The sequence below is a fragment of the Falco peregrinus genome, chromosome 12 (assembly GCF_023634155.1).
Source record: "Falco peregrinus isolate bFalPer1 chromosome 12, bFalPer1.pri, whole genome shotgun sequence".
NCBI lineage: Eukaryota > Metazoa > Chordata > Aves > Falconiformes > Falconidae > Falco > Falco peregrinus.
In genome coordinates this window covers 6,815,818-6,887,327 of record NC_073732.1, presented here as the reverse complement: position 1 = coordinate 6,887,327, position 71,510 = coordinate 6,815,818, and the positions used below count along the sequence as shown (strand labels likewise).

The window sequence follows — 71,510 nt, the reverse complement described above, 5'->3', positions numbered from 1 at the left end:
AGTTGTTGATTGTCTCCCATGACACTGTCAAAATACCTCCACCACAAATATGTATAACCTGTGTTTTTTCACCACACTTTCCTTATTTTTTCCTGAACTAAATTCTTGTAAGTTGTCCAGTTCTTGATATAAACCCACTTGGTCTGTCTTCCCCCTTACCCCAAGGATTTAGTCCGTCAGGGGGAAGTGTTTAAAAATAATTCCAGTTATGGTAGAACAGCCTGTATCCTTTCTATAGAGCAACTGACATCAGACTTCTGAGTTCACAAAATGGTCAACAAAAGATCAGTAAAAACATCTAAGGATTCTGAAGGACAAACATATTTTTTTCCTCTTTCCTTTAAAGGGAAAATGTGACTTTTCAAGCAGGAGTAGATTTTCAGACTGTGGAAGCCTGAATGACATACACCTTTTACTAAAATTAGTATGATTATATATCCTGCTGAGCTACCCACCTTCTTAAAAGCTTCCTCTCTGAGGATACACATAGCTCTTCTGTAATACCAAATTAAAATACAGATTAAATCCTAAAGGGTCCTGTGAATGAGTGGGACTAAAGAGAGAAAGAGGCTTCTCTCCTTTTTTTCTTTCTTTTTTCTTTGTTTTTTTCTTTTTTTTCCCTCCTGACTTAGCAAGAGAGACACACCCCCTGTGCCGGCTCCTGGGATGGGGTAAGGGTTGTATTTTGCTCAGGTTAAAGCCAGGAAAGGTGAGGAGTTGCAACATGAGGCTGCAGGCAGAAAACTTCTTTAGACCGGGGAGTATGTGCTTCCAGGAAAAACCCAGTGACTGGCTGTGGCTACTGGATGGCTTTTCAATGTGGGAGAGCATAAAGCAGAAGCCAAATGAGGCGATAGGAGACAAAAGTTGAAGAGGAGGTGGGGATGTAGGCAGGATTGGCTAAAATAGAGAGGGAGCTAAGCAACTTGATCCTGTCCTAGTACCAAGAGCGTGCTGAGGCATCATTGCCACCCAGCCAGGAGACAGCAGGAGGCTGGGTGTAATTTGGTGCTGTCGTGCTCAGTGTTACCTTGCACAATTTTCTCGTTGAAACTGAAGGGATTTTGAAGCAGGCAGCTGAAGCGCATGGATGAGGAGAGGGCAAACAAGCAGAGCAGAATATTTGCTTTGGCTCTGACCTGGTGGACTCTGAAATTTCAAGGCAGATATTCCGCAAGGGGCTTTGAAGAGCATCGCTCAGCACTTCATGGCCAGGTCATGGTGCTTGGCAGTACCTGAGGCAAGGATGACAATAAATGTTTGCAAACACATGTATTTTAAAACATTGGCTTACTACTGTGGTCCTTACCAAGAGCTGGAAATGCAACAATACTGCAGGTTTCCCTTGACTTAATGTTTTCCCTGCTATTTTTAAAAAATGTTGAGAGTGGCTTTGGAGACTTTGTAGGAATTAATTTGAAAGCATTGTTGGATTGTTTATAATAGTGGTATTTTTAACACATGCGTGTGCAATTGGAAACCCATCAGTTAAATTTTCTCTCTCCTGTCTTACAAAGCCAGAACTTCTTGTGAATTGATATCTGCTAGGAACAATATTTCACACTTGCCAAATTTCTTGGCTTACTTTTGAAAGACCAAATCTTGAAATAATAATTTCCTTTTAAATAGAAATTTAAATTTCTTTTTTTCCTGGCATATAAGATTAGACAGGGAAGATAATACATGCTTTTTCACGCTTTTCCCCTAATCATTGGCTACATTCAAACAGCCATGCAAAATCTTTCTAAACATTAAGAGTATATTATTTCCTTTCGTTGCATGCTAGTAGATTTTTCTAGCTGCAAAGATAATGCTCCTGTTCAGAAGAGAAACTGCCATATCTGTTGCTTGGCATTTTCTTAGTGTTTTCACTTTGTTTATAGAGCATAAGATCTTTGGCAAGGCCGGGTGAAAGCTCGGGCTCCTGCAGAAATGCCTCAGCAGGCACTTTGCCCTGCTGCTGCACTGAGCTCCTGCCTCACCCCGGGCCCCCTTCCACCGCTCACCGTTTCACTGATGCCCCCTTCTGCCCTCCTTGCCTCACATCAGGGAAAAATCTTCGCTCAGGACTACCCAGAAACAGGAGGAGAGCGGAGGGCACTGGTCCTGGGTGGGAGTGCTGGTGGGTACGTTCTGGGGACGGATCCATCCCGATTGCTTTTGTTTGGCGAGTCCTTCATCAGCCACTGGCATTTCCTGCAAGTAGAAACCTGTGACTGCGTGAGAGGGGGGCACTGAAGGAAGGAGGTGTAAACACTTCATCTATTAGATATGTGTGTGTAATATTAGATCTTTGTGTGTAAGTGTGCAACCAAAAAAGCTCTAAAAAGCACATTCAGCTACACTCAGTTTGCAGTTGTGTGTTCACCTGTGCATTTTTAGCTCAAGTATCACATCTGAAACAAGCTCCTCCTTACAAAACAATTAAGAGGTTATCTTTGAAAAATTAGGACCAATCTTTACAGCTGTTCTTGCTCACATAGTCCTTCCCTCTCCAACAAACCCTTTAATGTGACACAAGAGTGTGTCTACCCTTTTGACTCCAGGAGCTTCTGTTTGCTGACCAGTGTCCATGCCATACTTCCCCTGTGGCAGACAGCAAAAGGAAAAGTGTCCCAGCTCCAGGCTGCATTTCTCCATTCTAGCCCTAAAGATCCGGTGTTACAGAGATGAGAAAATGACCCAGATCCACATCATTTGCTGGAGCTGCCCCTGAGGGTTCAGTTCCAGTTGGTTGCATTTATGCAGCCTGCACTTTGCTAGCAAAGAGAGTGAAACCATCGGTTTTCAGCAGTTTTTTTTAATCGGTTTTGGGATGTAACCTTGGCACTGAACAACTTCAGACTTGAAGGTCTGCCTGCTCTTAGCAACCTATTCAGGAGTGGCTCCTCTGCCAGGATCTTGTGTGGATCCTAATTGTGTGTAGCACACCAGGGACTCTTCTGGGAGCGTTGGGAGCGGCTGTTTCTGGGAAACATCTGCCTACAGACAAGTCCTTACCCTGTGAGGCCTGTCCTCCCCAAGGAATTCCAGAGAGCTCCTTCTGTATAGAAAACTGAGAGTTCCTGCAAAGATGAATACTTCTGTAACACAGACCACAAGTCTACAGAGTGCAAGTGCTCAAGTAATAAAAAACCCCCAGAAACACTGTTTGCAGGAGACTTTGTCAATTGAAAATAGGGGTAAAGGCTGCTTTGATTCAGCATGAAGGGGGGGGGGGTGTGGTGTGTGTGAACAAGACCTAAAGCATTTCCTCAATTTTAGGAATTTTTAGGAAAAAGATGTCTGCAGAAATGTTTCTGAATTTTTCAGATGAAGTGCAAAGATTGTTATACTGTTTCCCAACATCAGTTGCAGCAGTACAGCACTACCGTGGAAGGCGGTTTCAGTCACGACACTATCTTTGTTTTTACAATATTAAGTGCAGTTACCACTTAGCATGGAATGATGTCTCTTCTATGTCAAAGTCTTCTGTTTGTGTTGCAATGACAGCTTGACATAAAATGACTTGATAACTAAAAAAATGGTACAATATTTCAATCCTCAGATCATGAACAATCTAGGAATTAAAAAGCATAACACAGAATTAATGTATCTTTCAAAAATTTTGGATCTGTTTACCTGATTACCCTTTCGGATCCGTTACCACTGACAGTTCAAATTAAACTTTAGTTTTAACAAAACACATATATGCTTTCTAAGGAAAAAAAAAACCCTGCAAACAAATTTAAAGCCTCTGTATTTTAAGTTTTCTCCTATCTCCTGATATAGCTGTCCCTCAAATAAAACTCCGGCTTCTCACTGTAAACAGCAAACAACATGAACTGACAGAGATAGCGCCTTCCCACCACCTTCTGCTCAAGAGATGTTGACATATAGGAGTGGCAAAGAGGAAGGTGCAAACAGATGAAAATCCCAGCTGAATGAGTGGGTTTTTAATCTTGCACCTGTTTCCAGGAGGGAGTGTGACAGTGATAGGGTGCAGAAAGGAATGTTACAACCTGGGCAGCAGGATGTGGGTGGAGGTACAAGTCCCAGGGGGGGAGAGGGATGGGGGAGGGAGGAGCAGGAGCTTGCATCGCATTTCAGACCTTGAATTTGGAAGAACTGTGGTATTGAAGACAAATATTTTAAAAAGCCAAATAGTTTCAGAGCAGTGTTTAGGTATGGAGTTTCCCAGGGGAAGAGAAGTGTTTCCAGCACAATGTGAATGCAGTAACTTTGGAAATAATTTGCAAAAGCAATTGCTCTGAGACTATAGTAATGACTGTGCTGCATGGATTTCATGCACAGCAGAATGTGATCTTACCACCTGAGCTGCCTGAGCATGAACTGGGGCTCTAAATACTTAGAAGTAGCATGTTGAAAATAAAAATTGTTCCAAGTAAGGTTTGCTGTTAGGTCGGAACATACTGCAGCCTCTGCAGAAGGGTCTGCCGTGGAGATGCTGATACCCTCTTGGAGATGGGAGTGTGCATGGGAGGAGTTGCTAAAGTCTTTTCAACACCACTTTATTCACGTCCAGTAGTACACCCCTGATGTCCTCATGGTTAGTGAACCGGAGCCCAGGCTTTAGAAGAGCGTGGCTGGAGACCAGGAAGGCACCCTGGATTCCCAGCTGTTTGCTCCTCAATGTTCTTTTTCACTACAGTGGTAGAGCTGTAAAAATTGGCTAAATATTCTGCTTTGCGATGTTTCGGAAATTTGCAAACCTCCCCTTTTCCAATATGTGGAATCTGGATTCAGATGCAATCCAGGCTGGATCCTGTGCCAGGTACTTTTATTGTTATATAGTGATGCACATACATTGTATATAGTGATGGCGACTCTTAAGGCGGTGCAGGTACTGCTTAACACTAGTCCAGTTGCATTCACAGTCCTTTGGAATGATGCAGACATGAATTTCAAATGGTGTTTAAAATTCTATGTCATTGCTATAAATCCTTGGGTTTTTTCCCTTTCGCTTTTTTTTGGGTGGACCCCTAATAAGTTTGACAGGAGCACGAGACGTTTTTGATACATGGCATCAGGTCCATTAGTTCAGAAACCCCACACAGAAGCTTGTTTTTAGAAAGAGAGAAAATAAGATTAAACAGGACAGGGAAGGCTGTTATGAAGGAATGAAAATATTTTCATTACCAGAGTATTTGTATGTCAACAGCTGATAGGGAATGATGTGAGACATTCCCAGAAGGACTCCCAAAGATTTTTTCCTTGTGCAGTAGACCAATTAGCAGAGCTCAGATTAAATGAGCAATGTCACATTGCTTCTTGCATTAAATTTGTGACATTCAGTCCTTTTATCTAGTAAATATTTGCTCTTTTTTATCCTTGTGAGTTTTGTTATACTACTTTCAACAGCTCTATGTTCCCAAATAACAGGGGAAAATGTTAGCTTGTCCAACACAACTTCAAGACATATAGATTTCTCTTGTGTAATGTATATTTTTAAATATTTATTAAGAAGAAGCTCTCTACATGCACAGAACATGCACACATGTGAAAAGGAGGGGGAGATTAAACTCTCCTAACCTAGAACTGTAGTACTTTTAAACTGACTTCATGAGTTAATAAAGGAGCCAATGAGCAAATTCATTTTCAGACTCTGCCACTCAGCTCTTCTGAAGCAGCACTTGAACCAGCCCAAAATCAATTATTTGACTTACAGTTGTTTCCCAGTCTTAATGTGGTTTGGAGAAATTGTAAGCTTTTCCTAGAGAAAACAACTGAATAATTAAAGGTAGCTAAAAAATTAGCACTACAGAAAAAAAAAACCCAAAACATTAATTTGCAGGGGTGCTTGATTTTCTTAGCAGCTTTTGGATTCCACCACAGAAGTGGTTGTGTTTTGGTGACAGGACATTTTCCAGCCTTTACTCACCTCTAATTTTATGAAATAATGTTGGTTTGAAGTGGGTAGAGGAAATATTGCTATAGACTTAAAGGGCATTAACACTTCATTGAAATTAGTTTTAGAATATCTTTTTCATTTCAACGTGCCCAAAGATTTGCATAACTAAATATTAGTTAATGATTCTGATCTTTCTCAAATAACCTTCTACTACTATTTATGTTATAGTTCAGAATCAGATGGCTCCTTTGAAAGTGTTGTGATCTGCATGGCATGTCACTTAGGTGCGTTCATTGAAAAAAGGTAGAAATAGTGGAATTGTGTTCTATTTTATGTTAGTTTTTAAAGGGCTTGACTCCACAAGGCAGTCTTATCTGTATAATTCTTTACTATGTGTTCATCTGCTGATGTTTTAACCTCAGCTTTATCTTCTCCCTCAAAGCTGTTTTTTTGCTAATTGCTATTTTTAAATACGAAGCACGAGACCTCTGTTTCTCAGGTCAGAGGAACGCTTGAGAGATGAACAGTTAATTCCAATAGTGATATTTATTAGTAACATTGCAATAAGCTCCAGAATAGGCTTAGGATCCTACTGTCCAAGTCACTACATCTACATATTGTCATCATTTCCCTGAAAAAGCTTTAAATTATGCCTAAGATGGGAATTTCAAAAGGGCCTAAGTAATTTTGCATTTTCTGTCTTCACATAGGCTCCAGGAGGTCTTTTGGAGATACCAAAAAGTTGCTTTAGGACTAAATGTAATTCCATCTCCTAATGCTTTTTCAGATTTTCTTCCAAGATTCATGGATTTTTCTTCCTTTTTGCTGACACCATTTCTTGAAGCTGAGTTCTGTTTTGCTGGTACCAGCTACAACATGGGGGGGATGATGGGAACATGCCTTCTGTGGAAAGAAGTCATAAAACGTGTATGCTAAAAGGGAAGGTTGAATTGTGTCAGAAAGCACCACTTTACTGTCAGCTCCTCCTGACATACCTTAGTTTTTTACAGCATTTGTTGCTGCTTAGCACCTATTTGATAGTGCAAGTCTCAATACATCTGTGTGTTTCTTTTGCAGTTATTCTGTTTGGGGGGGGGGGGGGGGGGGGGGGTGTGCATATAAATGTGTCCCGGAGAAAGCATTTTTCTTCTAATACCCTTTAAATGTTTTTATCTACTGTTTATGGAGAGCACCTCTCTAGAGCAAAGCTGAAATAATACAACTAGAAGTGTTATTCCTCCCCCCTCCCTTTCCCACTCAAAAGATCCTAGAATATGAGGGTACTTCCCTGCTAATGAAGAAAGCCCCCTGGATATTGCCTCCTGCAGGGGAAACAGAGCAGGCTTATTGCAAGTGTCAGATTAGGGGGCTGCTGCTTTCCATAAAGAGAGATGAGTGTGAAACTGAAGAAGTTAAATCAGTATCTAATGTTGATTATCTAATAGTCAGGTTTGAAACAGGCTATTCCCACCCCGAAGCATTGCTGGGGTCACTTGGAAGAGGAGCAACTGCAGGGATTACACTAAGGGTGGGGATGCACAAACAAGAATGCAGTGAATAACTTGACAAAATTGTGCAGCGCTCAACCCGTTGCAAAGAAGCCTTCACCTATTGCTGGAGTTTTTTGGCATCTAGAAGAGCTTATCTTCAAGTAACATGTAGAGTGTAAGGTGAATTGCAAAAGAGGAATGCAGACAGCTTCTCCTATCAGCACATTGTTTTGGTTAAGACTCTACTGGAGTTTTGTGAAAATGCAATTGGGGGAGGGGAAACAAGACAAAGTCAGCATGTCCTCTGCCTTTTCTTAGTTAATCAAAGCAGCTTATTAGGAAATTAACACCTCTAGGGTTAGAAAAGGATTGTCAGGCTGTTTTAGTTCTCATATAACTTCACAAACTGTATCCAGCTGTCTAAAAAGCAACCAAAGAGAAAAATAAGCTTTTGCAGCTCTGGCTGTAAATACAAAGGTGGAGGGACAGGAGCTGCACTGGCAGCAGCAGTATGGCTGGTTTATTTTGAGAAAGGAGTATTTTTAGGTCTGACTTGTCGTGGGTGGCTGTGGATCTTGCAGCACTCTGGATGTTGGCAAGAGCAAAATCCTCAGCAAATCACCTTTTCTATGAATTTTGCTCCTTTGCTTTAGTGCTATCTGATAACTTCCACATATATTAACTGTTCTTTCATGACACGTATAAGAAGATCACTGTAAGAACTGCCTGCTCGCAGGGCTGGGCAACCTGTACTTCCCTGTCCTGCCTAGATCAGTGTGATTCTTACAGGATCCCTCATGCAGAGATCCTGGAAAATTCAGATGTGTTTTTCAATGGTTGATTAGAATATGCTCGTGCATTTTCTAGCTCATTTTTGCAGACAATTAACAAAACAAAAAAAGCATGAACCTGCTTGATGTTGACTTCAAACTGTTGACTTCAAACACACTGTTTCACTGAAAATCATTATTAGCTTTGTGGGCTTTATCCTTTGCACTGGAGATGCTGCACCTCTCCTCCCAGCATGTCGGTGGTGGTCTCTGCCCAGAATAGCTCAAGTAGTCACCTTGATCTGTCTTTTACCAGTCGTGCCACCATACTATCTAGTTCTCTTCTTCCTTTGCTCCTGCCATTTCTCTCTCTCTTCTATGATAGTTCTTAACCAGGTTTTTGTCCGCAGAGGATTCAGTGGTTGCTGACTGTTTCCTCAACTGTTTTTATACACTTAGTGGCCTTTACATTCTGTGGTTTTGCAGTTTATCCTCTGAGAAGTAGGACCGTATTGCACTTCTCAGGTTACTGAAGCATGCAAAGGAAAGCCTCTAATTTCAAAATAATTTAAAGATGTGTTAAAATATAGGGTACCATTTTGGTGACAAATCTCATCCGTGCTTCATGGACTTCAGAGTCCCATACAGCAAGCCGGAGAGCTTACAGCTTTCTGTGCACTTCTCAGTTTTCATAAAGAAAGGAGTGAGCTGGGGGAGGCATATACAGTTTCTTTCTTTTTTTTTCCTTAAAGATTTGAAATAAATAAATAAGCAAAATAGCAAATGTCAACATTGCTGGGCAGGAGGGGGCTGTAGATATTTGCACTAGTTCTGTGATGTTGAAATTAATGAACACTTGTAAATGCTTGAATAAGGGGTGCTGTGATCCGCAGAAGCATCCCAGCTGAGTTCTGTCCTTTATCTGTGGAGGTCCCCTGTCCTGGTCTTTATTCTCTTCTCTAGGGTGTTCCTACTGAAACAGGCTCCCAATGAAATGAAGGTTTATCTATTGTGGTCCAGTGCCTTTAATGAAACTATTTGAATGAGTAAGGGATAGTGTGTGGGTATGAGTCACCCTGGAACTACATGTTCTCTCCAGGACAGCCTTCGGGAGGAGGGGGCGGGCAACATCTGCAAGGATACTGGGGAGAAGGTTACTGCAGGCAAACTTTGTTATTTGATCACTGCTGAAAAGTCGGAGAGGGAAACTCTCAGCTCGGCAGACTGGCAGTTGCTAAGCTGTATTTGGACAGGTACACAGGTGATTATATCTGAGTAATACCAAGGAGCATTACAGTCGTTAACAAGACAAGATTTGCAAATTCCTTGTCAGCAAATGCCTTTAGGAAGTGTACAGCAGGAAATAAAAAAAGAATTCCCTGTCTTGTAATTCACAGCCATTTCTGTGTTGCCTGAAGACCTTTTTTTACCCTGTGTAGTTGAGAGACGTTTCCTGAGTGCAAACACTGCTTTGGGACTAATGCACTTGTGTCGTTCTGTAATACCAGAAAAATAGACCTCACTGTGGCATGGTGTAGGAACATATTTAATGTACAAGTTATATCTATAGCTGTGAAATTCAGCGAGTTGCAAAGGCTAAAAATGTAAGTAAATAAATATAAATAAAATATGTAAATACTATATATCTCATAAATGTATTATTTCAGTCTTAAATCTGGATTAGACAAAAGCGGGATGATCAGCAACAAAGAAGCTATTTCCCAGTAGCTGATTTTAGTGTCATTCCAGACATACAAATATGTAACTCCCTCCTATCTCATCATGTATTTTTTCCTGAAAACAAATTGTGTGCCAGGTGAAGCTCTCTTTTATTTATTGTAAGCAGTGTAAATGTATACAGATTACCAAAGAACACTTAAAAAGCAAATGTTGAACAGAAGGAACTTTTAGCTGAAGCAAGGTTTGATTACTCACTTGTACTCTTTGATTACTCAGAGTTTGGCTAGGCATGTATTAGAATAACTCCTATAAAAATCTAATGTGGTCAAACATATCCCTGTGGAAATCCATCATGCTGGATTTGACTCCTTAGCTTTCTTTTTTTCTCTTTTTCTCTTTTTTTCTCTTTTTCTGTTTCATTTTCTCTTTTTCTCCTCTTCTCCTTTTCTCCTCTTCTCCTTTTCTCCTTTTCTCCTTTTCTCATCTTAAATGGATTTTTGTTTTATGGATGAGAAGTAACAGAGAAAATTCACTGTATGCCTCCGCATTCAGAGGGAATCAATGAGGTTTTACTTTCCTCTTGCTGGAGCTGTTAACCATAAAGGAAGGTACCTGTAGTGTCTCACTCTTTAAAATAAGTGTCTGTTCAACCCTGGTTTAAACTTATCTGATAGAGAGCTGTAGTTTCTTACAGTTGAACTTCAGTTCTTCACAGTGGATTAATCTTGGAGTGTTCTATCCAGGGCTAGATTCAGCTTCCTTGATTTCAGTGATCAGCAGCAAATAATTTGAGGGAATTAACTAGCAAAAGAAAAGCTCTGGGTCTAACAATCACTTTGCTTAAGCTTTCTCTGGTTTCCCCACTTTTATGTTGCTGGTTTTACCCTTTCCTTCACCTTGAAGGGTCTAGTTAAATGAACCTGTTAAGTGGCTGGACTGTTCTCATGTGACTATATGAAGCCTCTCTTTTTAAGGGGTAAATGAGAGTTCAATGTTGGTAAGAGTATACTGTCCCCTTTTGCTTCCTGGTAATAAACTCTCAAAACCTTCTAACTGGTAGTACTTCTGTTCCAGAAAGCTGCCCTTTTTTCCCAGGAACTGAAATAAATTATTTAGAAGCACCAAATTTTGCAAAATAGCTGCAGGGTTTATCACCAGTTGGTACAACGGCAAAAATGAGACACAACTTAATGCCTGGCATTTCCAAATTGATGACATTGACTTCTGCACTTTTTCACACCCTTCACTGACAGACACAGGTCACCCTGTTCTGACCACTGCTCCGTACATCGCTTCCGAGGGCACCCATGGTACGGCTGCCCGTGTCCGTGGCTCCTACGTGCCCAGTGATGGTGTGTAGCACCGCTCCGGTGGATTCCAGCTGACTCAGGTTCATGTGCATGTGCAAAGTTCAATACATAGCAGCAAACTTACCAGAGGAACACCACACATCATCTGAATTCTGGCAGAGCTGCTTTTTAAATCAGAAGATTCATTTACTGTCATGAAAGTCCTGAGGTAGCCTAGGGAGATAATGAACACAGAGAATGTATCAATTAAGTCGTAATGCATGTAAAAATGCAGACAATCTAAAAAAGATAAATTGAGTCAGCACAACAGTGGCAATTCCTTCTAATTCAACTACTTTGACAGGGAAACACACTAAAATACTGAAGAACTAGCAATGTTATTCTTATCAAATAATTTCAGCATCCCTCTTGAAAATCTCTTTTCTTCCCCATCCTGTGAATAACCTGAGTTAGAACAGCTGGAGAGGGAACAACTCTGTCCTACAGATGCTGCAATTCATATTATATTTTATTAAGCTGAAATGAGAGACATAGCAAACTCTCCTAGGGAGTTCAGAAGTTTCCACCCTTCTAGTAATTGCATACTGTACAGGAAATGGAGGTTAAAAAAAATACAGAAAGTCATTCAGGGTATCTCTAATAGAGTCATTGCCTCGAAATAAGTTCTCATCTCAGAAATCCTCTGAAACGAAAGAATTGGGGAAGTCTTTTGGAAGTTCTTGGTATTTGTCAATAAAGAAGAGTGGAGGAAGGTAGCTAGTTCTGAGATCTAGTGCTGTCTGTTAGCCTCCCAGCCCTGTGTGGGATACTGCATTGCATGCCTGTATTTAAAACTAAACTCTACACCTCCGCCTGCTCAAGTCCCTGCACAGATGTATTGCTTTCTTCTCTTATCACAACTGCTCTCCTCCATATACACCATCTTTTAAAAAATGCAATATTCACTATTCCTGCAAAGTAGAATTGAAAGTATTTCATACTGTTAATCCGACATACAAACAGACAAGAGCATTATCAATGTGCTGCTTTCATCTCAGTGGAGTGATGTAAGATAAAAGCTCAGCACTTGCCTGAAACTAGAGATTTGGGTCACTCTTGAACACACCAAATCTTTGTCGCTCTGGGAGTACAGCTGTGTTAGATGCTTCAGTCCAGCCACCTGTACTCCAACTAGATCTTAAAGGGGGAGCAACCTTTTTCCTTTTCCTTCCTCTCCTTCCACCTCACCGCAACTGTTTTTAAAAGATAAATAAATAAATAAAAACCCACTCAACATTAAGTCTGTACTGTTGGCTCTTGAGAATAAGGTTGTTTTGGCAGTTGCAGACCATGACAGTCAGTATAAAAGGGATGCTTTATACTCAGTTTAAACTTTGTGAGGTAATCCTCCAAAAAACTTAGAGGACTGGGAGTGTTTCATCCATACTAGTGCCAGAATGATCGGTTTCCTCTCTCAAGTGGAGGGAGGACTATCTGGGAAGCTGAATGCTTCATTTTTTGTTTTCTTCAATGTCTGATTCATTAACAGGTGCATGGCTGAGGATCAGAAGGTCCTGTATTATGTTCTTACTTCTTCTAACTGCATGAAATCTACCTCAAATTGACTATCAGCTTCATGTACATTAGAGGTGTTGCATAACCTCTCAAAAGGAAGGAAATAATTGCTTGCAATTTATAGATGAGATACTTTAAGCACAGGTTTCACTTAACCAGTCCAAATTGATAAATCTGAGACTCCCCAAGGTCCAATATACAGGTTATGCCCACAGGATTATACTGAAATTGCTTAACGCTTCTGTAGGAAATTGAACTCTTTATGTAGCAAGGTTACCTGGACTTCTTTATGAGTGTCAGGTGCTTTATGATCTGTCAATGAAAAGGTATTGTGGATGCTAATGTGTTTTGTTTGGTCTATTTTACAGAATGAACACAATGTTCAATATATTCCATTAAAGTACCCATATTTGAGTTTAAATCATTACAAATGCAAAAATCTTGGGGGGGGGGGGTGGGAAATTATAAATTGTTACATTAACCTAATTGTACTTCCTTCAAGGTTCCATTAGAAGAGTAAATTAGTTGCTCTACAAATCACTATACTATGCAAAATATTTTCTGGTGTTCTGTCTTTGTAGTATACCAGGCCAAAACTGGTCCATGACCATGACTCTTACAAAAGCTGAACAATGCATAATACATAAATTAAGCAACAAAGAGGACTGGTGGGATTGCATTATTTTAAAAAGTACAGCTACGTTAACTCTTGCAAGAGTAGTGACTAGCAGGATATTCAGGAAAACTGAATTATGTAATTAATAATGTAGATTTCAGATTAACATCGTGTAATGTCCTTAAATTGACATGAATTTCTGATTTAGCACTCTGTCAGTAATATTAATATGCATCAGTAACTATGAGAATAATAAGTTATCAATACTTATTCTACTTCTTTCTTCCTGAAATTGTGTGTATAGTTAACAGTAGTGTCATTGACTTCATCTGGAAGAGAATTTGATTCTTACATGGTAGCAGTAGTCATCAAATCAGTATTCATTCAGTTAAATTTTAGTCAAAAATGACATTTGGAGGTTGGCTGCATGATAAAACCTGTCAAATCAGGAAATACAACAGATAACCATCTCTAATACGCATAACTAGCTGAGCTAGATAAATGGGTGATACAGAAATAAACAGGCTCAGTGCTAATAAATGCAAATCCATGCACACTGGAAGTGAAAAAGAAAGTGTTGACAGGCACTAGATTGACTTGGTTTACATTGTTGAATCTGAAGGGATTGTGAAAGCTTAAAATGAAGTTATATAAAAGGTGATGTGAAAAATCCGCAGACTTGAAATGTTATGCTTCAAGAAAATAACTGTTGTACACTTCTATCTTCACATTTGAAGCAACATGCATAAGAAATACAAAATCCCACATACAGTGTGCACTATACTTCCATCTTTACTTTTAACAAATTCAATTTTAAATTAAAGGTAATTATTAGAATAAAATGTAGCCTGCGATTTTACTTAGTTTCTCAGAATTCATTCTATTCTTGCCACTAATTCAGGTGTAAAAATTCAACATATATTAAAGGAGCAATAAATTTGTATTATTGCTTTGGTGAAGGGTGTCAGTAAGCATCAACTGGCTCATTTAAGTACATGGAGATTTTATGCTCCTTTGACATTAAGCCAATAACCAAATTCCAGAGGACTTTACCCTGGCTCTTCTGTCCTCTTTGAGTGGTAGAAATGGCTTATAAAATATGAAGTTGAAATCAACTCACAAAATACTGCCAGGACAGAGCATTCAGTCACATATCTGACCAGTTCAGCAAGGGAGGCAGATCTTTGCATCTATATAATGAATCACATCTGAGGGAGAGAAACAGGGTTGTGGGGGAATGGATTAGGATCATTTGTTGCACTGATATCTTTGGTGTACTTAAAAGCATGTAACAAAAGTAAAAACTCAAAACACTGTGGGCTGGGACCTTCTGATTCTCGTGTCAACCAGATGTTTGCTGGCCCTGTCTAAATAGGCTGAATGTATCAGTTTGGCATGTGTGGAGGAAAGGAAGCGGTTGACATCAGTGAAAACGTTGTCTATAGTAGGCTGCTGACTGTCTGTCCCATCTGAGGCTGCTTGCCCTTTCAGAAAAGCTAATGTGAGCCTATGGTTTGTTCTGAGAGACAGATCTGGAAAAGACCCAAGCTGTGTGAGGAGGAGTCCTTTTCTTCCTCCTAAGCCAGCGGAAGATTACAGGCTGTGTAGACCATGACCCTCAGATCATGGCCCTTAGATCTTCCCTTGTCCCTCACATTCATACAGGATGCTCTTGCTGACAGATGATTTACAAGACAGAGGGTGCTGCGAGCAGAGGAAGAGCAGTGACTAAGTTCACTGCCTCGCAGGAAACCCACAGCCCTGCGCAGCACTCCATGGAGGAACCGCGTGCATGTTTCCTCTGTTGGCCCAAGGCGTGCAGAACGGTGACTGGAGCTGGTTGTGATGGTATGTGCCAAGCTTACGTGGACGTCACCAGATTTCAGTGTGTCTTCACCTCTCAGAGCTTCAGTATGTTCCTGAGAGGACTGGTTACACTGCATATGCTTTCTAGAGATGTAGGTGCAGTGTTATATCCAACCCTTTGGGCTGCTTTCACCCTTACAGACAGTCTTTCCATTGTGAGAGCTTCAGCAGCAGAGGAGAAAGGGTTTTTCTGACGCCAAGCAGCACACAGAAGTTGTTCACTGGAGTTAAACTCAGAAGGATTGTGAGCTGTGCTTGAAGGCAAGGCATAGGTTAGCACATGATTCCTGGGGAACAGCAAATGTTCAGATGGGCAAGGAGATCAGAAAGAACAGTGAGGAGGCAGCTTAGGCTGGGTGTGCAAGGACAGTTATGTGCAACCACTTACATGTATGGAAATATTAAGATCAAAGAAGGGAATAAGGAAGGAGAAAACCCAATTTAGAAGTTGCTGGAGTCTTAGCCATCCTGGTCTAAAGCCGGGAGTAGCTGGACAAATAGACTGATCAGGGCTTGAGGAAGACAGACATTAGTACAAGGATCTAAGGCATATTTTGTTCATCTTCTCCACGCTGCTCAGTTTTATTTACTTGATGTTGAGTCTTTGTCAATGGTGTATTTTTCCTTCCTGAAAAGTCTTGGTCTATTTTGTGATTTTGTTTGTGAAAGATGCTCCGTATCTTTCTTTCTGCCCTTGATTGTGCCTGCTCCAGTTTGTCCTTTCTGAGATGGGGCCAAGCAACATGTTGTATTCAGTATATGAGTGAACCACGGGTATATGGTAGTGATATAAGAATGTTTTCCCTTATGTTCCTTACTCTTTTCCTAATAATTCATAATATTCCACCTGCTATTTTATCTGTTGCTGGGTCCTGAGCTGATATTTTTGTAGAACCACCTATTTCAAAATACCTCTGTTGCATAGTAATGGCCAGAGTCCATCACTGCACGTCTAAAATCGAGAGTATTTTTAATCACTCCACATTTATGAAAACCTGAATTTCATATGGCATTTTATAACAGATTATAATATTGTCATGTAATTCTCTATGGTTGGCTTAAGGTTTTTACTATATTGAAAACCACATATCATCATGAAACTTCATCTCACTCTCCACCTTCTTTTCTAAGTCGCTTACAAATACATTAGACACCACAAGCAGATTCTTGTGGAATTCCGTAGTTTCCTGTGGAAAAGGACTCCTACTGTATTTTTTGAGAAGTTATTTATGAATGTGAAGACCTACTTTTTTTTTTAATCCCTCACCAACTTAAAGCTCAGGGAGAAGAACTTGTCATGAGCTCTTTGGGGATGCAGGTAGGGTATATGAGTAAGATCACTTACATCTGTGTTTACTGACTCCTGAAAACAGATTTCAGAGATAAAATGCCTTCTCACAGGGGGAATCTTTATCTGTACATCTCATTGCCCACATGTCTCATGGTTCTATTCTTTCGTATTCCTAAGTATAATTTCTAACAGTATCTATGCCAGGTTTACAGGTTTGCAGTTGGATTCCTTCACTTTCCAGAATCTTTTAAACTGGGTATCAGCTTTGCCAATTTCCAGCCCTTGTGAGAAAAATTAACCGCTGCAGTTTCACCGGGACTTTGGTTAGAGCTCATACCTGTCTTGTACTTTCCTGTTCTACTGTTTTATCAACTCATTCTAAAACTTACACTAGCAGGTAGATACATCACTCATGACGTACCCTGTTAGGGAAGGTTGTGTCACACTAACATCCTTCACACTGTGAACGCTGTTGTAAGAATTCATTTAGTCTTTCTGCAATGTTGTTAACCTCTTCAGTGAGCCTTCCACACTTGCACCATAGTTTGGTCTCCTGTAGGCTTTCTGCTCTTGATGCATTTGAAGGAGGAGTGATTTTAGTCATTATGGCTGTAATATGTTGTTCTTTAAAGTCTATTAGACCTACATCAATATGCTTTTACCTTTGGCTTGCCTGAGGGTTTTTTATTTTCTTCATTTGTACCCAACTTTATCTTTCCATAGAAATATTCTAGCAGACCCTTAGCCATTCCAGTCTCTTGGGTCTTTCTCAAGTCTTTTTTTGATAGATGTGCATTTTCTGTCCATTGACACGTGTATTTAAATATTCCCGTAGTCTTCAAATCATGTACAAGAATTTCTGGTTTACCTTCTAATTTTAATTTTCTTTTAACAAGCTTCATACTCTGTAATTAAAGCACTAGTTTAATGGATGTTCTGCTTCTACAAGCAGCAATGCGCTATCAGTGTTAATGTTCTTGTTAGGAACATTTTGAATCAAGTGTTGTTCATGGCTCGGGAGCCAGTAAAGAATTGTTTCTGTTCTTGTGTGTTTTCTGACCAGCTGGTCCACAAAACTTTTCTGGAGGGATGTTTTATTTCTAGAATATATCTATATCTAGAAATATAGGGTGAGGTTCAACAAGGGTCCTAAGAAGTGAGAATATCATCTTTTTAGACCTTGATTATTTTTTTTTTTAAACCGGGAAAATAAACTCTTGAAATAGATTTTTCAAAAGCCCAACCAAATGATCTCATGTGAAATAAAATTATTACCTTTCATTTCAAGCGGTTTTCCTTGAAGATAAAATTGAAGATGACCTCGAGATGAAAAGACAATTTGAATACAACACTTTCATTTAAAAAAAAATTAAATTAAGTATTTTGTTTAGAATCTTTTTGCTTTTTTGGCATGAACAATTAAACAAAATCCTGACAAATCTGTAAGCATTCCTTTCGTTACTGCTGAGTTTGTAATTTTGCCCTTTTTCTTCCTTTTTTCCTCACCCCAACATAATCCGTATCTAATTGAAATTACTTACTTCATGCCTTTCTTAGGTTCTGGCAGGGATTAAGAAATCCAAATGTCACTATAAGCTCTACTTCATCTAAATGCCAGGTGCCTCCTGAAGGGCTGGCGTGCCCCGGACTGCCATCCTCATACTACGGGGAGAAGGCGGCTGGCGGCTGTTGGCGAGTGCACTTTACAGAAGCTGTGCCAGACCGTGTCTCGCCACCCCAGAGACCACCTGGAGGGCTCTGCAGTGTGCTGGGCTGCCACACAGCACGCCACGCCGACAGGGAGCAGGAGGTGGTTCACCTCATTAATTATCTGGGGAGCTGGTGGTCTAACCATTGATTATAATGTATGCATGCGAGAGAGTAGCCACTGGGTTAATGCTGTTAATGTGTGGTTTCAGTCCATCCCAGTTGTGGTGACTTGCTTCCCAAAGCCAATCCCCTGTCTTTAAATTCATTAAGCTATGTTTGAGCTATGTCCTATGCTTCCTTTATTTTACAATGACACTGCTTTTTCTGAGTGAAACAAAGATGATATAATTAGTGTAGATTGCTTGGTTCTAGATTTTTCTCTTCGCATCTTGTATTTCATAAGGCTCTCTGGTTCCTGATTGAATTCGTGCTCTACTTGTTTGGAGTTGGACAGGTGACGCTTCCTCTTTTGATGCCGTTTGAGGAGGATGGTTGATTAGCTCTTCTTTCACCTACCACCTCCTGAATACAGCATTAGGTAAACGTGGTTGAGTGAGTGTAGTACCCTCTCTGCAAAGTGCCTCTTACGTTGCATGGACGAGGACCAGTTTCTCAGGAATGACAAAACTCAGTGACAGACATCACCATGACACAGTCTGTTGTGATGCACGTGCTCCTTCTCATTACCCAGTGAAGCAATTAACTGATGGATGTGATTGATACATTGAACAAGTACCAACTAACCTACAAATTACAGTCCTGACAAAAGCAGCATTGCAGCATCTTTTGGAACAGCAGAACTTCCTCCTTTTCCCTGATAATAGTTATAGAACCCTAAAGAAAGTCCAGAAAACCATTCAGTAAAACCACTCTAGAAATAAGGGATCCTTCTACCCAACTGGTTTCTAAAATTATTTTTAACACCTCCACAAGCCTCTGGGGGAATTCAAACCCATACATGAAACTAAACTAGGATGAGCAGCAGTGCCTGCCCTGGGCATTGCACGTGTTGAGTGGGTACTCGGTTCAATCTCTTCCCTCACAAACTCATCCGAAATAACAGAGTTTCAAAGGGTTTGAGGGAAGAATCCCTTTTCAGATAATTAATGCAAACCGATTTAACAAAAAAAAAATAAAATCCCCTTTCTTCACAAGTGCCATCCCATCCCCCTCCAGAAAGCATTAGTCTGACATCTGCTACTGCTGCCTGTTATTATTTGTCTTAGAGCCTCTGCCCATTCTTTTGCTTCTACAGCTGCTGCTGGTGTTTCCTCTTGGTGTTTCCTGCCTGCCTGGCCGAAATTCCATCTGACACCCTCTTGCCCCTCTGGCTCTCTGCCCAGCTGGTTAAGAGCTGGCATTCAGTTGACTGCAGAGCTCATTTCTGCAGTAGGAACATAAAATAATATTTGGGTTTAATTTTCTTTTGAGAAGCTCTTCAAGATCCTTTAATGAAGGTAATACATTATTTTTTCATGCTGACCCTTCAGTTTGATCTTTGATCTGCAGAGAATCCTGTACCCGTGTGGGAATTGCCGATGACTGTAAGGACTGCAAAGAAACGTGTGGCAAATTTCCTGCTTCTAAAACTGTGATGAGTTGGTTTGGTTGCGGGAGGTGGTGGAATAGACAGTTTTGTCCTTTCTCTTCAACAGTTTCACAGTCAAGATGACTCCACAGCCTTGCTCTGGCAGCATCCCCATATCTCTGCTTTTTGTAGCCACTTGCCAGTAAAGGTGGGGGGATCCGAAGTAGGAATCCAGGCTGTGCGTTCCTTCTTTTACCTTGGTGCCTCTCTGAAACTCCAGAGAGAAAGTGGTCCATGTTGACTGCCTCCTTCACAGCACTCTGGGAGACACTTACTCCAGTCTTCAGGAAAAGATAGAACTGAGTAGTGAATGGCTGTCTGGGCCTTTCCATCAACAAAGGTAATAGTTAGAACTGGGTGTACGGAAGAGGCAAGTAACTGGAAGTGCAACATCTTCTCCTTTGTCACCTTAAAGTTGTCAAATTTAAGGCATTTGAAAATGTAGTACTGAATTTAACCATAACATTGATGACATGGCCAAGATCATCTAGTTTTTAAGAACTGATAGACGAAAAATTAACCTCTGGAAGATGAAACATTCGAGAGAGTTCAGAGCTTATGGCAACAGCTTATCAGCAATATCCTCTTATTGCTGATCGATTTGAGGTTTTTTTCTAGCTTTATTAGATCACCTAGGAAACATTCCTGTCTTCTGTACTAGCACTGGTCCCTGCCGACATGCTGAAGGTGAGGAACCTGCTGGCCTGATTATTTGGGAAAGGCAACTTTTTTTCTGTCCTGAAGCTACCAGCCATATTCTGTTATTGGACAAAACAGAATTCTGATGTAATATTGTCATTCCAACTGTGAAATAGCCTCTATCCCATGTTGGGTTTTTTAATTTGGAACCAAAATAAATCCTGGAGGAAAAACTTCCTAAGCTACACTGCAAGTAACCTGATGTTGGCTGGTACACAGAAAATAATGGCTTGCTAGAGTTAAGCACTACATCTACAATTTGATGCTCTCCTGCTGTCTGTCATCTATATGCTGAGCATCTCTTTGCACTGGATGGTTGTAAGGTGTTGTCTTAGGAGAATAATGACATGCAGTCTAGTAAACATTTTTATACAGGTGAAAATCTATCCTGAACAGCATACCAGGACTGCTAGTACAGTAGAGAGATTACCAGGGAAAGATTAAGTCTGAACTGAACATGGGTGATATTCTGACTGATGCGCAGAGTCACGGAATTGTGCTCCACAAAATCATGGCCAAGAACATCTCTCCCAACCTAAAACATGAAGACTCGGAAATGGTAGGGAAATGCCAGTCAATTGGAAGGAAGAGATGGTCCCCTCTCCCTTTCTCCTGAAGCTAGCTAGTTAGCTGTGTCGAAGCAGCTGAATGCAAGAAGAGACACAGATCTGAAATGTGCAAATACCAGATTCTATAAAGAAGCTATTTCCGGGTGGAGGGATCAGTCTGTTCGGAGGCACAAGGTTTGTTTCATGCAGCTGGCCTTCAATGATTATTTCTCAATGTTTTGCTCTTATCCTGCCCACACCACAGTTAAGCAGTATTTAAAACATTCCGAGGATTAACAAACTAATGAACATGGAAAAATAAGTCTGAACTTCAGTCGCAAAATTTTGTAGCCTGTAAAGCATGTACTCTTTATGTAATTTTGTGTCAATACAAGGTATTGGAGAAGAGCAAGAGTAATCTTTTGCTTAAAAAGCCAGTCATTAAGAGGACCAAGGCTGCTGAGCACTGTCATGTTGCACAGCACATATTTTTTAAATCTCCACCTGCCATGCTGAGATTTCTGTCACCAGATAAGAAAAATACTGCAGAGAACGTCTCCTAGCTTTTAGGAACATTGAGTAAAAACCTGAAAATGTAAGATATTGGTAAAAGTGCACTGGAGTCCTGCAGAATACTTCTGGTGAACTTCCACCGAAACATTTCTTAGTGACTCTCCTACTCCTGTGTTCTTGGTGCGGCAGTGCCATGGGTTTCAGAGGTAGGTGCTACACAGGAAATTATATTGCCGGACACAAAAAGTAAGAACAAGCACAGGAGGGGTTAATTTTAACTTCTTCGTTCATTTTTAGATGGTATCTTGGGAGTGTGCTTGACAATCTTAACGTGACACCTGTATATATATTTGTTTTTATTGGAACATAGAATTACATTGGATTTTAAGTGATTCCGTTTGGTTTGTAAAATGATATTTTGTTTACATTGGTTCTTCTGGTTTGTTTTCAAAATGTTGTTACAGTGAGTTCTTAAATATTTTAATTAGCAGCACATTAAAAAATACTGTTTTCAGGGAATTAAGTCATTTAGAACTAGTTAATGCCCTTCTGTATCACTTTAACCTGAATCTAGGCTGCTAATCCTGTTGAATAACAAAAACACTGAATTTCCCTCCCTGGTTGTACACTCAGATGTTTGCTAGTAAAGTGCACCTTGAATGTCAGTCAAGGGAACAAAATCTAATTTTCAATAAATCTCTGAAATATAAATTAGCTTTGCTAGAGTGTCAGTCATGTAGGCTAGTGGAATATCTGAAATTCCTCAGGTATCTACTTCTGTTTTATACAACATTTTCTGGTGATTTCCAGTGAAATACTCTCAGAATGTCCCTGCTATAGTATTCAAACTGCAAAATGCTTTTGGTTTTTCCATATTTGCAAACATTTGAGTTTCTTGATATTATTACATAGATTTTAATATCACGTATTTAAAAAAAAATATATCCCCAAAGCCCTTAGGTCTCTTCTGATTGCTTTTATTTAACATGTCAGATTTTTTGAGACCACAACAGTATCTCAACATATAAAAAAGCATTCTTTACGGCAATGTCTGCAGATGTGGCTATTCAGAACTCTAAGGCAATTCATATGCACATGGTATATATAGCTGAGTTGTATACATATATATTTATGATGTTTGGTCACATCAGATGCCACCTTCTCTTGGACAGGCCCTCGTCGTTCTCTCTGGTGTCATGTGCAGGTTTTGACCCTCCATCCAACCCTGTGCCAAGCTGCACACCTGCCCGTACAATTGTGTCGTTTGCTCCATTTCCACACCTCAATGCGATTCTCTCTTTTTTTTTTGGCTTAGTCCTTCTCTGTGCTAATAGACTAATAATTTGTGTCATTTTGTTATATTCTTTAGGCTGATACTGAGCTGTGAAATACTGATTGAAATCCCTTCTTCCCACCTTCTCTACCATTCTTTGCAAAGTGGACCGCTGGTGTCAGCATGGGAGTTGGGCAGCAATATCTGAAAGAAGGACTGATTTTTATGAACACGTGAGAGCACCTTCTGTTGTTTTGTGGCCCTTACTGCTCTCTGGCCTCCTCTCATCCATCTCCCTTTCCAGAGCAGGATAGTCCTACCACCTACCTAAGCATCTGGAGCTCAGACAATTTCTGTTTGGCTACAACAGCTCTCTGGAAGAGCTGCTTTTTTGTTGTTGTTTTTGCTGACTGTGCTGAGACCCAAGGCAACTGGCATTCAACATCAGATGCCTAAAGCTTGTTGGTCCTTCACACTGCCAAGATCTGCAGTTTTAATGATGGCTTGTCACATGTTTCAGTTTCGTGCTGCTGCTTCCTCTACAGTCCCAGTGCAAGTGCAATTTTCCCACCCAGAGCCTCCTAGATAAAGCAGCACAGACTCAAAGCCTCCAACTTCAAATAGCTCCATTATTCCCTGATGCAATTCAAAACTGCCCTTCTTGTTTGTAGGCCTCTCCCCAGGATTTCTTGGGCTAACTCCAACCTTGCTAAATAACCTCCCCTCTTTGCTCTCCTCTGTTCAGCTAGAAGTGGCCTTCTCTCTGACCCTGTTGCTTCTGCCACCTGGAGCAGCCTTCCTGTGTCTTGCTGCCTTTCTGACTCACCACCTACGTTTCAAATGCCATGTGAAAGCCTATAGTTTCAACCTTGCCTTGTAACAATCTGGAGCAGCTTAAGGAAAACAACCTCTGGCTGTTACCCAAAGAGGGTTCAATAATTATTTCTCTAACCCTCCTAAAGTAAAAAGGTTGGCCACCAAAAACAAATAGGAGGAGGACCCCACACACGTTATCCATATTGGCTATTTTTTTATTTGAGAGGTAACAAGAATAAAATCAGACCTTAACAAATTACCTCTGCTGCCTGGCAAATAGCACAATACAAAAAATACAGAGAGTGTCCATGCAAATAAAATAGATTTGTACATTGATTATTTTTTTTTCCCTCTAATGTTCCCATCAGCTCCTGTTCTTAAGAATCATTTAAGAATAGGTGTGTGTTGGGTGTGGGAAGGACAGAGAGAACTCTTCAAGCAGAAATAAAGTTGAATACCTACCAAGCACAGGATGATTGGAAGGACTGACTTAATGAGTTCACAGTTCTGTACTGCTGAAATGTAACACTGTCATTGCTTCAGACCCACCGCCCATGGCAGCAAAGTTCTCCCCACCGCATCACCACAGGACATGGACACACTTTGCTGTTTAGTTCATACGTGAAGTGTTTTCCGTACAGTGCTCTCTGGCAGTGGATGTAACAGGACAAGGTAGCACAGGACAGGCTTTCAGGCTTCAGCACAGTTAAAGGTAGTTTTACCAAAGTGAATGAGGCGGGCAATAGTAGTTTGAGAACCAGTTTCTATTGAAATCCATGCTAATGCCTTTGGGGGCAGAAGGAGGAAGGAGAAAAACATACCCTGCAGATCACAGTCAACCCCAGTGCTTGTGTCCAGCATCCTTTTTACTGACTGCTTACTGGTTTCCTTTCTTAAGGGCCCACTTTCCCAGTAATTTCATGTATTTTTCCCACTGCTGCTTGTGGTTTTGCTTGCAAATGCACATCCTAACCAGCCTCGAGTGCCTTCTTTCTGTGTGCTTGGGGAAGGCAACACCCTGCTTCCAATTAGCAAGGCAAGCTGGCTGCAGAAACCTCTTTCTAACTAGAAACACCTCTGATGCTTTTTATTTGTGTTCGGTGCCTACCTACCCCAGTCAAACTCCAGAGGTTGCTGTGCTTGGAGCTAGATATACAGATCTTGTCTTCATTAGGAAAAAGGGAGTTTAGGTGTCTCACTAAAGTGTTCCAAAAGACTTGAGCTTAATACAAATTAGTTGTTTTTCTAAAGGGGTTTGTTAATTTTAAATAGCTAAAAGAGATTAAAACAGCTGCTTTTTGGTAAGACTGTGGCAATGGTTAAAATCAGGAAATAACTGTTGGGTGGCTCAGCCAGAAACTGCCGGACAGGCTCTGTAGGCGAGTCATGTAAGCTCTTGTTTCTGTTGCTGAGGCCAGTTAAGATTTACTTTCCACGCATGCAGAACTGCTTTGTGTGAGTACACAGAGCTTACCTCACCTGGCAAGTGTTGTGTAAGACAGAGCAAATTAATAAAGTTTGAGCAAGTTCCTTATTTCTCTAAGTCTAATTCTTTGTCGCTGTTTGTCCTGTACGAGTGCACAATGGATAGGAAATTCTTTCACAGATGTTGACATAGCCACAGCTTTGCCCTTAGGCCACTTGGCAGAGCTGAGGCAGGCACGCAGCCCCGCTAGCTGGGCACCCCTTGCTGCCATTGTTCCCCATGTGCTTCCTCCCGGGAGAGCTCCTGGACCCAGCCCGGGTGTGATGCTTCGGCCGCGCACCCCGCCATGCTGCGAGGAGGCCTGCAACACGGCGTTGGGCTAGATGATTTCCTTTCAAAGGTCTCTTCCAGCCCAAACTATTCTATGACTCTGTGTCTTGAGCTCAGACCTACATTGCAAAATTTGATTTCATCGCTGACTGTTGTTGTTTGATAGCATGTATTATTCTATTACCAAAATCCTCACAAGCAGGAATGTCATCTCATTTTTAAATGGAAACTTTATCTTGCTAAAGTTTTATGTGAGAAGGAAAAATTGTGTGGCTGTAAGAGGAGAGAGGAAATGTGTCATCAAGTAGATCTGAGTGGTAAAATGAGGTATGTGTTTTACCCATGGTAATCAACTCCTTTTTTCTGTAACAGGCTAGCCAACTTATCCAGATAGTTCAGTTTATTGCAGTAACTGTCCTGCAAAGTATGGTACTCTTTCTGTTCGCTTTTATTACTCTGAGCGTTGCAACTGTTGATGTGAACTGTTGTTCCTCGACCATTATATCATTTATGTTATTAGCTATAATATATGTTAATCTAGCTTCCTGATTAAGCTTAATGTGGATATAAGTCCTTAACATCTCTTTAATGTTTTCTTCAGATACTTCAATTACTTATTCTCTGAATTAAAGTTAGCTTACATACTGCTATTATATTTAAATATATCATTTGTGTCTCTGTGGATAAGTGCTAGTTTGGTTGCAATTGTTGCATTGCGAGCCTGAGGCTAGAGTGAGGTTATTGCTTAAATAATATATTAAAGGAAGGAGGCTGTTTGGTTTTACTAAGAACCCTGGGGCGATCATTTGTATAAAACCACCGAAGGCTCATACAAATGACACCTGTATAAGCTCCAGGGAGAATGTTCGTCTCAGTCCATGCTGGAAACCCCAGCTTGAGAGTCATTAGTGAAGCAGGAGAAAACTTCCCTCTTAAATATCTAATAAGAGATTCAGCAATTACTGAAGCAGCTAAGAAGTATCACTCATCACTGCCCCAAAATCTCAGCGCAGAGTGGGGGAAGAGTTAAGAGGCTCTTGGAAACTTTTGAAATAATTCTTTTCATGCTTTAAGGGTTATATTTAACCTTCATTAGATGTTCAAGTAAGTGAATATTTTGGTTTATTTAGTGGAGTTCAGGTTGCAGTATAGACCACCACTCATTTCTGCTTTAATCTTTGCACTTGTGGAAAACATTTACTAAGTTTAGGCACTATTTAATCTCTTCCTTTTAAGTCTGTTATCGTAAAACCAGCAATAAAAAAGCAAACTTTAAAAGAAAGTCCTCTTTGCATCTGATATAAACCAAAACTGTGTTAATATTAGCGTTTCAGAATATCTAGGAACTCATCACTTCCTGTTTTCATAGACGTGATCTCTGTGGGTTGGGAAAATTCCCAGTGTATTATTGGATCCCAGTCACGGCTGACATGCACAGCAGCAACCTGTAGTAGGGACTTGCGAGGCCATCCAGCGCTACGTAGCACACAATTCATGGCATTTCTTCAGAGGGGGGAACCTGAAGTGGGAGTGTTTGCAGTGACTCCCTCCCAGGGCTTGTCCTAGGATAAAGGCTGCATCCAGGTTGTCCCAGTCAGGATTTCTGGAAGGTACCTGGCAAGGTTTGGTTCCTGGAGGTTCCGCAGCATTTTATCTTTCTGATCAACTCTACCTACTGGAGTAGGATTTGACAGTGTGAGCTTGCAAACTCAGAGACATGAAAGAAGTACCGAAATTCTTTTAAACTAGCTAGACCCGCTTCCAAATAGCTTGCCTGGTGTTCTCATCCTGCCAGAGACTAAGAGCTGTGGAGCTATAGATCTCACAAGCAAATGACAAAGCCATGATTCTTGCCCTGAAGCAGCTGTAAACCAAGACTCCAGTCCTGTGATCCGGCTGTTGCAAACTGCCACGAGCCATCCAAGAGCTCCGTGCTAGTACTGCACTTGGAGCACACACTCTCATTTTTGAGACTGACTGCAGAACGTCAGAGCCAGATTTCTTAAGGTGGTTGGTGCTGAACTGCCGCAGGCTGGGGAGACTAAATGCCTCTAAGACCCTAGCTGGGAGTTCCCAAAAATACCCCCAAACTCTTGATTCAAAAGTAGCATGGCACTGTAAAGTTTCTTTTTAGGCAGCAAGGGCTCGAATCTGCCCTCTGCATGCACAAGGGCTGGATTGGCTTCAGCAGGAGCCAGCACGCTCCAGCAAGGACTCCGTGCTGGAAACAGCATTCTGCTCATTCTTCTGCGTATTCGCATCAGTGCTATTTTCCAAGGTGAAGACAGCCTGTACAAATGGAGAGGGAAAAGAGCAGGCGAGGTTATTTTGGCCTGTGTTATTTAGGAAGTCGGACTACATGTTACGTGACCACCTTACAATCTATAAAAATTAAATAAAGTACTAGGGCTAGTAAAGTTTACGCTGGGTCACACATCTATTGGGACTATAAAAGAGTGTGTACAGCAAGCTTGAATACATATATGCCACTTGTAGAGAACTCTTATCCTCCCTGTTACTCAAGTCTCCTCTTCTACCGTGTCTCTGATTAGGCTCGGGTCTTCCTAATGTCCCTGTACTCCCCATTAATTTCATGTGCAGAGTCTGAGGAACTTCCCTGGAACTGCCGGGGAGTGTCAAGTTCAGCCTTTGTGTAAGCGCTGGCAGGCGCTGGGAGCAACTGGCTCCGGAGCTGTTTGGAGCGCTGTGATGTGTGGATGTAAGACATATGGCAGGGAGGAGACACGACAATGCTGTGGAGCAAGACATGGAGGAGATCCTCCGTAAATGAGCCTGTGGCGTTAATGCTGAGCTAGGCTGCAGCCAGGGAGAAGAGGATTTTGCCATTATTTTCAGACCCTGAGTTGCCCCTGCAGCAGGCTAATTCTTTACTCATAAGAATGAAAACCTAATAAACCAAAACAACAACAAAAACCTACTAATAAACCAAATCGTTCCCCATATAAACTCAATGTTCTGTCTCGCTTCGTCTTGAGTGTTTTTATGCACTTCTAGTGAGGTTTGTGATTTCTTCCCTGATTATGGGCAGTGTTATAGCTAGAGTTGGTTACCCAACTCTATGCCTTTCAGCTTACTATTATTGTTCACCAGAAATGCCAGTTCCAAAATCCTTTACTAAAATTAAAACTTCTAATGCATAAGGGAATAGATTTTCCAAAAAGCATTTCTTGCAATATTTATATAAAGTTTACATTTCTTAAATGAAAAGACATTTTTATTTTGAAATCCAAAGTTTTAATTTAGGTAACTCTGTAAACTGGCAAAAACTGAAAAATTTAATCAGAGTTTCACTTTGGCACAGGTAAAAGGATTTATTTAACCCACTACAAAAACAAACAAACAAACAAACAAAAAAACTTCTGAAAACAGAAATTCATTTCTATGAGAGCTGGAGAAAAAGTTAAAAAATTAGTTTTAAACTTTTGATTTAGTTAGTGAACAAAACTTCTTTTGTTCCAGTCATCAATCTTTTGGAGCTAGTGAGGTGATAAATCTTCATCCAGCTTCTGTTCAAATAATTAAGACACATATTACTTATATTATGTTCCCTGGTAATATGATAGCTTCATTTTTACATCAAGCTACTTCAGGATTTATAAGACTGGAGGCAATTAATTCTAATATAATTATTTTTTAGTGACTGGAGATCATTAATAACTGCACAGACTAACAGGTAAAGGTTTTCAGAAAGCAAGGTTATAAAGATACAAAAGTGATTTTTTTTTTCCAATTGTTTTCTTTAGTAAATATTAATAAAACAGAGATTTGAACAGAAACAAGTCAAAATAAGCTCTATCCTGGCAGGAGGGGGCACTGGCTGCAGTGAAGGTTTACTGACCTACACCACCTGGCAAGCTATGGAGAATTGTAAAGATCTCTACTGCAGCAACAGGGACATAAGCTGCACTCTGATATAAATTCTATGCATGAATAAACCATAACAGTGCAGGCATCGTGTAGAGCCTGCAGCTCTACCCATAGCCCTGCTAAAGTTTTTACAATCAGTGAGCTGCTTATTACCTATTAACTATCCCGCCTCATACAATGCCTATTTTTAACCCTAATTGCCAAGTTCAGGAAAGCCTCAAAAATATCTTTGGTGATCAAGTACTGATTATCCACTGCACATGAATTCAAAGGTCCTGTTCTATAACCTTTATTTGACTTTGAAATGTGCATACCATTTCAGGCAGCTTTTGAGTTTAATGCAATCTGTTTCCACTGAAGGCAAGCAATACTGGAAATATGATTACAATAATTGTATTATGAACATGGTATTGTCATGATCAAGTGAAGGGCTCCAAAATGTAACTGATAAAATTGTAACTTTGACCTCCATCTTTAGCTTAAAAACTTGATATAGTTCAAATATCACTCTGTATTAGCCTCGTTAGCTCAAAAGCAGCCCTAATAGTTCAATCCCCACTCCCATGAGTCACTTCACAGACAATATTCATGTAAACAAGAGCTTGTGGGAGGGGAGAAACAGGATCCATCTTTTGATGTCTGTTTAGAGCGTAAAAGACTAATTCATGTGCTGTCACAGTTCCATCAATTCCCCAGAGTCAGAGCAGCAGAGAATTCGATTTGAAATTCCTGTGTAAACGCGCCAGGGCAAATTCATGGTTGATGTAAATTGTAAATTGATGTAAACTTCCTTGACTTTGACTCGCTGAAACCAGTGGATTGAAGGCAGCTCATGCTGTGTAAGGATCCGTCCCCTTCATAAATATTTATGCAATAAATAAAGTTATAGTAATTTCAAAAAAATTTTAATATGGTGTTTCAAATCATGCAGAATGTAGTAGACCCCTTCTGCTTTGTTTTCTTATTCTCCAACTTGATTCAGGTCCTATTTTGAACTTCTTAGCTAAACATGGATAGAAATGTGTAAATTGTACCATTCCTACCATTAGCTTCAGCTCGCAGAAGTGCCATTGATAGACTTCTGCATTTATTTTGGGTGGAAAGCGTCTATTTAAATTGTGAGATCAATCGTCAAATTAGATGTGTGACTGCACACATCGTTCCAGTGTTTATTTTCTTTTCTGGCACACTTGTGGCTCTTTGGGATTGAAGAATGTAACTCGATTGGAATGAGCCTCAGTGATAAAATGGTCATCACATAAGATGTCTTTGTGTTGTTTTGAAATGTACTATTACAAGGCATTTTAATAAACTTTGTTTTTATTTTCCTTGATTAATAACACATTTGCTTGTGAATTTTCTGGGATGTTTGATTCATGGTCTTTCCTTTCTTTTCCTTAGAACTCCTTGGTGGCAGCAGCCTACAGGAGGCCTTATGGGACTATCCCATGGCGATCTGACCTGGTTCTGGCTTTGTCCAAGTAATTTTAGTCGCACTAACACTTTTGACCCCTGGTGTCATTGATAAGCTCCAGAGCACCGAGTGCTGGGTCAAAAAAGTTTTGAAAGATCTACAGAAAACTAAATGCTTAAAGCCATGTGATTGATATTTATTTGTTTTAATTATAAATATGGAAAATAATACTCTATCACTTTCTCTTTCCTGCATACTCACCCAGACAGAAAAGTTGTTTTAGGGATAGTAGATGCGTTACATGTATTAAACATTGTCCAGCAATGTAAAAAAGGATAGTTCTGTTTCAATCTTCTCTGTTCAATAGCTGATGCAGTTTTTACCTCTTCCTCAACTGCATGATTTAGTGGGGAAGACACTGAGCATCGTGTAAGGCATTAAGCAACAGCAGTTGATCACTTGTATTAATATGGTTTCACTATGAAGTACTGTCATCTTCTTTTGATTGGCATTTGCCTTTCATAGAATTGTTTGGCTAATGCAGTGCTTAATAGTTTCATTTTCTCTCTCTCTTTTTTTTTTTTTTTAGTTGAAACTGGCTTTTATCTTTAAACTGTTTTTATAAAGCAGAAAACTGCATTCCTTTGAACTCATCCTCTGATGTCATAAAAGCTGGAAGCTGACATGAATTACGCTGTAAAAATACTGACATTTAGAGCTAGGTACCAGCATGTACTAAAATACAGTAACACATGTTGCGTTCAAGAATATTTTTTAACACACTATTATTAGTGGCAGGCTCTTTGGTTTGAACGCCTTTGATAAGTGAAATTAGCACACTGTTTTTCCAGTCTATGTATGGTAAATTCTTTTCCCTTTTGGGGTCAAAAAATATAAATATTAAAGAAAACTCCAAGTGTCGCTATTTGCAAGGTTACGATGTTTGTTATTAGAACTGTGGAATATGTTCAATCTTTTAGGCAAGATAGTATGAGGGACCCATGAAAGGACAGGAAACCTCTATATTTGCTGGCAGCGTGCCTACATTAAACATATTGCTCACAGTGCCATCCTGATGGCACTGTGGGGAAGGACAGTTCAGCTATGCAGTATGAAAACATGCCATCATATCTAGATTTCATAACATAGCACGCATCAGTCAGTCATCAGTTTAAGTTAATTAGATGAGGCTCTTTGCGAGAAGCCAGTTCTGTGGACAGCTAAAAAAAACGAGGTTGTTCAGTGGAATTAGGTCCCTAATCTTAATCCCCTCCCAGGAGAAGCAGCAAAATGCAGGAAGCACTTCGCGCAAGGCTTCCTCTGGGTCCCCCAGAGATGTCCCACAGAGAAGCCTGGTTTTAATGCTGCATTCCTCAGCACAAATAAAGCCCAGCTTTACAGCCTTACTTGTACAAGACTTTGAAAAGAGACTCTTATTGTACCCTACAATGTAGGTACAGTGAGGCAGCAGGAACAAGTACTTTTTCCCTTATATATTTTTTTTTTTAATACAACAGTATTGTGCCATACATGAAGACAAAGTGGACTTTTTATCTTAGGAAGCGTAAGAAAATGATACCATCCTGTGTTTACTGAAAAGGAGGCTGAATGTAGCACCATTTATTTCTACCTATATGGTATCATACCAGTCCTCTAACTGTTGCTTGTATAAACAGTTTTGATTCCATCAGGCAATTTCACTGATTGTGTTAATGGAAATTACTCTTCCCATGAGTATATAGAAAGCTTGGAGATGCTTTTCACCTCCCTGTTTGTCTTATCCAAAGAAAAAAGATCCAACCAACCAAAAAGCCCCCAGCTTTTTATTTTTTGGAATCTAGTCCATAGCTCCTGGAACTAACTAGAACAAGAGAAAAAGAAATCCAATGCATTTGTAAATAATTCCAATTAAGAATAGCAGATTTGGCCGGCTGAGGATGCCTGGGCTGCGTATGGAAGCAATTCGCCTGACTCCGTCCACTCTTGTCTGACCCAGCTGAGTGTGGGCTTGTCCTCGAGGTCCCTGCAGGGCAGTGCATAGGGCAGATGCCCTGGTCTCCCTGAGGACCCTCGGTGCTAGGTGTCCACGAAGTAGAGCACGGCTGGCTTGCTTCCTTTGTGTTGGGAATGCCGAAGACCACCACAGCCCATCGGGGAGCTCAGCCCATCGGGTCTGTGCTGCAGGCAGCTTCCAGCCCTGTTTGCTTTGTGATAACAGGGAGAGCCTCATGCCTGCAGCAGAGACCCCATGTCTCATCACGCACACACCCAAGGTAGTCCCAAGCCCCTGAGCTTAATCTGAGAGGCTGCAGGTGGATGTAGATGTGTGAAGGAAAGAGCAGGGGGCAGCAACTGGAGAAGACTGGTCAGTGGGCTGAGCCAAGCAGCACAGCAGTGCCCTCGCATGGGGCGAGGGTCAGTAGCACCAACAGGGCCCCCTTCGGCTTTGCCCTCTCTGTGTGGGCTGTGCTGTAGCAGTGGGTGAGCTGCACCCTCTCTGCATCCACACAGGAACATTAGGAAAAGGAATGAGCAGAAAAGGTGCAAACGTGTAGGTAAGAAGTGATACGGAGGATGTATTGGTGTTTGTTAATTGTAAATAATCATTTCAACAATAATTGCACAGCCTTTATCAGTCATCTTTAACAATTGCTTCTAGCCAAAAGCAATTATCTCTGATAAAGATTTCTGCTATTTGGAGGCAGGCCTGGATTTAAAACCACAAGATAAAGTGATTATATTCAAAGGAAACTGTTGCTACTGAAAGAGCCTACAGAAGAAGGATCTTGTGCAGCGTTGTGCTCTTGTTTCATGCCCTGTGTTGCTGCCTATACTCAACTACAGTGGACCCAGCTCTAGAGCTGTACTCAGCAGGAGGACACAAGATGCAGGGTTTGCTCACAAAGGTTTTCCACGTCCCCATCTTCATCCTCCCCCCCATACCACTTCATCACACTCTTGACCACTCTTTTCTCCCCCAGTAGATTAATGCAGGCTGCTTGAAAGAAAACACTGATAGTTTTGATCAGGTCAAAGAATGGTGTTCTGTTAAACATACTTTATTTTCTTTAGAGTCTTTTACCTTGATTTTTGCCAAAATAGTGTGAAAGACATAAGGAATTTTCTTCTTTTTTCTCCTAAAACAGAAAAAAAAGGAAGAAAATGCCATAAGAAATAACCAAATCCAGGCAGACGTACTTCAGCTTTAGAAAAGGAAAAGCAAAAAGAAAACAACTTGTGATATGTTTTTCCAGAAATTAACTATTTGGAAAAAGGCGAGTTGCTTGGTTAGAAATAAAGAAGGGTGGGAATCATTAGGAGAGAAGAAACAGTGCGAGAAGAAACTAGGAAAAGGAAAGTGGGAAGAGCATGAGTGATCATAGGGACATAGCAGGGGTGGAGCAAATGCACACTGGGGGACCTCAGGGTAGCACATGTGGCTCATGAGCTTATGGTCTGTCATCTTCTACCTCCCTAAGTTCCCTAGTAAAGTCATTCCAATGGGAGGGATGATTTTCATCCCCTCCAAACCACTCATAAAATTCTGAGAAAGAAAAAAGAGTGAATAAAGGAGAACAAGCCGGTAGAACTTGCAGCCTCAGTAATTCATAAGAAAAGAATGTAGAAGAGGTTGAGAAGGGCAAAATCCCCCAAGAAAGGAGGGATATGTGTCTGAGCTCAGCAGTGGAAGGGAAGGCACTTACAGAGTCATTTTGCTGCAAGGGTGGTGGGACCTGCAAGGCACAGGATATAGAAAGGGTAGAGAAGAGGTGGAAAGTCAAGCCTGAATGTACTGATGATGAAAGACCTTTCAGAGGAATTTCCATGAGAAAGAGGTCAAAATTAGGAAAATGAGAAGGCTATGAAGAGCTTTGACAGAAAATTAAGAGGTTTTGCAGTAGAAGCCTATGTCTCTGCTACCCTCTCTTTGCTGCTTTTCTTCTGAGAATTAGGAAACAAGATGAAAGCTTTGTGTGTGAGCTGAATTTGTGCTTAGGTGTGTATTGAGAGTGTTCAAGTATTTAAAGCTGGGAAGAATCACCTGGTATCTAAGCTGCATGAAAGTAATCGCATCCATTTTGTACTTGTATGCCATCTCAGAGAGGGTTATAGCAGGAAACCCATTTTCTCATTTCATCCAGTGAATCTTACGTAATGATTTCAGTATCCCCTGAGCTACACATCCCAGTGCCCATGCTGGGGTCTGCGTTCTCCATACATCCAAAATACCCGAAGGATCCTTCCCTAGTATTTTCTGTATCACAAATGTGGGCTTCGGACTTTTCTTGGTAGCACCATAGTGCTATGCAACTGCTGCATCTTTCTAAAACTCTGGGGAGTTTCAGCATAGAGAGGAGGATTCTTGGATGCCGCTCTCCAAAAACCCAAAGGTCTGTCACTGGCAGAAAGAGTGCCACAGGCTTTGGGGGTATCAGGCTTGGGAATCTTCTTCTGAGGTTTCCCCATTCCCACTCGGGCAAGATCAGACCTTAATTCACAAGTCATCAAGTGTTAATCACTACTAGTACACTCAAATGATTCCTCTGAAATCATCCCACCTTGGTTCAGCACTGCTGTTTACACCAAAATTAAATTTGTGCTGAGTCCTAGGTGGAGGGGATTTACAAAGTAGGAGAAAAGACTGTGAGTTGAAGTGCAAGCTCCTGAGAGGTACAAGCAACAAATTGCTGTCAGGAATCCTGTCCTCCATTGCAGTGGATGGATGCGTTACATTAATACATCACTTGTATACACAAGTGAAGACATCTGTGGGGATAAAAGATCAGTCAAGGCAGCTAAAAAGCATTGCTCTGAACAAGTTGCCTCCCAGCAGGGAGAACTGGCTGGAGTACTGGCTTATGAAGAGGCGCCTCGGGGGACTGGAAGCTTTTTCTTTACTATTTGAAAACCTGTATTGTGTAAAATTGTCTCATACTTACTATTCAATTGGTTTTGAAGCGGATAATTGTCACTGAGCTTTAAATGCACAGAGGCTGTTGTTGGAGCTACAGATTTTCTTTGTTAATACTAATATTATTTATTCTGGATAAGGGTAATCTAGTAATAGGGGGAAACACCTGTGATTGAACTGCTGCGATAAGGATCTCTACTATACACTTCTACTGCCAATATTTTCACAAGCTTCACTATATTCAGTGGTAAATAATTTTAATTCATTTTCCACTCCTTTTGTCTCACAAATTTGAAAGTATTTGATGCATGAATCTTTACAATAGGTTATAAACCCCAATTCACGTCTTTAAGGACCTGTACTAAATTGTTTAAGGAGTTCTGTCTGATGGAAGCCCTTTTTTTCCCTCCAGCACTAATTGGGTGACGATAGTTGGGTCGCTTTAGGAGACACCAGAGCAGGAGAAGGCAGCTGGAGACAGTGTGTGAGGAAATCCAAAACCATGCACAGATTTAAAATTTTATGAAGCTACAGCAATATACTATCTCCCTCCAATAAGTATTACCAACAAGCAGTTCCTCTCTGTTTGCTTTGACAGCCCCTTTTGTGTGGCTTTTTAAAAGGTACATAGAGGGTAAACTTTCTACTTGAGAAGTGGAGGATGAAGTGATGCGTTTCTCCCTCTGACAGTAATATACTCAGGGAAACTGATGCTGAATACCTTTGTTATATGTATATGAACGTTAGATGTTTCTTCATCTAGCATTATGTATTACATTTTCCGATGGGAAATATCTGGTAATTGTGGTTTTTAAATGTCTTGCTGATATACCGTGCATAAATTTAATTACTTCAAATAGCATTTTGCTCCAAAAGAGCTTACACTTTTTAAAAGACCCTCCAGAAGGGAACAGTTTGTGTCACTGATATTTATTAAAATAATAATAATAAAAAATATAGCCTATTTACAGCGATTGTCATACACCCTTGTAAGCATCTGATTGCGCTCTTGCCTACATGAAAGTATTGCACTTCAGTGAATTATTCTGAGCTTTGGTTTTTATAGAAATAGTAATTTTATATAATTTTAGTTGCTGTTAAGACCCATGTAGACCTGGACCTTGTAAAGTCAAGGGTAAATTTCCACTTGCTTTAGTGAAGCTGCAGTTTCTGTTTCAGCCTTGCACAAAAGGCAGAGGTAGCAAGTGATCTGTCAGAGGAGTTTAAAGCAGGAGCAAGTGAACTGTGGTCCCAGCTTGATTCATGTGTGTGTAAGGGACCTTGGGAAACTGTGTGTGATGAAAAAAAGCTCATTCTTTACTTTCTGTCCTGTTCTGAAAATCTGCTTGATCAGAAACTACCCACATCCTGAATTATTTCAGCCCTGAAAAGGCAATTGCAGTTCACGCAAGGGGGGACATTTCCACAGTAGCCAGCGCTGCCTGATTCTGATCCCAGCGCTGCCTGCATGCGTGTCTAGGCAAGAGCCATGTGCTTGCAGCAGAGCACATTTAGCCTCAAACTCAGCTTAGTACAAGGGCTTTGGATTTACAAGTGTGTCTCTAGCCTTTTCCCCTCTTGTACTGTTTTGTGCTACTATGCAAGTGCAACATAAATAGGAGTATTTATTTGCTTCCATTCAAGCAGTTTAACACCCACTGAAAATAGCTTTGTAATGAAGCTCCTGCTTTGAGTAGGAGTATAGTTTTGACAGCAAAGAAACTCAGTGCTTCTGTTTTCCGTATTCTGTTAGCTGCATTATGATCCCAGGATGTATACAAAGCACTGAAAGGCAGCAAATACTATTTTCATTATAATATAAGCAACAAATAACATTTCCATAATAATTTCCATTGCCTTTTAAATAACTTTTTGATCAGATTAAATTTATTTGAGATAAAAGAAGCATTATATTGCTGCTTAACCTACAGATGCTCTTGTTTTGTTTTAGCTTGTCTTAATACTGCTTTAAAGGCTCCAGTGAAATCTTCTATAGACTACTGAATTTCCAGGAAATGTGGTATGCCTTTTCTTCTGGCTTTCAGTTCTGGTTATGTTCTCTTAAAAAAAGCTTGTCTAGCTAGAAAACACAGCCAGTTTAAGAGTACCTTCCTATGTATCAAGTCCTTTATTCACATACTAAACTGTGCAGTAACTACTATTTTTGTAACTGACGAGTATAGGCTCTGGGACAAACATTTTCTATTGTAATTATTTTTTCCAGAGCTGTGGTGTCTCTATGTAGCCCTGTTCTCAAATGTGAAATAGGCAAATGAAACATAATATGTAGATGAAATCTAACAATAGCGTGGAGGTTCTTCTTTTTCAGTTCACTGACTTAGGCTGTAAATGGACTTTGCATAGTTAAGTCATCCTGTGAAAGCAGGGAATGCAATGGCGATGGTTGGCAGTAACAGGTTGGCTGCTTTTTTGTATGGTTGTTTCTAAGGAGTATGTAAGTCTGGATTATTAATTTTAGCCATTGTAAAGTGGTAAACAATGAAGTTAGAATCTCACAGACAACATTTGCATCTTTTTTTTTTTTTTTTTGGAGTTGTTTTCCTGTGTGAGCAGAGGGCTAGTCTGATTCTCGGTCAGGTTCTGGCCAGGTCTGCCAGGAGAAGTGTTCCACAGCACTTAGGGCAGCGGTAGCAGCAAATGACAGGCACCACATCTTCATTCTGTAAGTGGAAAGTAGGAAATAAGCTGGGTTAGGGAGCAACATCTGGATTGTCATGTTCTCTAGGTGTCATCCATATAGTCGGATATGGGTAACAGTTCCACATAAAGGAACACAGAGTTTAAATCAGCTGCCTTTGAGGCCTCATCTAGAGGCATGATGTGCGTTTGTTTTGATTATGTTTCCATTTGAAGAGGGCCACGAGGGCTGCAGCGGTGTTGCAGTCACATCTCAGAGAAACCTTCTACAGACTGTCCTTTGCAAAGCTCCCACTGCCTGTCACACTGGGTGTGTGCTGTCTGCTTTTGCAGTTTACTATTGTTGATGCAAGCAAGTATGACAAATACTGAAGTCCGAATAAATAATTTCTCTCCCTTTATTTAAGCTTTTGGATTTGCAATATTTCACAGAAAGAGCTGAGGGTTTTCCTGTTAATGTAAGGTGTTACAAGCCACCTAAACTTGAGGCCAGCTGACAAGTTGACACAAACCATTTATTTTTAAGCAGCAACTGAGAAAAGAGAAGCAATGAGAGATGTATTATAGTAAACCAAAATTCCAACCGGAACAAAAAAAGCCAGTAGTAGTGAATTTAGTACACTTCGGTAACTGTCAAAGGATCCATGTTGGTCGGCCTGTTTTCCTACAAAATTGGTTCCAGACAGACAGGAGGAGGATGCCCATGTCACGGCTATCACCAGGTAGAAACACACACATTTTTACCTGCTTTTGTCTTAACTCTTGCAGCCAGACCTGCCTGAGCACGGGCAGCACAGGCAGGCGGTGAGCCCAGGGATGGGGCAGCAGGATCCCTGCACTCGCCCTGGGAGCAGCTGAGCCCCTGTCCCGCTGAGCACCAGAGCCAGGATGCCCTGCTCCCCTCTGCTCCCCCCGCGAGGGCTGGGGACCCCCTTCAGCACACACCTCCTGGGCTCCCATGGTGGCTTGGCAGGGCTCAGATGGGCCGTTTTATTCTCACTGGTTTTATCAGATTCTTTGGGTCACAACATTGTTTTTCTTAAACTACTAAGAAGCCTGGAATACCTGCAAACACTTTCAGGTGATTGTATGTATTACACCGGGGGCCAAATACCTGCGGGGGAGCATTCTGATTGGAGAAATTTCTTGCTGCTGTACTTATGTTTGCTTAAAAAACAGCATATTTTCAAAGCTTGCTTGTACAGCCCTCATTAAATGATCTGGAAATATTTACCAATATTAATTATTTTCTTTGTTTGCTTAGAAATTACAAGTTTACTTATCCAAACTCCTTTTTCTGTGGTGCCTTAGCACTCATTTACATAGGAAGGCTTAAAAAAACCCCAACAAATTAAGTGAAGATGTGACTTTAAAGCAAACTACTTTAACGCCATTAAAATGCTGTGTAGGAATTCTTTTTAGAATTTGAGTGCTCCAAACTGCCTTTAATTTAGTTAGCTTAAAAGCCTCTTGGTTGTAAATAAGTTGGGGACTGAGGCCAATTAATTAATCCACTTTAGGCATTAATTCAGTATCATTTCCTGAGTGTGTGTCTGTAGCCAATCCTGAGGAGTACAGGCTGCAGAAACGGAAAATAATATGGATCTTACTTTCTTTAGAAGGATTTTGGTTCCCACCTAGGTCTGGTTACAAGTAGCTACATTTGAAAAGAGACCAGCAGTTTAGACTTTTTTTTTTTCAAGTATCTGTTTCTTAGAGTCACAGTGGTACCAACTGGGTGCCGAGCACTCCTTAAAGTATGTATTTGTGCCTATCTGTGTGTGCTCAAGTCTTCAAAATCTAGTCCTGAGCTCTTTAAAGTTTCTGCAGTGACTGTGCTGTTGGAGAACTGAGTTTGTTACTGTCCTTTTATATGGTCTCAGTATCCTCTTCTTCAGATTTTCATTAAGCATTTGACTAAGAAAATTCAGTTCATTAGAGATGTTGTCCATGTCAGCCTTCCCAACTATTCCTGAGCCTTTTTTTAATCTAATGTAGTGGAACTTAGAGAAATACTGTGAGCTTTGTAGTAAGTCTTGAAGGGAAAATTCTGTTGGCAGAGTGTAAGACACATACCAATCATCAGCGTTAGATGCTTCTTTGGTATAATCTGTGCTGACCTTAAAAAAATCTAGAACATAGCCTGGTGGGGGTTGTAATCATGAACACTGTAAGCTGTGCATCATGGTGCAGAACTGTTTTGTGCAGTTTCTTCTCCAGTGACCATTTCGAGGCTTTGAAATTCTAATTTATCCTTTTCCAGTATAGAATGCAATAGCATTGCTGTTTAAAAAAAAAAAAAGTATCTTGAATTTATACCAAGTATTTAATGGCAAAATCACAATTTTTTATTCCACTTAGCAATTTGGCAGTAGAAAGGCCCTACTGTGTTCTTTCTTTGAAGTCCAAAAAAAAAATCTGGCCTAGGTTCGTTATTTGGGGAAAAGAGATTTGCCTTGTGTAACAATTATTCTCCTAATGCCATGGAACCCTCGGGGTGCGTTGTGTTTTCCTGACACAAATATTTAGCTCATCTTTTGTTTTTATACCAATGGCTACTCAGATGAGACTTGTAGAATTTGGAAAGAAAAGGAAAGCACCTTCTAATAAGGGATTGTCTTCTCATTAGCCCTACTGCTTTTCCAAAAGATTTTGCTTTGTGTAATGCATTATAATTATATGACAGGAGAACAGTGGAGAATATGGCATAGCATTTCCCATAGGTTTCCTTTCTGAGATAAGAAAGATAAACATTCTGCTTTGCTTCTCCAAGAAGGGAAAAAAAAAAAAAAAACCCAGCCTCTGCAGTTTCCTGCGAGGCAGTTGGATGTGAGCTGCTTTCTGGAGCTGAGGCTTTCCACTGCCAGACAATGATCTGTGTCATGTGGGGAAACTGGGTGTACAAAGTAAGGAAGCCCCCTGGACTGAGGTGTGTGTCCCTGGCTTCCTGAGAATGTGCTTATCGCCCAAGGGTCCCTACACACTCCGGCGGCTTTATCTGCGCGGCTCCCGGAGGGGGAGAGCCGCTGTTTATTTTTCCAGGGCGCTCTCTGTTCTGGGGGAAACAAGGGAGGCCTTTAATTGGATCTCGCTTTTGTTCCTGGATTGCTGCGACTTCAACGAAATCGGGAGGATCAGGAGCAGGACCGAGGTCTGGTTTAGGGTATGTGTAGCTTGACTCTAAATGACCCACCTCTGTTTCAGCCGTGACACCCGGGCCAGGGAAATATTTTGCTTAGACTGGCTTTCCTAAAGCAGGGAGAGAATCTCTAGTTACAGAATGAAGCCAGCAGCAGCAATGCTTTCATTTTTTTTCCCCACTCTCTAACTGCACTTTTACAGTCTGAATTGTGCATAAGGGGAAAAAAATACCCAGGCATCGCTTCCCCGTGCCAGCTGGGAAGCATGCGCTACAGTTCCCGGACAGCCTGGGTGGGTGAGAGATTTAAAAGCTTTAGAAAGGTTCAACGGGAGAAGCTGTCAAATTGCAGGAACGCTCCCAGTGCCAGTGGTTACTGAGATAGCGTCACAGAGGGATGACCTCCTCGATAGCTTCAGAGCATTGCAGTTCCCTGCATTTTTGGTTTCTTGTTTAACTCTCTCATTCGTAACTTCTTTTATTATTCTCAAACCAAGTTTTGTAATGCACTGACATCTGCTGTGTGTTTGACTAATGCAGCCACTAAAGAACTAAAATAAGCCTTGCAGCCTACACATGACGGGACTCGAGAAATCACATTTAAGGAAAGGGGGAAGGAGAGTGGGAGAACGTGGTAGCTAATTATTGATACAAGGAGGTAAGAGGGAGCAAGCCACCCTGCCCTTACAGATCTTATAATTCTTTTATTGGAATAAATGGCACAAAGTAAGCCAATCTCAGTCATACAAACAGCAGTTCTATTGATTTACTACAGTTATCACCATTTAGAAAAAGCTACATGAGCTCGATTTTTCCTTTTTTTTGGTTTAATCAGGGTTGTAGTGATGTGATAGCCCTGATGTCGTGGGCATACGAACCTGAGAGAGAGCTTTTCTGCCAATTTTCAGAAACACTGAGATTGAGAGGAAACAGTGTAGCTGGATGACCTGGCTATTTGCACAATAAGCACTGTGTCACTTACAGCTGTTCGGCAAGAGGGGAGCAGCCTCTAACCCACCAGCAAACAACTGTAGGTGCGATCGCAGGAGCTGCTGCACAATAACATCAATTTTAAAATACTAGACCAAACTGTGAAAAAGCTCTTCCGGTTAGATAGCAGCAAACATACTGCTGGTCTAAAGCTTCCCTGAAACATTTTATCTGGTGACTGATACCTGGCTGGGGCGTGAGGCAGTGGAGGTGCTCCATGGCAGCAGGAGACAAGCATCTCACCGCTGCCTGTGGGCTGAAGGTAAAGCCACAGCTGGCCCATGCATCGCTCAAATCCAGCTGCCAGCCTCTGCTCCTGCCCAGGGTACTTTTCAGCTGGACATTTCAGAGACACAGGGCAGTACTAATCAGAAATCTTTTCTCAAAACAGTTTTAAGTGAGAGGCTGACCTTTGCCCAAAGGAATAGTTAGGCCGTTTTGCTTTTTGTCAAAAATTGACGGTATTTCTAATGAAAAGCTAAAGCCAAGCTGGGATTTTTTATTATGTTGTTCAGCTGAAAATAGTCGTTTATAAAAACACATTTTCTTTTTCAAAAACAAAGTGTTTTACTAGCTTCAGGGAAGAATCTCTTTTACAGCAAAGATTAAAAATCTAACAGTCTCTCTGGAAAGGGGGGAGCCTCCTAACTAATGATTTCTCAAAATACAGGCTTACACCACCTCCATGAATCAATTTGTTTATGGGGTTGTCCCTCACATTAGTCCTTCTATAGGTAACGTTTAAGGTAGTAACTCTCTGAGGTAGGTTAGATTCTATGCACAGACAATTGAGCAAGAAGGGATAGATGGCCTTACTTCTTTTTTTTTTTTTCCTGTCCCAAAACTGGCAGTAAAAACCTGGTTTCTAAGCGTATAGTTTACTAGAAAAACTAGGCTTCAAATTAGTCACAAACTGTAGTTTCTCCTTTTGTTAATTCCCAGCAAATGTGCAAAATGGCTGTGAGGCCATTATAATGCTGGATTAACACCTCACCCTACAGAAAGAACTGAAACAGAAAAGTACCTTTTCATTATGAAGAATCTTAAACAGTAGGGGAAATCCTGCTGCCCTTGAGAACAAGAGGGAAATTCCTCTTTAGCTTCAAAAGAACCAGAATTTAGGTTTGTATCTGAAAGCCTGTTTTAAAGCCCTGGTGTTTCTATCACTTTGCTATCCTACAAGCAGGGAAAAGACGTACAGCTCTTTACATCCTTAGATCAGTTTTACAGGTCAGAGAGGGTTTGCCTCTGGGCTGGTACTCAGGAACATTTCTTCAAGGGCATGTAACACATGATTGTTACCTTCTCTCTTTCTTTCTTTGGTTTCAGTGGGAGTGATACCTCCCTTGAAAGTCTGCTGAAGTGTCCTTCATTCGTTATTTTTAATGCCTCTTATCACCAAGTGCTACATTTTCAAACTGAGATGTCTGACATTAGCAATCTTGATCAGTATTTAGACACATGAGTTCTCAGGTGCATTTAAAGATACCGTGCATCACCTAATTCTGAGAAACCGCACATACAAAAAAGTGCCATTAAATGACTCCTGGAGGATCTAACAGCAAGTGAAACTCTGCTTTATGTCTTCCAGCAATGATGCTGTTTGTAAAATACTTGAAGTGCCCGAAATGTAACATGCTGCCTAAATGCCATGTTTTATTCCAATCACAACATCAGCTAATACAGACTCATGCTTTAAGGAGAGTTGTAGTTGTTGATGCACTAAACTTATTGGGTGAAGCTGAGGAGTGTAAGCCATGTATAGGGCTGCAGCTGTTTCTTGATATGCACTGCACATTTTCAGAGCTGCTCTCTGTAAGGATGCTAGGATACACAAAGCAAAAATCTTTAAGAAAAGAACAGAACAGAAGAGAAACAGCCAAACCCCTTAATTTCCTCTGCTATTGATTTAAGTCAGATAAAATCAAGTTTAAAAAAAATCAAGCCTTCTGCCCTGCCCATAAAAAATGAACCACAGGAAAAGAACAAATTTTAATTTTTTTTTAACTATTATTCCGACTAGCTGCTGAAGATTTTAGCACACGTTGAGTGCAAGACATGCCTCTGTATTTATTGGGCACTGCAAGAGCTAAGCCAAACGTGAAGTCATTGAACAGAACTGGTTCAATACAACATTCAGTCACGTGGCACACTGGCTAGTAGCCTTCCTATGCAAATAACATTATTTTATGCTTAATATGGGAACCTATGGCACCAGGAAGATGAAGAAGGATGATACAGAGCTAACTAGGTACCTAATGGGACAAGGAAGAAGTGGAAGAGAGATTCATTTTGCGAATAATTGCATTTTGTTGTTAAAGAACGTAAGTGATGTTTATATTCTGTACCCCACTATGGGCATCATGGCCATCCTTACAAGCCCTGAGGGTTTTTACCCTTCATACACCCGTGCCTTTGGCCAGAGTTCTGCAGGAGCTGCTCTGGCAAAGGTCTCTGGGAGATGGGCTGAATCTGTGAAACTGAGGGCATTCCTCACCCTTCCCCTTCCCAGGCAGCATCGTGGCGGTGGGCAGCGCCAGCCAGCCCCAAATCGCACCACTGGGAAGGTGTTAGTGGTCCTGAGCATGCAGAGTCATTGCTCGCTGACCAGGTTGTGCTGTGGCTCTGACAGAACCCTTGGCTTGAACTGTTGGGTCACGGGGTAGCGTTATTAGTGCCTAGCACAGGTTGGACTTGCCTGTGAGCCTTAACTTCTTCCGACAGCTATTCTTATAATGGGTGTATCTCTTTTATTTGCTGCAAGGGAGAGCTACAAAATGGATGAAAAAAAGCAAACAGGCTAAAATGAAATTATATGCAAGTAAACCAACTGTAATAAAATGAAGAGGCTGAACTTTCATCTACATCTCAACTGGATTTGAACCAAGCCCCTTCTGAGAGTCTAAGAAAGTTTGGTTAATTATTTTTTTGTTTGGTCTGCTCTGCATTTCTTTGCTTTCATTGCAACCAAGAGCAGAAATGCTGGAAAACTGTGAGCAACTCTGATATGCTGTTTCTGGCCAGGTCAAAAGTAGGACAAGCTGGAAATGTCATGCAAATTCCTATGCTTGGTAGATTTCCAGTTCAGGTTTGCATACTCAGAAGGTTGAAATAAGATTGAGATAAACAAAAAGACCTTGGGGTGATTGTGCAGACAAAAATCAACTTCCAGAATTTAGGTGGCTGAGCTTAAACTGAAATACTCAGCTTCTTCAAGGTTTCTGTTCTTGCTGGGAAGGGAAATCTTATTGCATTGTGCTTCCAAGCCCACTGGCTGGTTGGGACAACACAGGGACTTAACAGGTGTCCGAGGGTCAGATCCACCTTCCACTGGCACCACAACCTGTATCTCCAATGACTGCACACTTTCAAGTCATACATTCAAGTTTTGGGGGGACTGTGTGTAATCTGAAGTTGACTTCAGCCAAAGTTTAGCTCTTTTCCTCCAGGAGGAAGACAATTACTTCCATCACACCACTTTTTAACCCCATTCTCTAGACATGGTATGTGGTTTGATCCAACAGAACAGATTTGTTCTCAGAACAGACCTAGTTATATAAGTTGCAATCTCAGAATCATTTAGAAACATAGTAGTTACGTTTAAAAGGAAACAGACTTGTGCTTCTAACGGTTTTCAAGCGCAGCAAGTATTGAGTAGAGGCACAGCTAGTGCTGGGAGGGGGTAGATTGTCCCAAGTGCACCAGTTCCAGCTGGGGAGCTTAGAAAACAGAAGTGGCTTTACTGTTCCAGTTTGTGCATACTGCGTGTACATCAGTGTGGCAATGGCACGTATTCCTCCTGAGCGTGGGCTGCATCTAACACTTCCAGTTTTTAAGAGGAGGTGGATGCAGTTTGTTAGGGGCATGGTAGTCCTCCCTCACCTTAACTCTGCCCTCTGGATCTGGCAGGATATTCTCTGAGTCTTTCAGCCAGGGCTTCTGTTCAATAAGCAGATGGGGAGAAGCTTGTGTGTATGTGGAGTTATTCACAAATTGTTTATGTAGGTAACATGTACATAAACTCCAGATGTGGACAGTCTATTTTAAAACAAAAGCACACTGTTTCTGGCTAACCTAGCCCCTTCTACAACCTCTGGAAGAGCTTGGGACATGACTACTTAGCTTTAACCAAGTCCAACTGCTTCTAATGCTCAGAAATGGAAAAGGAGCATGACTTACATGGCCATTATACAGACAGCAAAATCTGAGTAAACCTGTGGATCTTACAGTGCGTTGCTGTATCTGTATAGCTTTGCTCCCGGGGCAGCACCTCCCCTGCAGGAGCCTGCAGGAAGTGGACAGAGAGCACTGAACATGCCCTGCACAAGTTCTCAAGAAGCTGCTAAAGACAAAACTTGAATTCAGATTACACAGAGCTGCTGCCCAAATTCAGTGGCCTGACTGAGTCACCGTGAGCTGCTCACTCAAACCAAAATCGGCGTAGCTGCAAACATGTGCAAGCATGTCCCTGTCTGGCCAGGTCTGTTGTAGGAGTGGGAGCCTCTGGCGCAAGATTCAGCTTGAGGATGCCTGTGTCCTGCCACAGCACAGCGCTGCCAGTATGGACGCAGCTAACTAAGTGTCAACTGCTAGAGCTTACTTCAGCCTCAAGCCTGGTGTACAGGCTCTCCCGATTAAAACAGCTTTGCCAGTTCGGCTGTCTTTCTAAAAGGGCTTTTGTCAATCAAGTTTTATCAGGTGAGGGATTGCTCTTCTCCCAGTCACTAACACTCCAGTGATGTGATGTTATGTTGACGGATCTATGTCTCCTAAATTTAGGAGTTGCAACTTGTAACCTGGATAACCTTTTCAAATATTGTTTCCTCAAAGCAGTAATGTCCTAGATCCTAGATGAAAACAAACCTAAGTAGATTATATGAGTTCAGAGAGAATCATGGCTGTAGTTTGGGACCCATGTTCCCAGAGAAGTAATAGAAGACATAAATTATCTTTGATGTCCCTAGGTTGGTTGGAAGAATTTTTCTTGAAACCTTTTTTTTTTTTTTTCCCAAATAATCTGAAATTTGTACCATTTTCCCTGCTTGGATCTTTAACAGTGAAATTTTTGAAACAGTCTAATCCAGCATGCAGATCTTTTATTACCTAAAAGTGATCTGGTAAACAGTGTGTCTCAGTAGCAACAGTAGGAGAAGCCTGCTTTGGCTCTAATTTTGTTGTACAATGCTATTAATTTGCAACTTCAGGGTGATCTGGACATGAGTGGACTTGTATGGTTCAGAGGTGGTTTGTTCCTTATTTTTTCCCCCACCCATGTTTTGTAGAAAAATAAGCATCAATTTTGACGTGCTAGAAAGAGCCGCTTGCTTTGGAAGTTGTCAGACTGATACAAACGATATTTGCTTCAAGCTTCCTAAAAAGACATAATTTCTACTCTGTCTAAAAAGAGGAGGCTGGCTTGTTTGTTTTTATTTGCAGCATTCGGCAGCATTGCTGTAGGCCACTAACTGCAGGATGGCAGTAACACAGGATTATCCTGCAGAGACGTAACCAGTGAATCCATAACAGCCAACCTGAACTCTGCTGCGGGCTGCCATTTAATACCACAAGAAACTGTTTGCATTTCATCATGTAACCGGTTGTGTGAATTCAAGAACCTTCCCTGGATCAGGCTGTGTTTTCAGATGAAAGAGAGGAACTACCAAATGGTAGAGTGAAATATATAGTTTGTTTTCCTGTAGGCCTGTCCCCTAAGCATAAACAAATATACTGCAGTGAAGACTCTGGCTCGGGCTACAGAGGAGAAACTAAGTAGAGAAGAGATGAGAAGTAAGAACACAAGAGGGAAAAGGTTGGAGCTGCCTTTTCTCATGAGATAGATTTCTTTGATATTGAGGCAGTAGGAACAGGCTCAGAATGAAATGGGACAGTTGAAAAGTATCTTCATAGTGTCAGCTGAAGGGGGAAATCTACTCTCCTGATCCTAATACCTTCCCTCGAAAATTCCCATTGGAGCAGGTATAGAATTGAGCCCCTTTGTGACTTTTCCCTCAGGCTCTGTTAGATGGGCTTTTATTCAATGGGATTTCAGTCCAGATCATAATAAAGTTGCTCTGTTCCTCATGAAGCTCACATTATGGATGTACAGCCATCGTGGTCTATGGACTGCTTAGTTTTCCTGTAAAAACAGAAATCCTTGTACGGCTGGGAGCTTGTAAAAACAAGCCTGAAGCTACCAGAATTTTTAGCTTTACAGTATAAACGAGAAACTAAATTCTCCACTGCAAAACATATATGCACCTATATATGCTCAAGGGTTTGACAATGAGACTCATTCATGCAGAAGAAGACACTTTCCAGGTGAATATTGCCTTGTTCTGGCGTCACACGCCAAGTAATGTAATTAAAGAGCATTTATGAAATGCTCAGGACTGCGCTGCTGGGATTCCTGACCAGACGGGAAAGCAGGATCATGTGTGTTTGTGGTGTCCCTAGATGAGCGAGGTGATCTGCAGGCCAAGTGGGAGGTGAGGTTCTGAAAAGGAAAGCTTTTCCAAGCCAGGGTTCAGGCTCTGGAGGGAGCGACAAGGCAGTTTCACCTCACACAATGGTCGTGTTGAGGTTACAAAGGTTGTTTTTCCTGCCGCTGAGCGGCACCTCCAGGATCGAGCCCTGCCTTCAGGTGTCGGATCGAGAGGGGACCAAAAGGGCAGCGGGGAGGGAGCGTGGCGGCGGCCCGGGCCGGGGGCGCCGGGGCTGCGGGGCCGGGGGCACCCCGCGCTGCTCTGCCCGCAGGGACACGGCGCTCCCGCCCGTAGCTAACACACGGACATGCCTCTGCCTTCCAGCCTTTTAGTAGATAAAGTCTGATTAATTTTCATTGAGGCCAGAATATTTTGTATGTCCCGCAGTACTTGTTGTTAGGTCTCGGAGCGCCGGCGCGCAGCACACACAGACCCCCGCATGCAGGGTTTGCGTGTAACCTTACTCTCCGGTGTTTGCTACGGTAACGCATACTCCCCGACCCTAAAGACTAATAGTATTTGGGAAAAGAAGAGGAGAGGAAGGGCAGAAGCTAGGAACAGCTGGAAGGGTGGCGCGGGGACCCGTCGCGGCTACTCCGGCGAGGCGCGGCGCCGCATTCGGAGCGCGCCCGGCCCTGGCCGGCTCCTCGCCGGGAAAACGGGGCTGGGAACGGGGCTCGCCCTGCTCCCTCCGCCTGCGGAGCCGTGTCCGCGCCGTCCCTGCGCGAGCCGAGCGAAAGCGCGCTAAAGCGGTGACGCCGCAGCGCTGCGAGCTGAGGGTCCCCAAAGGTGGCTCCTACACCGCGGCACCAGCCGTGCGCCCGCCCGCGGGAGCTGAGGCGCGGCACCGCAGCGGAGCGGGAGCCGGAGGACAGACAGAGGGGCCGTGTCGCCTGTCCCCGTCCGGGTCTGGGTGCGGGAGGAGGGAGCCCGGCCGCGGTGCCTGCGGGCGGCGACTTGGCTGCGCTGGCCGGACGGGAGCGGGGCGCGCCGAGCCAGGGGCGTCCCGTCGCTCCCCGCCGGAGACACGTTTTCTCTCCAAGACATAAAAAAAAAAAAAAAAAAAGGAGGGGGTGTTGCGGAAAGGAAGCCTGCCACATTTTCAAACAAACCGACGCCAAACCTTCCAGGTAGAAATCGGCTTTGCTGCCTGCACGGGGGTGAGTAGGAAAAATCCACCCGGGCTACTCGAGTGTTACATCGCGGCAGCTGCGGGCACGGCCGCCGCGGGAAGCCCTGCCCGGGCCGCCGGCGCAAGGCGGGGGCGGCGCTCACCGCTGCCTTCGGCAGAGATCCCCGCAGCTTGCCGTGCCCCGCTTCGCACAACGGTGCCACCCGCCAGTACGGTCTCAGCCGCTTCCCAGCCGGAATACCGGACTTGGGGCCGCAGCGGAGGGTCCCGTGCTCTGTTTGGGAAGGGCGACCCGGCCCGGCTCGGTACCGGAGAAGCAGGGCGAAGCCCCGATTCGCAGCCCCTCGCGAGGCGCTTCTTAGCGGGGTTGCGTGGCCGGGGCTGAGTCCCGCTTTGCCCGCCTCCTTCCCGGCTTCCCTGCACCGGGAACCGGCTTGGGGCCGGGACTGTTCCGCCCTCGTGTGAAGAAGGCGAGGGTCCTTCCCCGCCGCGCCTCAGCGTCCCGCGGTGGGATCTGCCCCTCGCCCCAGCGGGCCGGGGTCCGGGCACCGGCACCGTGACCCCCCGCCACTCCCAGCGCCGCTCCTGCCTCCCCTGCCCCGCAGGCGGCTGCAGGCCCGGCCCGGGAGCGGCTCCGGCCCCTTCCGCGCACCCTGCGCCCGGCGCTGTCAGAGCCCGGCCCGGCCTGGGCAGCGGCGACCGGCGGGGCGCGGGCTCACCCGGGCGCACCGGCACCGGCAGATCGGGCCGCTCCCCGGGGCCGTGGCGGCATCCCGCGCCCCTTCGCCGGGGAAGCGCTCGCCGCGCCGCCGTGCTCGCTGCCCGTCCCTGTTACATGCATTCCCCTCTCTGCCACATTTCCTAGTGCCGTCAGCACCTCGGCTCGCCGCTTAACTGCAGCGACAGTGCCCAGGCTCGGCTGCACTGGCGTGCTCCTACGTTTTCAGGTGGTTCTTTAATGTCCCAAGAAAGACTTAGCGAGCGCCGGGGAGGGGGGAGCGCCCGGCAGCGCCTGCCGGCCCCGGTGTCACCCAGGCAAGTCGCCGCACACGGGGCTGCGCGCTCACCTTTGCCGCCGCTCAGCCCGATCGCCGCTCCCAGCGCTGGGCTGAGCTTCTGCCCCGGTGTTCATCCGAAATCTCCCTTGGTGGGGCTGTCAAAAAAAAAACCCAAACAAGCCCCTCGGATGCCAAATGTCCTCTGCGAGCCAGCGAGCCCTGGTAAAGAGCTGCGCGCCCGGATTAGGAGTGGAAAGGGAGGAATCTGCCATTTGGCGGAGGTGATGACACACGCAGCAGTGCTGTTACACCTGCACCGGCCCTCGCCGCGGAAATGCCTGCGAGGGGGAGCGCCCAGAGCAGCATGGGTGGCCGGCAGAAAGAAGCCGGCCCCGGCCCTGGGGGAGCCCGGCAGCCCCGGCCCCGGGCGCGCCGCCGCGGCGGGGCACAGCTGGCTCCGGCTGCCCCGCCGCTCCGCGCCCAGCCAGCCGCCGGGGAGACGCCGGGGGCCCGCCGGGCAGCGCAGTGTCTCTCCGGCGGGCCCCGACCCGCCGCGGTTTCGTTTGTGTGCGATGGGGGGGTGCTGAGGGGCGGCGGGCGCTGTTCCGCGGCTGTGCGTGGAAATACAGGGGCCTCGTTCCTGCCACCGAAGTGATGCACCCCGGGTTTCAGACGGTGCGTTTCTCCGCCGATTGGAGGGAAGGGATTCGTTCTATGGCTATAGGCGAAGACGCAGAAGCGTGTTTTAACCGAGAAATATAATACTATCTATAATATATAGTAGCTGCCCCAAGGACTGTTATATTTCTCGGTTAAAATACGCTTCTACATCTTCGACAACCTTCACTCACAAACAACCGCTCCCCGGGAAGGCAGCAGGCACCCGTGTGCCCGTGGCCAGGCAGAGGAACCCGAGATCCGTGCATGGGGTGCCGAAGCCCCGGGGCACCCCGACGGGAGAGGCGGGCTGCCCCGGGCAAGCTGCTTGAGAGCTGCTGGCCCTCCAGGCTTGCGTCCGGTCACGAAAACTGATGCAGCACGCAAAATGCGCGGGGCGGGGAATAGCGTTGCGCGGCGGGTCTCGTTCGAGAAGGGCAGAAGCGAGCCTGAGGGCCGTGACCTGCCGGCCCGCGGGTCTGCGGGCGCCGCCAGCCGTGTGAGCTCCTCCGTGGGTCGCTCCTGGGCAGCCCGAGAGGGGAAACACCGAACTGTGGCCGAATAGGGGAGGGAAGGTCGGGTCCGTGCGGAGCCCGCACGGGCAGCAGCAGACTCACTGCAGAGCCGCGGTGGGGGAGCGCCGGTGGCCCCGGCCCTGCGGGACTCGGCCCGGCTCCTGCGGCTGCCGGCGGCCGCGTTGGCTGATGGCGAGGGCGGGGGGAACAAACGGGGCCGGGCTGCCCCGCTCCCGGGGATGGGGCCGAAGGCTCCGTTAGAAATCAGTGCAAAGTGTCTTCTGTCCGCTCCGGCACCCGCGACTGGAGCGGCGCCGTGTCAGTGATTTGCTCTATTACACGACACCTCTGGTGCTCGGCTGAGACTGCCGTTCTGCGGCTCGGGGGGGCTCTACGTGAAGGCAGGGAAGGGGAAGAAGCAGGGCAATGTCAGTGCCACATATGCTGCTCCAGGAACCGTGAAATAAGCCGGAGCCCCGCAGGGGAGCGAGCGGGAGAGCTGCCCGATGTGCCGGCCCCCGCCTCGCCACCCTGCCCGGCCCTCGGGCGCCTGCCAGCCCTGCCGCCGCGCTGCTGCCGCCGCGCATTTTGCGGGGGGGCACGGGGAGCGCCCCGACACCTTTCGCTCTCTGCCTCCTGCGCATAAGGGCTGCAAGAACCGACTTGCCAGGAGCGGCAACAGTCTCCTTGTGATCCCCGGGCGCGATCAGTTGGCGGGGCCGGGGCCAAGACATATAAACGCGACCGCGTGTGCGGCTGGACGTATGACAGCCGGCGGGGCAGGGGCGAGCGGCGCGGCTGCGGGCACACCCCCTCGCACCCACCGCCTCCAGGCGGCCCCTTGCCGGGGCGGGAGGGCAGCGCAGCGCCGCGGGCCCCGCCGAGCTCCCCGGGCGGGCGACGGAGGCTCAGCGCCCCCCGGACGCCGCCCCCCCCGGCCCCCCCGCCCCCGGCGGCGCGGCCGAGCCGGGGCGGTTCCGCGCCGCTCCGCGGGGCCACGTCGGGCCGCGTGTGCGCGGGGCTGAGCGCGGCGCCGTGACTGCGGGGTGAACTCGGCCGTGCCCAGCGGCTCGGCGGCGATAGGGGAGCGGGCTCCTGACGAAAGCGGAACTCGGCCGGGCCCATACAAATCAGAAAAGAGCCCGGCCGCCGCGGCAGAGGAGAGCGGAGCCCGCGGGGGCAGGGACGCCGCCGCCGCCGCGCTGCACGGACCAGCGGCGCCGCGAGAGGCGCCTCCGCTCGCCGTCTCGGCTTCGGCTTCGACCCCGGACCCGGTCCCGCTCCCGGTCCCGGCGAGCGCGAGGCGAGACGGCCGCCAGCACCGGGCTCCGCGCACCGGGCAGCACTCCGCACCGCGCCCCGGGCGGCGGGGCGGCGGACGCGGGGCACCATGATGAGCAGCTACCCGGACGGCGAGGAGGACACAGTGGCACTGCTAGCTCATGACACCAGCGGCAGCAAGGAGCCGGAGCGGGGCAAGGAGGAGATGAGCGCCGACAAGGGCCCCGAGAAGCCGGACCCCTCGCAGAAGCCCCCCTACTCCTACGTGGCCCTGATCGCCATGGCCATCCGGGAGAGCGCGGAGAAGAGGCTCACGCTGTCCGGGATCTACCAGTACATCATCAGCAAGTTCCCTTTCTACGAGAAGAACAAGAAGGGCTGGCAGAACAGCATCCGCCACAACCTCAGCCTCAACGAGTGCTTCATCAAGGTGCCCCGGGAGGGCGGCGGCGAACGCAAGGGCAACTACTGGACCCTGGACCCCGCCTGCGAGGACATGTTCGAGAAGGGCAACTACCGCAGGAGACGGAGGATGAAGCGGCCCTTCCGGCCGCCCCCGACCCACTTCCAGCCCGGCAAGACCCTCTTCAGCCCCGACAGCTACGGCTACCTCTCCCCGCCCAAGTACTTGCAGTCCACCTTCATGAACAACTCGTGGCCGCTGGCGCAGCCCCCCGCGCCCATGCCCTACGCCTCCTGCCAGATGTCTGGCGGGAACGTCAGCCCCGTCAACGTGAAAGGACTCTCGGGCCCGGCGTCCTACAGCCCCTACTCGCGGGTGCAGAGCATGGCGCTGCCCAGCATGGTGAACTCCTACAACGGCATGGGCCACCACCACCACCACCCGCACGCCCACCACCCGCAGCAGCTCAGCTCGGCCAGCCCCGCGCCGCCCGCGGCCCCGGCGGCGAACGGAGCCGGCCTCCAGTTCGCCTGCGCTCGCCAGCCCGCCGAGCTGTCCATGATGCACTGTTCCTACTGGGAGCACGACAGCAAACACAGCGCCCTGCACTCCCGCATAGACATCTAGGGAGGCCCCGGCCGGCCGCGGCCCTTGCCCCGGCCCCGCTGCCCCTCTCCGATCCGACGCCTCCTGCGCCCTCCTGTCTGTCTCCTCCTCTCTAGCTGCGGACTTTCCTCCCTCTGTGCCCAAACTGTTGCGGTGGGGAAGAGCAGCCCTGCTCCGGGTGTAGTGTCGGTGCCGGAGCCGTCCCACGGTGAGGAGAAGGCAGTGTGAGCGGGGGTCCCGCCGGGCGCAGCGGAGGCCGGCCCGGCTGCCTCCGGGCGCGCTCGCATTTACCGTTCGTTTCTCTGCTCGTCTGTTTGTTCGTGAGGGGTTGGGGGGTGGGGGGGTACGTTGTTAAAAATAGGCTGTTTAGCCCTCAGAATTCTGCTCCTTTATAATTAGGCCGTCATCTTTTGGGGCTCAGCCTCGGGGAGAGTGAAGCGGAGCTTGTAAATAGCGGAGGCAGTTCCACGCGTGGCGGTGCGGGGCTGGCGGGCCTAGCCAGCGCCCTGTGCCTTCGGCCTCCTCCTCTTCATCTTCTCTTCCTTCCTCCTCGCTCTGCAAAGCACCGCGCTTCATCCAGGCTGGGTCTTTTCGTCAAAATAGTACTTGTGTGAGGACTGCTGTAACAGCAGAGATGGGCGATGTTGCTGGTTATTAGAAACCAACAAACAAAACACACCAGGGTCACTCGTGAAACGTTTCGGCAGTGGTAAATATATTTTTTAAAGGAGACAATGTCCTCTGAGGTCTTAAAAGTAATTTTATACAGGTCTAAAAAAATATTTTGATGTTATAAAAAAAATAGAGACGGTTTCCTGTAAATTGGAATATTTTTCTGTGTGCATATTGTTATTAATAATGAAAGTTTAATCTATCTTCGGGGTTTTTGACCCCAAACCTGGCCCAAAATGGGTTTTCCGGTAGGTTCTGCTTTTGAATGCTTGACCTTTTTCTTAAAAAGTTTTGATCCTTCAATTTTACATAGATTAACGTGGAAAAAAATAGCGTTTATAATACAGGGGCCAGTTCATAGCGATTTTGTAAATGTTTATGTAAGCTGATAGATGCTGTGGCATAGTACCATTTTGGGACCAACTTTTCTAGAGTGAACTAGCACTTTTCTTGTACGTTCTAGCATTGTAAAGTCTCCAATAAAACGCCTTTCCTTCTTTTCATATCGTTTTATTTCTCTCCGCTCCTCCGTGCTGGCGGTCGCGAAGCGGCGGCGGAGAGCGGGGCGAGCGCCGTGTGCCGGGGCCGCTCCGCGCTGCCCGGCCTGCTCCCCGCACGGCCCCGCTCGGCCCCGCGCCCCGCCGCCGGGCTCGCAACGCTCTCCGCCGCCGCGCCCGCCCGCCCGCTCCGCCGCGCCGCGGGGAATACGCGGGCTGTGTGCTTGGGCGGCGGAGCGGCTCCGTTACGCGCACCGGCGGGAGAGGCCGGCGGCCCGGGGCTGTCCTGGCGGCCGCCGACACGGTGCGGGGACGGTTTCGTTGCCTCCGCGGGCGGGACGGGGAGCCACTCCGCTCCGGGGCGCGGGCAGCCGCCGGCCCCTCGCCCGTGGGCCCGGCCCGGCGGGGCGCCGGCAGGCAGAGCCCCCCGGGCAGTGCCGGGGGCTGTGCCCGCCGCAGACCCCGGCTCCGCTTTCGTTTCTTCCCCGCCTGCTCGGGGCCGCGGCGCCGGGCGATGCCGCGCAGCCCCGTGTCGGCCCGGGCCCGGCCCGGCCGCGCTGCCCTGGGTCCCCCCCCCCTCTGCGCCCCGGCCGGTGCCGGGAGCCGCTGGCCGGGCTCGCTTTCCTCAGCCGGGTCGGTGGCTCCGGCAGCGGCGCTCCCGAGGCCTGGGCCTTGCTTCGCAGCCTGCCCATGCTTGCAGGCAGCGGCCCCTGCGCGGGTGCCCGGGCGCTTAGGAGGGGACGGAGCAGCGGGGCAGCCCGGGTGGCCCCCGCCCGGTGCCGGCCCGGGACGTGACGGGTCCCCTTGGACAGCAGCCCGGGCCAGGCCCGCTGTTCCACAGGCGGGAGCGGGGATGCGGGTGTCCCACTTGTTCCGGGTTGCACGGGCAGCTTGGTGCCCCGGAGAGGGGGTGTCAGGGCCGAAACCGGTACCGGGGGTGAGCCCCCCATCCCGTTACCGGGGGCCTGCAGCAGGGGCCCACCGGAGATGTGACCGGCGGGCGCTGAGTGCAGACAGGCCTATTACCCGGCTGCCTGAGGCTCTCCCTCCCTACCAGGGCCTTCTGCAGGCTCCCTGCACGGGAGGAAGCGGCAGCCTCCTGCGCCCTCGCAAAAATCCCGGGGGGGGACGCGGGGACCGGTTGCCCCTCGGCTGCGGCGCTGCTCGGTGGGCACGGCCAGGGCAGAAGGGCTCCGGGGCCACCCGCCGGGCCGGCACGGCTTCGGGGCGGGCTGGATGCCCTGCTTTTCCCCCTGCCCCCGCTCCACATGCCTTGGCCCGGACAGGAGGGCGCTGGGAGCAGCGGTGCGGCCGAGGGGCTTCGCCCCCGGGCAGGCAGAGACGGGGGGCTGCGGCAAACGGGGTCGCTGCAGGACGCCTGTGCAGAGGAGGCTGCGGGGCCGAGCGTCTGCCGCGGGGACCGGGAGGGAAGAGCGAGCCTGGTCCCTACACGAGCACCGATGTAACGGGAGGCGAAAGGCCGGGGCGGGCCGGCGGGAGGCCGCGGGGCTGCCAGCGCACATGGCACACGGCCTCGACTCACACCTTGGCCGCCCGTGGCCCTGCCGGCCGCGGCGGGAGCGGGGCTCGGGCTCGGAGCCTCAGGGTGCCCGGGCCCGCGGGCAGGATGGGAGAGGAGGCATCGCTCACGCCCCGAGCGGTAGGGTCAGGGCCTGGGCTGCCTGTTGCTGCTCGATAGGTACTGCTGGTCCCGCATGTTTCCTCCGGGGTACGTCGGGGCCACGGCGAGCTCGCCAGGGAACCCCCTCCCGCCGCCGGCCGGGGTCACGGGGCGATGGGAGGGCGGGAGCGCCGTCCCGGGCCCTGCGCAGCCCCGCCAGCGTCCACCGGGCTCCTTCCCGGGCTGTGCCATCGCTCGGCCGGGCTGCAGCGGCCTTGGCAAACGCCCCGGGCCTCGCCGGCCTTGGGTGAAGCGATACCTGGCGGTGCCTGGGGGCGGGGGGCGGCGGCGGCAGTCCGGGACCGGGCAGGGCCGTGCGGCCCCTGGGGCTGCTCCGGTTCCCGCGGGGTCTCCGAGCGGTGACGCCGCAGGGGGAGGGCCGGGGCCCGCCGTGCGTGACCGGCACCCGGCCGCGTCAATACAGAAGGGCAGGGAGCCGCGCGTCTGACTGCCGCTCGGTCACCGGTAGTCCCTGCATCGGCGAGGGTCGTGCCCCCCCCCGGCCCGGGAGCGCCCGGTGCGCGGGTGTGGGGCATCCTGGAAGCCGGCAAAGGTGCCCTCGGGGTCCCCGGCCAGCCTTCGCCCAGCGGGGGCTCTCTACTGCGGCTCTCCGCGACCTGGGCCCAGCAGGGGGGAGATGCGGGCAGGCAGGGTGGGGGGACACCGTTCGTCCCGGCAGCCCGGGGCCTGTCCGTCTGCCGGGATCCCTGCGCCCGGCCGGGGCTCTGCCGCTCGCCGGCATCCGTGCATCCCCGAGCCAGCCGGTACTGCCGTCGCTCCTGTAGGATGTTTTCACGATCGTTTTCTGTATTTTATAAACAGAGGCTGCACTGAACGTAAACTCGCGTGGTTTACTGAGCAGCCACCGTGTCCTGGGCACGGCTGAAGCCCCCTCCCTTCACTGGCTCCTCAGGACCGCCCGGGCAGCCCCGGTGCAGCCCGCTCCCCCGCCCGGGCCCTACGGGGCCCCGAGCTGCCACCAGCCCCGGCCGTGCCCCGGCAGCGCCTCCCCGCTCTGCCCCCGGCCCTGCGCTGTCGGGAAGGGAAACAGGAGCGGAGCCCGGCCGCCGTCCCGGGCCGGCCTGCCCGCGGTGTGCGGGTACCGCCGGCAGCAGCGCGACCTCTGCTCCTGTCGGGAGCGACCAGGCCTCCCGCCCGGGTCCCGCCGGGCTGCGAAGCGGGGCGGCCATCGCATCCCTGCCCGCTGGTGCTTGCCTGGGCCGCGGGCACCGGCCCGCCGGGAGCCTCGCTGGGCGCTGATAAACACCCAGGTGTTGGCACGCAGGGACCCAGCCTCCCGCGCCCAGGTCCGCTTGGCGAGCCTTGCCGGGGTGCAGGATCGGGCCCGCAGCGCGGGACACTGGCAGCTGGGGCGGCAGCCGCTGTGTCTGCACCGAGCCCACGTGCAGGCAGCCCCGTGGGCACGAACGGCGCCGGGCCAGGGGGTGCCCGCGGCGGCTCAGCCAACGTCGCCTTGCCCCGGGCCGCCGCGCCTTCTCCACCGCTCCCACCAGCCCCCGTGCCGCCCTGCACCCAGCCCCGGCGGCCCCTTACGAAAGCAAGCGGCCGAGCGCCGGGTCCCTTGGCCGGAGCTGGGTTTGCGCGTTGTGTAAGGCCGTTCCCCGTTACATAAATGACGCCAGGAGGAACGCTCCGTGGAGCGGGACGCACTGGCCGGGCCAGCCCGCGGCGCGGAGCCTCCTTCGGCCTCGGGGACGCCGCCCGCCGCGGGGCAGCGCCGGGGGCCGCAGCCGGGGCAGGGGCGTTCGGGGCGGCTGACCCGCCCGGGCTGCCGCCGCTGCCCTGCCGGAGCGGACCAGGTTTACGCAACGCTGGCGAGAGATGAAAGCAGAAGAGCGAGGGCTGTTTTCTCCCTGCACGGAGCGGGCGTGGAAGCAGCCTGTCCGCCTCGGCCACGGCCGCAGCTCGCCGCCGTGCCCCTCGGGGGAAGGGGAGGGTTCGCTCCCCGGGGCTGGGCGGGCTCCCACCGCCCTCAGGCCGCTCCAGCCCTCGGGGCAGTGCCAGTCCTGCGGGGCTGTTTTGCGGCCGTAGGTTTTTCTTCCTCTCCGGTCCTTTGCCAGCCGCCGTGCTTGGAGGGAGGCAGAGCCCTCGGCGCCGGCAGCACTGCCCACCGGCACGGCACGGCACGGCATGGCACGGCTGCCCTCTGCCTGCGGCCCGGCGGGAGCGCGGGGCCCGCCGCCCGGCTGAAAGACCCCAGGGGAGCGGTCGCGCCCCGGGGCATCCCGGCTCCGCTCGTCGTGCCCGGAGAGAGTGGGCGCCGGTGCCGGTGCCCGTGGGCAGGGCAGTGCCGTACTCGGGGGTGGCGGTGGGGGGCACACACAGAGCTCTCACCTTGCGGCCCCCTCCCGTCCCGGCCGGTGCGGCTGTTTAATACCGCCTGATTCCTGGTATTCTTGTCCGTGTTTTAAGTGGTAAAAAAGTCATTTCCAGTCCCATGGTCCGCGTTTCACCCTGAACTCATTGAAAAGAGAGTGCGGGGTCAGGACTGTTTATTATACAACCAATTAAAACAGGAAAATATGCAAAGGCTTCATTCAGCGAGATCCGGCTATTGTTAAGCCGAAAACGATATTTTTGTTTCAAAAATAAAAAAGTACATTTGTTACTTAAAAAATCTCCGCTCTGCGTGTGTGACGGACGCGGCTCCCGGCCGCTCTCCCCGGCTGCCGTGCCCCGGCGCTCGGCAGCGCTGCGAGCTCCGGTGGCCCCGACCGGCCGCCTGCCCCGGGCCGAGCCGCGGGTCCTGCGCTGCCGGAGGGCGGCTCGGCGGGGCGGGCGGCGGGCAGGGACAGGGGACCCGGGACCCCTCCTCTTCCTCGCCCCCACCCCGCCCCGCGGGGTCCGGTCCTGCCCGCTCGCAGCGGAGGCCGGCCAGCCTCAAGCGCAGGGGGCCAGCTCCGGGCACGGCCGGCCGGCGTGGTGCTTTTTAAGGCAGTGGAAGGCGGTGGGAAAAATACTGCGAGGACGAAAAAGCCAGGCGCTGTAGCGAGGGACGGACAGGGCCGGGGTAACCTGCCTGGAGAGCCCCGAGCAGGCTGCGGAGCCCCGGGCGCATCCCCAGGCACGCCTCGGGCGGGGGTCCCGCCCCTGCGGCTCCTCTGCGCCTTCTCCATCCACCTACGGGCAACCCCTCAGAAACCCATCCCCGGGTCTGCGGGGCATCTTGGCAGGGCTCAGCTCTGCGGCAGCGTCACATCTGCCCCGCAGCAGGGATGCGGCCCCGCGCCGGGCAGGCGGGGGAGGGGGGGGTGTCCTCCCGGCGGGGCTCGGCGCCCGCCCGCTCCGCTGCCCGGGGCCGCCGCCGCCCGCCGCAGGTAGCCCCGGGGATGTGCTCAGCAGCGGGCCTGGGCAGCGCTCACCAAAACAATCGCTCAGGCTGGCCTAATGCAATGAGTTTATTTTAGTCCTTGAGCTGTATTGAAAACATTAGCTCTGCTTCTTGTGGTTGTTTACAGTATGTTGGTCTCAACATCACAGCCGCCCTTCTGGAAAAGTCTTGCAGGATTCAGGCAGAGGGAAACCAACACAGAAGTGATTCGGAAAGCATGATGGCAAACGATTAATCAAATCAGAGACAGGAAGGCGGAGGTAATCAATGAGTTTTCACTTACAGTTTACTCGGATGGACATCTTTTTCCTTTTTCTTTCTGTAAGTTTAGAAACCGCATGGGGTTTTATTAGCCAAACAAGCAGCTGCAGGATTTGGTGGGCTGGTGGGAATTCGTTCAAGATCAGCTGCATGTTGCCTGAAAGCAGAAATCGGCTTTCGACAAAACCTCGTGCTTGCTGCCGCCCCAGCACACGGAGCCGGGCGGCGGGCACCGAGGCTGCGCCGAACCCACCCGCTCCCCGCTGCGGGCACCGGCGCCTTGCGCAAGGCAGGGGAGCCCCGCTCGCCCTCAACTTGCACAGCGAGCAAGCACGGTGAGAAATCCCGTCAGGTGGGATGGTGCACTGAAGCACTGGCTCTCCCTGCCCGGCCTTTGGGAGGGAGCATACCCTGCCCTCAAGTCCCGGGGGTCCCGAGCACGGTTTCCCCGGGGGCGCGGGCACCCCGCCGGCTCCGCAGCCTGCCCGGGAGAGGAGCCGCCTCCCGCCATCGGCGAGGGCTCCCGACTGCCCAGCGGCTCCCTGCCAATGTCACAGTTTTGCTGGCAGATGATTTGATCACCTGCCTTCGTTTAATTTATTTCTTTCTGTCTTTCTCTAACGGGATTTCCCACCCTCACAGCACATGAACAGCTAATTGGGAGCGATTACGAAGTAACGGGATGGAACATCACATTTCTCATTCCCATTGCCTATTTTCGGTGACATTAGGAGCACAGTGTGGATGCCCGCACGGGACCCGCCGCCTGGCCTTCGGGGGGCATTGCACCGGCAGCTGGTGGGAGCTCTGGCACCTGGCCGAGCCGGGGGGGTCTGAGCAAACCGTGAGGCTTCGGTAAACGGGTTCTGGACGAGGGAGGGGACAAGATTCGTGATTCCTGGGCTGGCGGGGCAGCTTTCAGCTCTTCGGGAAGCGGCGTGCAGAGACCCGGGCTTTGGGGGCTCACTGCCAGCTCCACAAAGCGGAATTGTGACCCGCTGCTTAAGATACCGAGCCTGTTCCCCCGGGTTTTGCTCACCGTAACTGTGATTTTTTTTATTACTATCGTTCTGTGAAAACCCAAACAACCGGTGGACAGGGCGAGGCTGAGCACAACACGAGGCGTAACGTCCGAAGTTATCAAAAGGGGGAAGAAACAAAAAGCTGTCACTCGCCGCTCATCGGTTTTCAGGTGTCGCTTTTAACGAGATGTTCAGAAAGATATGATAGCGGTGAGCACACGATGTTGCCGATGTGCTGAGCTTCCTCTGCTCCCCGCTTTCAGGAGGCGATATCGCTTGGCGCTTATCAGCGACAGCGTCTCTGGCAGCCGGCACAGGGCTGCGGAGCGCTCCCGCAGCGGCCCCGCTGCCCCTGGCGGCTCGCACGGCCCTGGCCACCCCTCAGCGCCGCTGGCGGGCGGGATGATGAAAGACACATCCCCCCCCGGTGAGGGTTTCGGGGCTGGCGGGCCGCGGGAGGCGGAGGTCTGGCAGCTGCAATTTTCCCCGGATTCGTTTGCAACAAGGTTCTCAGGGCGTCCCGGCGGGCGCTGCCAGCCCCGTCCGCCCCCGGGGCAGGAGGGACCGCACCGCCCGGGAGCGGCCGCTGGGATGCCCGCGGGAGGTGGATCCCCGGGACACCTCAATGCAATGCGTGTCCTCATGGACTGCCATGACAGCGACCTCGTGTTCCCGGGGGCGCGGGGCAGGGGCGGCTGCGCTGCCCGCCGCCCCACAGGTCGCCTTGCGGGTTCCTGTGGTGCTCCCGAGAGGTGGCTGCGTTTTCCAAACGCAGGGTCCTTGGAAACACACATCCTGGATCCCACCTCCTGCCCGGCGGCGGCAGCTGCACCCCACAGAACAGCCCTTGCTCGGCTGCCCCTTCCCCGGGCCGGTGCGCCTGCTCTGGGAGCCCCTCGGTTTGCCTCTTCTGATAAACTACCGTTCAGTTCAGCCCAGAGCAGCCAAGTGTTGTCTGGGACAGTCACCAGTTGCCCTGCCATAGAAATGGGAACCACTTGTTTAAACATCCTAAGGTCCCAAAATCTCGACGAGCCATCACAGAAGGCTTGGGTGGGTTTTTTTTCCCTTCCCGGAGCGGGAAGGGAGCGAGGGGATTACAGGGAGGAATGTCTGCCCAGGCTGCTACAAGCACCATAAGATTTCGGTTTGCCTTTTTTTTCTTTTTTTCTTCTTCTTCTTTTTTTTTTTTGTTTGTTGTTCCCCCGATCAGTTTTTCCATTCCTTGAGGAAAATTGTTCAGTATCTGAATCAAAGTGCATTATTCCAACTCTCTTTTTTTTGTTGTTTTGTTTTATCTTAGCCCTTTTTCATGTTTTCATTTAAAAAGTGACAGATTTGGTAGAGCTCTCAACTGTTTCCCATTAGAGGCGGAGAGTTCACCAGTGTGCCTTTCTGATGTTCCACATTACACGTTTTGGAGTTTAAAGCAGGAATACAGCCTAAGTAGTTACAGTTGGCCCGATGCGGGAAGCCCTCGCGTCCTCAGCTCCCTCCCCGAGCCCCGGCGGCCCGGCTCGCCCCGCCGGTGTCCCCCGCTGCCCCCCGCCCGCCCCGCTGCTGCCCCCCGCTGCCCCACGCCCGGTCCGCCGCTACCCCCCGCCCTGCCGGTTCCGCCGCTGTCCTCCGCTGCCCCCCGCCCGCCCCGCCGCTGCCCCCGGCTCGCCCCGCCGCTGCCCCCGCCCGGCCCGCCGGTGTCCTCCGCTGCCCCCCACCCGCCCCGCCGCCGCCCCCCGCCCGCCCCGCCGCTGACCCCCCGCTGTCCCCGCCACTGCCCCCGCCGCTGCTCCCCGCTGCCCCCGCCCGCCCCGCCGCTGCCCCCCGCCGCTGCCCCCGCCGCTGCTCCCCGCTGCCCCCGGCCGCCCCGCCGCTGCCCCCGCCGCTGCCCCCGCCCGCCCCGCCGCTGCCCCCGCCGGCCCGGCCCGGCGCTGCCCCCTGCCGGTCCCGCCGCGCCCCGCCCCGGCCCCGGGGAGCGACTCCGCCGGCGCCCCGTGCTGCTGCGGCGCGGAGGGGCTGCGGGATCCCCCGAGGGAGCGGGCGCTGCCCGTCGCCGCCGGCTGCTCCTGGGGTCGTGCGGCCGCCGGAAAGTCACGGGAGGAGGGGGGCAGCTCCTTCCCGCCGGCCCGAGCCGCGGGGGTCCCGGAGGGGTCCCGGGGGGGTGCCGGGGGGTCCCGGAGGGGTCCCGTGGGGGTGCCGCGGGGTGCCGGGGGGTGCCGGAGGGTTGCCGGGGGGGGTGCCGCGGGGTCCCGGGGAAGTGCCGCGGGCAGGAGCGCGCAGCTGCCTGTCCCTCGCCCCTTTCCTCTTTGCTGCTGCTGTCACCGCTCGCTGGCTCTGACACCGCAGGGCTGCATGGAGCTCTCCACCCTGACAGCAGGCTTCTGCCATTTTACAGTTAGTCCGTAGTTTTAACAACTAATCTCTTCTTTAAGGAAAAAACCCTTTATGTAACGAGTCGTTCTGAGTCCTTGTGTTTTACAGTGTACAAATACTGTACAAACACTAGTAAAGCAGTGCGGAGAGCAGCACTTGGTAGGAGAGTTAGAAGGTGTCAAGTAATCATCACAGCCCAATTTCCTTGTAAATACCTGCGGGGTACAATACCTGTTTATATAAAAAATCCTCCTTTGGCAACTGAGACCTTATAACTATAGAAAAGGGGTTTGTACTCGTGTGCAGAAATTTTTGGTGATAAACTTTCATTTTATATTCCTTAGACCCAAAAAGTCACAGTCTGGTCCATTGGTCTTGAGCAAATGAGCACATCTATGATTATGAAATGTGAAATGAGGAACAAAAAAAAGGCTGTAGGTGAAGGAAATATCCCTTTCCATACATTGCTCACGTGTGTTCATGCACGGGCGCAGGGTAGCGGCGAGCCTATAGCAGCAGTTTGTAATTTACAGAACAAAATCACCGAGCACTGCAGTTCCTGTTGTAGCAGAGTTTAAGGTGCTCACAGTTTATTAGATCCTACATGAATTGTAATATTCTTTATATGATCAGCTATCGCCTTTTATTTGAAAAAGAAGCAAATATTTATAAAGTATTAGGAAAAGAAGATTTGCTGGAGAAAATCAAGTGCGGTGGGTTCTAGAGAAGCACAAGGCACAGGGAAACAGTTCAGGCTGCAGAGGGAAGTCCTGGTTTTCCCTGCACTGACATGGGCTCGGCCACCGAGGCCTGCCAGGGGACCTTCCCCCTTTCGGTTCTGCACTGGGGCTGGGCAGGGGCGTGTGGGCGCTGGCAGCAGGGCTGCCGGGGCTTCCCCACCTTCCTCTTCTCCGTACCCGCTGAGGAAGATGACGGAGATGACTCCAGTCCTTGTGCCCCAGCAGCCGGCCCAGCCAGAGGGTGAGCTGTGCGGTCGTTGCCCCCATTGCCAACACCAAAATGTAAAACCGCTGTGGAGCCCCCCGACACCCGGCAGGGGTGAAGCACCTTCCCGCTCAGCCTTGCCCGAGCAGCACCACAGCTCTGACCGTAGGGTGTCATCGCCCAGTGGGAAGGGCTGAGCTAGGGGACCTCTCCACCCTTAGCAACCCCCCTGATTTCCTAGGGCTGTTTTTTCTTTAGATCTTTCATCTTTGAGTGCCAAATAAAGGGCAGAGCAGAGCCAAACTGTAGACGCATGGAGCACCCACAGCTCGAGCAGCGCAGTGGGTAGATGGGCTGCTGGCCATTTCTGAGAGGGAGGCACTCACCTCGCATTGGGAATTCCAGGGGGAAGGGGAATTTTTTTTGCAGTTTATGTTTGTAGCTGTTGTTCTGTTTGTTTACTGTTCAAGCGAGGTTGGGGCATTGCTGCAATACCACAGTATATGAAGCAGCTTTACATCTCAAGGTTGGAGCATTGCTGCAATACCACCGTATATGAAGCAGCCTCACGTCTCGAGAACCCTCCCAGTCAAAATAATTCTGTGATGTTTTTGGACTGCTGGCTGCCTCAGATGGAAGGATGCCCTGCAAGAGAACTTGCCAGGACTGATGCTTCACTGGTGCAAGTCAACACAGTAGTTAACAAAGTCAGCGCAGCCTCATCATATTAGATGTGGATTTCTACTTCTAGTGACATATTCGGTTAACAGTAGTTTTCTCTTTATCCTGTGTTTCACATCGCTGCAGCACAGAACAACTGTCGTGATTTAACTTTTGTATGTAGCACAGAACAACTGTCATGATTTAACTTTTGTACTTTTTCCCAGAGAACTGAGTGAGATGGATTGTTTTCTGGTGGTCACTTGGTATTTTCTGGCTAGCGGTCAGAAGGAAAGCTCATCCGCTTGAAACCCAGGTGGGGCAGGATGAGGGTGGGAAAGATAAAGCTCTACGCGCCCTTGAAGGAGGGTGCCTGTGGATTCGGCACCAGTGGATCTGACACAATGTGAGAACTGTTTTTCTGTATCACTTACATTATAGTTGAAATGTGAAATGAGCTCCATGTGGCAGCAGCCAAAGGAAAGAAAAAGGGAAAGAAAGGAAAAAAAAAAAAAAGAAGCCCTCTCCAAAAGTTTCAGTTATCCCTTGAAGCTATATTACAACATATACTACTCTAATTGAATCAGTGTGAGAACTTTTCCCCTCCATTTGGATCAGTGCTAGTCTCTGTCCACTTTTCCCTGGAGATGCACACATTTGATACAAAGATGCGCTGGGGACACCTAGGGTAGGATTCCAATGTTTGGTTTAATGCTTTAACTGCTGAAAAGGAAAGGTCCATTCTTACACACCTTTGCCAGCATCCGTGATCATTTTCTCTCTCTTCTCTCCCCTTCTTTACAGATGTAGCACCAGCGTGTGATGCAGAAAAGTTTTGTCTGAGTAAATGCTACTAGATCTGCTCTGAGGATGCAATAGATGAATCGGTCATTTCTAGGGATGAATCTAAGGATTTATTGGGATGAATCAATAGACCCTAGAAATACCTGTGGTGTCTGTGAAGAGCCATTAACAAGGCTGATGGTGGTGGGGAAGGAATGTGGTCTGGATGCTGCTCAGTCTCTATCATCCTGTTAGCCCTGTTAGGCAGGGAGTCACCTGTGAGTGCTTCTTTTTCACCTGTGAAAGGATGCCAAACCAGGTCCCCTCAGCACTGTGAGCCCTCATTTGTTACATTTACAGAGTATTTTTAGAAGTATGGAGGAAATCTCTGCATGTTGCAAAGTATCCATGCTATTACATAGCACAAAATTAATTGACAGCTCAGAAAGCAAAAGCAATTGATACCCAAATGCACGTCTGTTCTGTAAGTATTCACATGTGCGAAACAATACGTGATCCTCAAGAACATATGGCTCCTGTATCAAATATGTGGAATCAAGTTGAATTATGAAGACTTTGAAAAGGTCCTCGGTTTAAATGTACACGTCTTTCTGAAATGTCCAGCTAAGTTTAGTGCAACAATTAAAACCAGATAGATTGTCAGCATGCATAGACCAGGGGTAGAATTAATTCAGTATGAAAGAAATGAGTGACTGGGAAAGAGAGAGAAGAGCAGAAGCAGCAGGAAAGGAGCAAGAATGAGTGGAGAGATGAAATGCTAATGAGGGGGGTTAGGGAACACCAGGAATAGAAGCGGGGAGAGAAAGAAGTAGAAAAAAAAGAGGAGAAAAAAATTAAGGAAAGCTATGAGATAGGAAAAAGAAGGAAAGCAGCAAGAAAATGACATTTTATTGTGTAATCTGGAAGCTTTCACTTTAGGAGAACAAAGCCTGGAGCAGCCCTAAACAATACTACTTACGTATAGAAAGTGTGTGGGAGGGTCTTTCTTTGGTGGTTATATATCTTTATGCATATCGTTACATAAATAAAATTACATAGAAATTAAAGGCTTCCTGAGGATCTCGTGCTATGCCCCAGAGTCACGGTTTTCCCCAGGCTGCCATGTGTCCGGCAGCAGCAATGCCCTTCCTCCGTGCCACGCTGGCTGTTTGGGTTTGCTGTTTCTGTCCTGCCTTCTCGGAGCTGGAAATGGTGTTTCTGGCTCCCCTCTTCTGCGGCCCCTGGTGAGATGAGAACCTGATATGACCTCGGGGCTGTCCGCTGCAATATCACTGGTGTTTGCAATCGCTGCTTCCTTATGTTGATATTTATGGCAACATTTTCATTTCACACTGGCCGATCCAAATTGCATCAAATGTTTTATTGTTGAGTTAGTTGGTTTGTTGTTTTTTTTTAATTGTTTCTGCCTTGTCTGTCCCTCTACATGCAAGCTGCTACTAAAATGGCATAACTTCTCAAACTTTTTTTGGCTAAAAAAGTCAATGAGTGATATTTTAATCGATCTATTTGTTAGTTTAACAATGCTAAATATTGATCAGAATCTGCCTCCTTTAAAACAGGCCATTTCTTATCTTAACATCACATTCTACCTTTGGCTTGGGGACTTTGACTAAGACTATTTATACTCATGCCCAGTTAACTGTGCTTTGTTACTGTGTGAGGAGTAACATACTTGGCAAGCAAAAGTGGATTTGATGTGGTCATCCATCAGGCTGTTGGAAGGCTGTCTCAGGGGGATGGGAGCAGTAGTGAGGCTTCTGGCTTGGGCAGATCGGTGTGACACACATTAGACAGCTAAGCATCCCAAGGAATTTCTGATGCCTGCTGGAGCAGGTGTGCTGCCCAAACCTCTCTGCCAACTCCCATCATCCATGTGCTGGGCTGACTCTTCTCATTAAACCAAATACATGTGTTTTCTGGATTTTCTTAGCTGACCACAAGGTTCATTTCAAAGCTGCTCGTGGTCCCTGTGCGTGTTCTTCTCTTGCTCGAGGACAAACTGTCACACCCACCACACCCAGGGTGTTGAGGATAGTGGTAAACTGAAAATTTCCTCATCTTGTGCAGTGATTGATTTGTGGCTGGATGTCCACGTGGGTAAGCATCCCCACACAGCTGGGTCCTGGGCTTGCACTGGTTCCTAGTTTTGGGTCAGCCATTCCAGCTCCATTTTGTCTTGCCTTAGAGGTTCTCCCCAGGGTGTGAGGAGGCTCAGACTCCTTTAGTTTTAGTCCATACACTGTGGAGAGCTTCCTCATCTCAGAAGGTATCCTCAGGTCCTCCCACGACTACATTTGTCGCTTGTTCCTCCAGGGAGGGCACCTTTTTGAGAGGTCCAAGGGATCACTATGTTTGTAGTTCAGTGATGGATACTTTATTTCCTGGTGCTGTTAGACATGGCACCTCTGCATTTTGTTAGTGACCTGTGCTGCTTCATTCCTATGCCCTGTTACAGCTGTCACTGTTAAAATTGCCTTTTCTAGAGTACAAAGTTTTCTATTTAAGCATGGTTTGCATGTTCATTAAATGTTACATGGTTAATCTGTATTTTTTTCTGGGGGGTGATGGTGGTGTAGAAAAAAAAAGGCTTCCAGACACTGCTGGGCCATTTCTGAATGTCTTTTCTGCTATTTCAGATAAAAATCTGAGTTAAATTTTGCCATTCTCCTTCATCATTTCCCTGTTTCATTTCTCATCATTCTAATAGGCCTGTTATGAAGACAAGAAATAGAAACATGGATGTTTAACACTTAACAATGTCTTATTGTCTCACTGCTTTTGGAAAAGGGAATGGAAGAGGAAAAACCTCCCATACAGCTATAAACAAAACAGAAGGAAGTGAGTTCACCATCACTGGAAAGCACAGCTCTCCTGCGAAGGAGGTTTTGTAGTTGAGGGGAAATGCACCACTGCTCTGGTACTGAGCAGTTCTTTTCAGCAGGCTGCAATGCTGAAAAACTTGTCAGGAGACCCCAGCTATGCCCTGTATACGTTGGGAACATTTCTGATGAAGAAGGTGATAGTGCACCAGTGTGAAGTCAATGGCAAATTCATACTGAGTTCAGTGTTGCACACTTGGGCTTGCTAGGGAGAAAGAAATACCATATTCTGCTTTTTCCAGAGGTGTCATCTTTAGTGTCCCCATGAATCGGACCTCTTCTAGTCCATACTACCACCCCAGTTGTTGCCTGCCAGCTCTTGGCCTCCTTAGAGTCTTCTACCTTGTCCATGTCTTGGGTATTACTTTACTTTGTCCTCATCCCTGACCTGCCTCTGGGCATTATAATAACCTAGAAACCCAGTTGGGTCAAGGGCTAGGCATTCCCAAGCCACTGGAGATCAGGGTTGTCATCATCAAATATAGAAAAAAAGTAGAAGTTAGGAGTTCTGAGGTGGTCAAAAGGGTTGGATGGTGTAAAGAAATTCCCTATGTTTTAATAAAAGAAGAGAACAAAGGACTCAGAAGGAAACAAGCTGGCCAGATAAAAGCTGCTTCTGGAGTCTGAGGTGGAATCAAAACATCATTGGAGAACTGGGGATGAAATGGTTAAACACACACACACAAACACACACACACAAACACACGCACACACACTGAGTCTACAAACTTAGCGATCTTTTATGTGAGTAGCAAATAAAGATCAAACGACTAAATGAAGTACATATGCCATTACGGTCACTACTGCGTGATGCAGAAAATCAGTCATATCCTCAATTTAGAGCCTCAGGTGAGTAACAGAAGTGGGTGTAATGTCATCGCAGCATGAGCTTTCTTGGGGATACCTGCAATAATATATGTTTCAGCATAACTAAAGAAAGGGGTTGAGATAGATTATTTAATGCCTTAAGTTTGATCAAGCACAAATACAATTGAGCATCCTAATTTTATTTCCTTCCTCCAGAAGATGGCAAAAGTTAGCTGGATTTAACACAGACAGATGCAGAAAAATGTTTCAGGACCGTTCGTGCTATACTCTCGATTTCAGGTCACCACTGGTTTAGTGCTCCAGATGGAAGGGTTGATCCCAAACCCACTGAGATAAGCGGTTGTTGGGAGCGATCCCTCCAGCCTGGCTGCAGGGCAGTGTGCCGGCTGGGATGCCACACTCCGGGCGGCAGAAGGGGCTGCGTGGCTGCAGCATGAGCGTGCTCTAGGAGCCATGCAAGTCCCATCTTAGGCTGCACATTTCCCTTTGTCAGGGGGGAAATTGTCAGTGACATCTCCATGGAGATCGCAGCCAGAAATGCAGCTGTGAGAAGTTTAACTTTTGTACACAATATATGAAAGACATGAATTGCAGTATTTGTCAGTGCTCTTAGTATTACAGACCTTCTGCTGAAGAAAAATCCCTTGGGACTCACTCCTTGAGTACTGACAGGTTAGTTCCCACTAATATAGCACATATTTTGGCTAGGACAATGTGGAGAACTTGAATTTACAGAGCAACCTTGACTGAAAAAAGGAAAGAAAATATGACAAATACATAGAAAGAAACATCAGATTAAGTACAGATTTGGCAACAAGGATTTTTTTTTCCAGCTCAGCAAGAAACTCTAGAAAAAGGAAAGAAATATTATTAAAAAAACCAGAAGAGACACAAAATAAGCTTTTCTTTCTTGTATGTGTAGTTGATTTTGTTCCTATATTTAGCTGCTCTGGCAGTTTACGATTTCAGCATTAGGAAAATGTGAGAGTATTTGAGTAAAGTGATATGCTGAAGTCAAGAGGCTTCCTGCCAGCGGACAAGGAGAACTGAGGACTGCTTGTTTAAAGGATGCTCCTGAGGTGGTTCAGCTTAACCTGGTGCTTATCCCACAGTGAAGTTCTAATTTGATTCCA

The 71,510-nt window shown here is 47.2% G+C and overlaps 1 protein-coding gene across 1 annotated transcript; it reads left to right on the top strand.

Annotated features, from left to right (window-relative positions):
- Window positions 1–53,256: 53,256 nt before the first annotated feature.
- FOXL2 (forkhead box L2) lies at window positions 53,257–55,577 on the top strand. Its single transcript, XM_055817241.1, has one exon. It carries the CDS (start codon window positions 53,507–53,509, stop codon window positions 54,425–54,427), a length of 921 nt encoding a protein of 306 aa, XP_055673216.1. The 5' UTR covers window positions 53,257–53,506; the 3' UTR covers window positions 54,428–55,577.
- Window positions 55,578–71,510: the final 15,933 nt, after the last annotated feature.

Excerpts from the sequence above, each read along its gene's own strand:
- FOXL2 (XM_055817241.1), top strand. The coding sequence starts at position 53,507 with ATGATGAGCAGCTACCCGGACGGCGAGGAGGACACAGTGGCACTGCTA.